The 72089-nt window shown below is 42.1% G+C and overlaps 1 protein-coding gene across 1 annotated transcript; it reads left to right on the top strand.

Annotated features, from left to right (window-relative positions):
- The first annotated feature begins 19220 nt into the window (after positions 1-19220).
- Positions 19221-57583, top strand: RNPEPL1 (arginyl aminopeptidase like 1). The gene is made up of 11 exons (XM_075202408.1): positions 19221-20540; positions 33178-33318; positions 35157-35308; positions 35729-35845; positions 37188-37423; positions 45206-45319; positions 46627-46739; positions 46815-46923; positions 47005-47232; positions 51991-52133; positions 56130-57583. The coding sequence occupies exons 1-11, from the start codon at positions 19377-19379 to the stop codon at positions 56370-56372; spliced, it is 2760 nt and encodes a 919-aa protein (XP_075058509.1). The 5' UTR covers positions 19221-19376; the 3' UTR covers positions 56373-57583.
- The last annotated feature ends 14506 nt before the right edge of the window (positions 57584-72089 follow it).

The following is a 72089-nucleotide window of genomic DNA, read 5'->3' as shown; positions in this document are numbered from 1 at the left end:
GTCGCATCCTAAATTGTTACTGACCATAATTAAATGAACAATTGCACCCACCTTCTTAATAACAGACATAAAGGATCATGTTTTGTTTTCTAAAAATGGAAATAAGAAAGTCTACGCTATTGCATATCAGATTAATTCGCAATCAGAATTAAACACAAACATGTTTAAATCAGTCTAAAAGGAAACAACAAATTTTCCTTTCCCTACTCCATGGCAGTCCTTACAATGGGTTAATCCCTAATCAGCTAGTGTAGACAGGAAGAATTTTGTCCCACCTTGCCCCTATATAAGGTAGCTCCTCCTCTTCCTCAGTGTCTTTTCTTCCTGTCTCAGTAGTGTGTAGGACAGGTAGTGTAGTGAGTGTTTGTTGTTTTATTTTTTATTTTATTCGAGAGGGCTTACCTGGAGGATTTCTGGCTTTCCTCTGAGCTGGCTGTTGGGATGACAGCTCCTGCGGGGTAAGTGCTGGACAATTCTGCCTCTTTGAAGTTTAGTAAGACTGCCGGCGGGTATGCACACTTGGAAGGCACATGTGGAAAACAAGCGCGCTTGTAAGGATGGTAGTGCTATTCCTTGTTTACCTCACCTGTCGGGATAAAAACAGGTGAGGTAGTTAATCTGCTAAAGGCTCACTTGGTTTATGTCAAAAGCAGGCACTGTGTTGAGCAGCTGCAGCCCATTTATGAGGTTCAGTATTGGCTTGGTGTTTGATGTTGCAGGACCTAGCAGCTACCTGGATAAGTGCACTATGGAGCAGGAGCCCCCCCCAAAAAAGCTGAAGGAACCCCAAGGTAAGCCCTTAAAAAGGGGTTTTTGGTTACTCTTAGGTTACTTAGTTCCTTTTTTCTATTGTCTACAATACCTCTGTGGAGCTTGTGCAGGTAAAAAGGAAATATAAACTGAAGAATCATGTATGTGCAGCTGTGATGGCAGTTTACCGAAAAATTGTACTGATCCGTTGTGTGTGTCATGCATCCCAGACGGTAGAGGAGTCTGGCCCCCCTCATCAATTTAAGCAGTTCTTTTCATGGATGGTTAAAGCGATGCAAGAGTTTCAGGCCTCAGAACAGAGACCGATAAGGGACAGGATGCCTATTGCAGAAGATATGGAGGAAATAAGGCCAGGGCCGTCCTCTGAAACATTTAATTCTGCTCAGGAATGGGATTCGGAATCAGATAGTGAGGATAAAGTGAAAGAGGATCCTAGGATCTTTAACTTGGATACTGTGAATATTATACTTAAGCATATTAACAAGTCTCTAGGTATTGAGGAGCCAACTGTACCAATGCAGGATGCATTGTTTTCAGAGCACCAAGTAAAGTCTAGAGTGTTCCATACCCATACGTTAAAGACTTGATTGCTAAAGAATGTCAGGCCTTAGACAAGAGTCATCTTAACATGGGGAGACTAAATCGTATGTATACTTTTCAGGATGAAGATGTGCTGAAATGGTGTTCTGTGCCTAAGGTGCATTCAGCCATAGCTGGCTTATCCTCAAGGACCACTCTCCCATGGGATGATGGGGGTTCATTAAATGATACTATTGATAAGAGAATGGAGACTTCCTTCAGGAAATTACACATCTCCTCATGCATAACTCTAAAGTTTAGGATAGCCATGGCTTCGGTAGCTAGAGCCCTGAAAATGTGGGCCAGTACTCTACATACAGACTTTGAGGATAAGATAATTAGATTGTATCGTCTCATATCCTTAGAGGTTATGCAGAAAAGCATTGATTTCCTGTGTGAAGCTACGCTGGATACGATTGTTTTCTCTTCCAGGAGCATGACCTCGGCGGTTGTAGGAAGAAGGGCGCTCTGGCTATGTCCGTGGGCAGCAGATCATCAATTTAAATGCCGTTTGACAACGCTTCCATATGAAGGCAATTTCTTGTTTGGTGAAAAACTAGATAATCTAATGCAGAGGCTTGCAAGTGGCAATGCTAATTGTCTACCACAATACAGAAAGGTGAGACGTTTTCTCTCTTATTCTCCAAAACAACAGTTCAAGGAGGCCCGTGCCTATAGGCCAGGGAGACAATATTCTAGGCATCAAGATAATATGGCAAGACAGTCCTTTCGGCCCTTCAGACCAAAAAGGGGGAAACAAGGACAGCAAAGATCCCAATGACTATCTACAGATCCAGTCTCCACTAGCTCCAGTGGCCGGCAGGATATCATGCTTTGTAAAAGTTTGGATTCAGACCACAAAAGACAAGTGGGTCCAGGAGATAGTCACCAAGGACTATGCCATAGAATTCCATACCTACCCTGTAGGAAACAAGTTTATTCAGTCAAGAAGTCCTTCGTCCTTCCTAGAACAGCAGGCATTGCAGGAAAGCCTAAGAGACCTGGTGAAAACAAAAGCCATCGTACCAATACCATCAAGTCAGGAAAACAGGGGGTTCTATTACAGACTGTTCCTCGTCCGGAAACCATCAGGTGCCTTCAGGACAGTACTAGATTTAAAAGAGCTCAACAGCTATGTGTGAGCAAAACATTTCCGGATGGAATCTATTAATTCAATTCTCAAAGCAGTAGAAACGGGAGATTTTATAATGGCAATAGACTTAAAGGATGCATATTTTCATATCCCGATTACATTCAGTCACCAGCAGTTTCTGAGATTTTGCATTCAAGGACGTCACTTCCAGTTCACTTGCCTCCCGTTTGGCCTTTCCACGTCTCCAAGAACATTCACCAAGGTCCTTACAGTTCTCATAGCGTCACTCAGGGAAAAAGGAGTGACTTTGTGGCCGTATCTGGACGATATTCTAATTTCGGCAAAGTCAGAAGGATCAGCCTTGGAGGTTACAGCCCAAGGAATCCAGTTTCTGCAACAGCACGGTATTTGTGTTTCTAGGAGTGCAAATAAATACAAGAACAGACAAAGTCTGCTTCTTTCAGGAAAGAACGGACAAAATGCAGTCCTTACGCGCACCAAGTTCAAATTCAACCTTGTGTGTCTGCGCGAACATGTCTGCGCCTCCTAGGAATGTTTTCCTCAACAATAGGAATCCTCCCATGGGCAAGATGGCATATGAGAGATCTTCAAGCAGACCTCATTGTGCAATAGCATCATACAGTGGGGTCTCTAGACTTCAAAGTCAACTTCTCAAGACCAGAAAGACAGTGCTTGCGTTGGTGGCAGCTCCCAGGCCTGAGAAAGCAAGGTGTGACTCTCTCGGAACCAGACTGGTGTGTCCTTACCACAGACACCAGTTTAATAGGCTGGGGTGCTCATATGCAAGCTATGGTCACGCAGGGCACTTGGCGATACGAAGAGAGATTTCTTCAGGGAAACATCTTGGAGATATTGTCACAGAGACAACAGGGCCCTAGGGATAGATGCCCTGTCAATGAAGTGGAAGTTCAAGCTGGGGTATGTGTTTCCTCCCTTTCCAGTCATCCCTCAGGTACTCAAGAAAATAAGGAAAGAGAAGGTGGAGGTGATAGCAGTCCTCCCGGCGTTTCCGCGGCGTCCTTGGTTCGCTGTAGCATAGAAAATGTTGCTGGAACATCCATGGCCATTGTCAGTCAGGCTGGACCTCATACATCAGGGTCCAGTTCTACATCCAAATCCAGACTCCCTTGGTTTGATGGCGTGGAGACTGAGCAGCGAGTGCTGAAATCCAAAGGTATCTCGGATGAAGTAATAGACATTCTAATTCAGGCCAGGAAAAATAATTCCTCTATGATTTATTACAGAATTTGGGAAAAATTAATTTGTTGGGCAAGGGACATGACAAAGGATACCATGTCTGCCAGTGTGCCGGATGTGTTAGTTTCTCAAAGGTTAAAGGACTAGCACCCAAGTATATGCTCTTAGCATCCTTCTTGATATCAAGCAATCATCTCAAGGTCTCGTCTTCCAGTTTTTTCAGGCACTGAAGAGGTTACGACCGAGACTAAAACCATTCTTAACCCCTTGGGACCTTAATATTGTCTTGAACGCCTCAACAGCTTATCCTTTTGAACCATTGCAAGAGATATCTCTCAGGTGGCTAACTCTGAAGGTGCTCTTTCTGGTGGCAATCACTTCGGCTCGTCGAATAGGGGACATACACGCGTTATGGCGGGAAGAACCCTTCCTGAATATCTATGAAGATAAAGTAATTTTGAGGATGAATCCGGAGTATCTACCCAAGGTTGTATCTTATTTCCACATCAATAAAGAATTGATTCTGCCATCTCTCTACCCTCTAGATGTGGTGAGAGCTATATCTGCTTACATTATCAAGACAAAAAATCTTAGGAAAACAAAGCAACTATTTGGACTTCCTGAAGTTCCTCGCAAAGGAAATGCCCCATCCAAACCTACATTGGCAAAGTGGATCAGAGAAGTGATTGCACAGGCCTACAGGGGGAAAAGGCTGTGAAGTACCTAGGGTACTGAAGGCACATTCAACTAGGGTGGTAGCGACCTCCTGGGCACATAGAACCCATGCATCGGCAAACGACATCTGTAAGGCAGCCGGATGGTTGTTGATGCACACATTCTCTAAGCATTATCTTCTTGACGTTTTAGTCTCTAAGGAGACACAGTGTGGAAGAAAGATTCTCCAGCAAGCACTGTGAATAAATTTTCTGTTTGACCTTATTAAGGTGTTGGTATTATTGCCCTCCCGATTATTGTACTGCTTTGGTATGTCTCATTGTCAGGTCTGCCATGGAGTAGGGAAAGGAAAATTGATAATTATACTTAACACTTACCGTTAATTTCCTTTCCTTGAAATTCTCCATGGTAGCCCTATATTTTCCCACCCTTGTTCTGTAGTTATGTATAGGACAGCTTGGGAAGTTACAAAAGACATTGAGGAAGAGGAGCTACCTTATATAGGGGCCAGGTGGGACAAAATTCTTCCTGTCTACACTAACTAATTAGGGATTAACCCATTGTAAGGGCTGCCATGAAGTATTTCAAGGAAAGGATATTAACGGTGAGTATAATTCTCAATTTTCGAAACCAGCGTTTCACAGACCTAGCATCAGATCTCGTCATCTGATACCTCAGTGGGCCATACGCCTTCATATACTTGTCTAATTACAATCCACTATAAAAGACAGCTTCATGCAACACTTGAAGTTGGTTAGGACTCTCTATAGTGTGTTTTTATGCTGTGGATTTGTATAGTGGGTTTTCTTTTTTGGTATTGAGAGTTCTATATTATATATCAATTTGTCCCACACTAACCAGAGACTCTTCAGAAATTGCGAGACTCGCTCGCTCCTCCAGTGGCGATAATATGTCCTGTGCTGGCCCACCACTACCTGTTACTTGAACGTCCCTCCTTTGCTGTTATTTTTTTTAAAAAAAATTGTTTAACTTCTGACCACCTGTATAAAATATAAGAATATATTAGTTGCAAATATTGTATATATTGAAATATAACATTGCAATGTTTACATTTCGACTGCAAAAAATAGACACACACACACAGAGCTACATGTGTGCTCATTGTCCTGGCTCAGTGCCGTAACTAGACATTTTAGTGCCCTGGGCGAGACAGGGCACCGGCGCCCCCCATCTAAGTGGGAGTGTTAATAGTCGAATGGGCGTGGTCAACCTACTGTGGGGGCGTGGCTAGCGCTTTACAAGTTCTAAACCGCACTGAAACCCCTCCCTCCCCATTCTTCACGGTCTGGCTTTGTAAGCATCTTTATGTAATAAGCCTCCATAGAATCAAAGTACTTTAAATGCAGCTGTCACATGCTAGCTGTATAAAAAATTAATTGTTTTTTTAAATAAAACTCACTGAAACAAATTAAAACATAATTGTAACGGTAACATCTGTATCACACTGCTACTTCATCCCACTGTGCCCTCCATCACAGTTTCTCCTTTATCACACCGTGCCATGGAGCCATCTTTATCACATTGTGCCCCCTTATCACCATCACACGAAATTATTATATATATATATATATATATATATATATATATACATACATACATATACACACACACATACAATATAAAGAGCCTCCTAGTGTCCGCCATACAATACAGAGAGCATTCCTGTGACCTCCATACTATACAGAGAGCATTCCTGTGACCACCATACTATATGGAGAGCATTCCTATGACCGCCATACTATACGGAGAGCATTCCTGTGATCTCTATACCATACAGAGAGCATTCCTGTGACCTCCATACTATACAGAGAGCATTTCTGTAACCGCCATACTATACAGAGAGCATTCCTGTGACCGCCATACTATACAGAGAGCATTCCTGTGACCTCCATACTATACAGAGAGCATTCCTGTGACCGCCATACCATACAGAGAGCATTCCTGTGACCACCATACTATACAGAGAGCATTCCTATGACCACCATACTATACAGAGAGCATTCCTATGACCGCCATACTATACAGAGAGCATTCCTGTGATGGAGAGGGTGCAGAGGTTACAGCTGTATTTCGAGGGTCCAGGAGTCAGAATTGACAGGTGTCAGGGATCAGAAGGAAGGGAAACATATCTGGATAGAAACAGAGGGAACTGATATGCAGGGCAAGGAAAGGTCAATGACGGGGGCTCTGTACTGTACCGAGAGTTGGGAGGGGCACTGGAGTCATAGTTATCAGGAGTAGAGGTGAGAGTGTTGGTGGAACACAGGGCTGTCAGGAGGAGCTGGGGATGCTGGGAGGGGCAGTCCTGGAAGCAGAGAGCTGCTAACACACAGCATGTGATATTTTTAAAAATACTTACCTTGCGGTCACATCAGCGGTGATCCGGCTCCCTCCCTGGTCCCCTCTTCCGTGCTGTGCTTGCAGTGAATGCTGGGTGTGATGTCACGCCCAGCATTCACTGCAACCACAGCACGGAAGAGGGCAGAAGAGACTCAGCGGCGCGGAAAAAAGAAGAGGATCGGACTTAAGGTAAGTTAAGGGGGCCCCTATATATATATATATATATATATATATATATATACATACATATATGTAAAAAAAAAGTGATTATATATATATAATCTTTTTTTTTTTTTTTTACATACATATATATTTTTTTTACACACACACACTATTTATATATATATATATATATATATATATTTATTTTTTAGGGGGCCCGGTACACTGCATTGCCCGGGGGCCCATAAAGTTGTTAAGGTGGCCCTGGCCAGCGTTTTTTTTCATAGTCCTTTCATGGACCAGCCACCACACTAGCCCCTCCCCCCTCTCGTGGCACCCCCTCCCCTGACTCGCGGGGGTGGGGGGCGTGTGCCGCGAGTCGGGGGAGGGGCCACAATTATTTATTTTTATTTTTATTTTTTTTAGATTTTTTTTTTTTTACTATTTAACACAGAGGGGAAGGTAGCGGGCGGCTGCTGTGCCCCCTCGGGCTTGCGCCCAGGGTGACGGCACCGCCCGCACCACCCTAGTTACGGCTCTGTCCTGGCTGGATAATTGTCTGAAAGTGACATGTACATTTGGACAACTACTCTTTGACATTACAATGCATATTATCTAGGTAAAAATGTGCCCTTCAAAAACTCATAGCTTACACTGGTAAAATATGTGTCAAGGTAATACTTAACACTCTTTTAATATGTTTACAGTTTACCCAAATAATTTACGGATTGGTTTAACCTATTATTTTTACCTTTTTTTCACTTCATTGATCGTCTGCCGACAAGGAGCAATGGTATTCACTTGTTGCGTGATCTGTTCCCACTGTCTGTTTTTTCCAATGGCCGACATACGCGTCTGGTGTGTATGGAATTTCTCTACACACAATTCCACCAAAATCTCCATCTCTCTCCCTGTAAAATTTAATTGCCGCCTGCTTTTAGCCCCCTCAGTGCTTGGCCCAGCATCAGACATTTTGTTTGGAAAACTAAAGAGAGATGAAAAAAAGAAAGACCAAATACAAATGTAAAACATTTACATTTCTTAACACCCCCCCCCCCCAGAAAAAAAATGATTGCATGCTTAACAAGAGCAATGCATTCCTCATGCTCCTACATAGTTTGCAACTACATGAACATTAGAATATAAATGGTGGTGCATTTGCATTTGATACATGTAGAGTGTACACAAGTGGACGGCAAAAAGTCAGAAACTCACCATTCTACTAGGTTCAAATATGAACTAAAAAAAAACCTTACATTGCAAGCCACCCCAGGACAGTTTTCTAAAACAAAACATAGATATATAGATATTGGCCAAAGCAAAAACTCTAACTTGGAAATGAGTGAATAACCTGATAATACATAAGCATCAGAACAAACTTCAAATCCCAAAATAATGTAAACATTGTCCAGAAAAGGTGTATGTAATTGCAAATCGGGCTAGTCACTTCTCAACTCACAGTAACGGCCCTCGCCCCCCCTTATAAAGGCTGGATAAATGAAAGTAAAGTGGACAGATTCCATTCCTCTAGCTACTTCATCAGCCCAGTTTAAGGCACAGACTACATACCCAATTCCAAATCCTGGACCAGACCACCAAGCAAAAATTAGAAAATTTCCGAAACAACGCCAAACAATCTAAGGAGAGGGCAAAAGCAAAACATAAAGACTACTGATATTAGAGTGTTTTTTTAATAACATTTTTGCACGTTAAAGATATTACTTAAATACATTACAATGATTCAGGACACCAATGCTATAGTGTACTCCTGGGTTTAGTGTGGAAAACCCAGCAGCGTGTAGTAGTAGAGTGTAGCTCACTTTTACCTTTGCAGCCTGGCTGGGCCAAATGCAAAATGTAGACTTAGCCTTAGCTTCATGTGTCAAACTCCCATTGTCCCATAGATTGTATGCTTGCGAGCAGGGCCTTCTCACCTCTTTGTATGTTTTACCCAATTTGTTTATTAGTTTACTATGTTTGTCCCCAATTGTAAAGCGCTACGGAATATGTTGGCGCTCTATAAATAAATGATGATGATGATGATATGTGTCACTTTTCACCAGCATATAAAAAAATACATGGCACATGTAAAATGACAAATTGCACTAATATTGCTCTATGTATAAACAGTGAGTTACCTTATTAAAGACCTCTATGTAATCTCTCTTAATACATGTCTGAGTGTACTCACTGCAATAATGTCTTCCAAGTGTCCCACAAACAAATGTATCTGCCTGAAATCATTAAAAAAAGAGCATTACTGAAGAAAGAGCACATCTGCTTCTAAATACCCATTGAATTACGAATCCAGGTGTACATGTCTCATCCGATATGCGAAGCGCAGTGCACACATTTCAACACAAAATGTTAACAATCCCACCCCCGCTGCAAGGATAATATGGTAGAATGACAGGCAGACATTTTACTCACAGGTGTAGAAATGATCCGCGAGAGCCGTGAGCTCGCACTCCCGTGCTCTGCTAGCCAGAGAGCAGAGTATTGGAGAGTAGATTGTAGAGATGACAATGATGAGGTTGACAATCTTCTTGAGGAGAGAGCGGAGGGTGCTGATCGAGGGCATGGATAGCATGCCCATTACCAATGAGTCCAAGCTGCGTGCGTACCAGAGGGTGCGCTGCTACATTTGGCGGTGTTTTAACAGCAGACGCACAATAGTGCAGCTCCAGCGGTGCTGGAGTGACATACGCCTGCGTCAGCCCTAGCTTTTGGCGGAGCTCAGGGAGGAGATAGTAAGATGTGAGTTCTGTATTAATCGCATAAAATACTGTAATACAAACACCTGCTTTAATTTTATGAATAGTTTCAAAATTTAGTTTCAAAGTTTGTCAAGGAGGTGGCCTACCCCAAATAGAAATCTGTGTCCAGATTTGAAATGCGAGTCCCCCTCCAAAGCCACATGCTTAGGCCCCTGTTTCTGAATTTTACGGTGGTACATTTTCTTTCATTAATGATTAGGCCCAAACTCCAGACCAATAAGCCATGTTTGGGATTCAAACTCATGACCAAGTGCTACCCACTAAGTGGGTGCTGACATTACCTTTCAGACATTTATAATATTAAAGTGGCAGATGTGTTATATTTAGAGATGCACAGGCTCGCTTCCCCGAGAACCGAACAAACCCGAACTTAGCAGAGCCGAACCGGCTCAGTTCTTTTGCGCGCCCTCGAAATTGAAAACAAGGCAAAACGTCATTGTTATGTCGTCGGATCTCAGATCTCGCGATTTTTGGATTCTATAAGTACCGCCCTCCACGGCGATCCAGCGCCATTTCACAGACGGACACAGAAGGGGTAGTACAGTTCTTGGTAATCTTTAGAGCAGTTGGGCACTGTAGCAGTGTTCTTCAAAGTCTACAGTGACATTCAGGAAAGCTCCATTGCTAATTGTCATTGCTGAAATAAAATTAATAGGTCTGGCAGGCTTGGTTTTCTAAATCTGCAGTCCCATAATGTACAGTGTTATATAGGTTACAGACAAAGAGGAGAGCTCCATTGCTCTTTTGCTATTTGTTATTGCTGAAATACAAATATTATGGCTGGCAGGCTTGGTCTTCTGAATTTACAATCCAATTGTACGGTGTTATCTAGGTTACACACAAAGAGGAGAGCTCCATTGCTACCGTATATACTCGAGTATAAGTCGACCCGAATATAAGCCGAGGCACCTAATTTTACCACAAAAAAGTGGGAAAACTTATTGACTCGAGTATAAGCCTAGGGTGGGAAATGCAGCAGCTACTGGTAAATTTCAAAAATAAAAATATTGGGGGGTGGCTTCTATGCATTAGATAAATACATATACAGCTATTATTACCTAATGAGGGGAGAGAGAGAGAGAGAGAGAGAGAGAGAGAGAGACAGAGAGATTGATTAACCTACTAGTATGTTGCCACAGGGAAGAGAAAAAAATAATTATTCCTTTACAGCACTGGCTAACCAGTCAGTAAGTTCTAGCACGTCAGTGTTACTACAAACTACTGTACATCTCCCTGACCTGCAGCTACATTACATTTTCTCTTTTGGACTGAAGACTATTCTGGTGTGTACAGAGCAAAGGAAAGATTAGAAAGCTATAACTGTTTAAGATTTAGTTTTGCACTTTATATAAAGTAATATTATACATTTTGCACATTCCAGCCTTCCTACAGCCACTGCAAGCGCAAAGATTGTTGCAAAAAAAAAAAAAAATGTTTCAAGAAATGAAAACATTCAGCAATCAATAGAGCCCACACATCAGAAGGAATAGCAGTGACAATGAAAATGTCCATATTTAAATATAAATGGACTTCTGGGGTTGAAACCTATGTGGATATGATGAAGTGTTCAGCAGACATGATTCATTTATTTAAGTGTCCTGTTTGAAAGCCAGACAAGAGATTTTCAACGGGCAAGAATAGATTTACCAGATACTTGTGTGCGTTTGCCGAGCACTACCTATCATGGCAGACTAAATGGATGTTGGAGAACATTGTTACTTGTGTCATATCTGCCAGAAACATGCCAATGAAAATCCCTCCTTGATGTGTACATGGCTGGAACACGCGTCTACTAATCGTACTGGGTCATGAATGTCACCCTATAGTGCTCACTCAAAGGCTCACTCAGTCTAGTCTGACAAATCCATAACAGTTATTAATCTTCAGTACAATATATTAGGAATGTTCAGCCTTTTACTTACTTACCTGGTCTCCGGTCCCTCAGCTCTTTACTTCCGCAGTGGAACGCATGTGCGTTCCAATGACAGGAAGTTCGGCATTTGGAACGCAAACTTGCGTTCCAAATGCCGAACTTCCTGTCATTGGAACGCACATGCGTTCCACTGCGGAAGTAAAGAGCTGAGGGACCGGAGACCAGGTAAGTTCACTCGTGTATAAGCCGAGGGGGGACTTTTTCAGCATAAAAAATGTGCTGAAAAAGTCGGCTTATACACCAGTACATACGGTAATTGTTATTGCTGAAATTCAAATTCTAGGGCTGGCAGGCTTGGTCTAAATCTGCAGTTACATTTTAATGTACCATAGCTCACTCAGAAACAGGTGAGATGGCAAGGTTCAGATGTGTTGGATGCAGTATTTTTCTATACAAGATGGGTAAATAACATGCAAGCAGTAGATGATGAAAAAAAAGGTTTGCAGTTATTAGTTGCATTACACAAAAAGGTGTAAAAATATAAATATATTTTTACACTAAAAAGTGTAAATATATATTGTTTTTTACAAAAAAATAAATCTATATTTTAAAAAACAAAAAGCATGACTTGTAAGAGTGTAAGTGTGTGTCAATGTAGGGGATGATTTTTCCAAAGAGACATATCATTTTATCCAGCATTATCAATGAAGATCCACCAGCTTAAACAGTGGAACCAAATGTCCAGGTTTTCAGGGCATGTTCAGGACACCCACAGCACAGAAATAAGAATAAACCAGCTGACACAGATACACAGTACATCTCACTTGTCCAAATTATACAAGGTTTGAAAGAGCAATTTCAGTCACATAGCAGTAAAATGTGTTGCCTCATCACCAGAACCGGCAGATGGTAAGAGCAGAGCCTCCCTCAACCCACCACACATGGACTCGCCAACACCCACATCTCCCACCAATCTAGTACCCATCTGGGGCAGAAGTGGTTTGTTCACAATGTCCATTGCATTAAATTTATATCTATTTTTATATACACATGTATATAACACAATGCTTTACCGTTCTAGAGAAAAGCTTACAAGAACAACTTCAGAACTTGCATGTTAAGGCAGGGCACAATAAAACACCTGTTGTTTGTTTTAGTTCCGTGAGAAAATATTTTCTATATGGGATTTGACCTTGAGTAAAGGAAACATTAAATTCTGTTTTTCTAACTAAGTTTATATGTAGTGCTAACATCTACTGTTATACAATAATGACTACACTTAGGTAGAGATATTCTGCCATCTAGTGAATGTTTTCTTATGTTGACAAATACCTGTAGCTTTGATGATTAACGGCATTAAGTGGAAAGTATGTCATAATGAATTTGAACCACCCAAATAAAAAATATGGATATAGATTACACTTCCTACTGTGGATACCTGAAGGCTGGTGCAAAGTCTCAGAAGTTTTGTGGTGACTGCTGTTGCCATAATGTTTATTTTAGGTACTTCCCATTTTTGTTGAAATATATTGGCTTAGAGAATCATGGACTGCTGACAACTGAGTTAGACAGGTTTCCATAACTTTACAATCTTGAATTCTGCTTGGTACCTGATGAAGAATTCTGCAATATATTCAGACCATTGGGTAAATGTATCAAGCTGTGATTCTTTCAGCGATTTCAAATCACCTCAAATCACAAAAGATAACCGGTCCCCAAGTCGCCAAATGTATTAAGTAACGATTTTTAGTCTGCAATACCAAATCGCTGTTAATCTAGAGAATTAAACTCTCCCGTGTTTAGCTGAAAATCGCCATTTTCTAACCAATACACCTTTCTGATTTGGTTGCAAGATTTACATGTAAAACTCGCACGATTTTAAACTCACTAACATTATAAAAAGCAAGGTACTTCCTTATTTGAGTTGATAGGGGTTTCAGGAGCATAGAGACAGCAGGTTACAGTGTAGGAGAGAGTTTAGTTTGTTAAGGAGTGTGGAAAGTGAGGTTTGTGGGTTCTTTTCAGTCTTATTTTGTTTAGTTGCCCTTGTTTGTCTTATTGTCTGGGTGTTTATTAATATATTTTTTCGTGAGTGTTGTTTTTTTGGTGTTTACTGTATTTACCTTATCCTTGGTTTGTGAGTGTATTTGTTTATTGTTTTGTATTTCCCCTGTATTTTATTTGTCTGCCTATTTGTTTTTTGGTTTGCCTTTCCCCTGTGTGTTAGACTGTCAGGATGGTGACAGGAAGGTGAGGTAAGCAGGCTATGGAGATAGAGCAGTTAGGAGGTAAGGAGGAGCAGGAGGAAGAGGCAGGCAAACATCACTTTTGTTAGAAAAAAAACAGCTGTGGTCACAGTTATGTGACCCTGTGAATGCGGTGGACCCCATTAAAAGAACTACTGAAAACTGCAGAAAAAGAATCTCTGACATAAAAAAAGAGAGTGAAGGAGAAGATGGCAGAGGAGAAGCGGGCAGCTGCAGGGACTGGTGGTTGGCCTCTTGTGATGTCTACATACCTTACAAGGAGGAGTTTAAACAGCTAGGGCCTGATTCATTAAGGATCTTAACTTAAGAAACTTCTTATTTCAGTCTACCGGACAAAACCATGTTACAATGCAAGGGGTGCAAATTAGTATTCTGTTTTGCATATAAGTTAAATACTGACTGTGCTACATGAAAAAACAGTCAGTTTTGCTCCTCAAGGCATAAACGTTTGGAACACCGACAGACCTAAGATTGGTGAGTACTGTATAATGGTGCAAATGTTTATCCTTTATGGTCAAACAGTAATCGTGCAGCATGTAAATGTTTGATTTTTCTGCACATTGTAAACAGAAGTCTGAGCATCTGTAAAAGATGTGTTTTTTTTGGTGAATGTTTTTTTGCACATGAAAAATATATTAATATCAAACATTTGATATTTTTGTACACACAGTCTCTGCCCAAAAGTAGACACCCCCAGCACCAGCAGTCGCAACCCAGGAGGATGACTCCTTAGAAGGTAAATCCACCTATGCTGTAGTGGGGGAACAAAAATTATTTTAATCATTTGCCTGTAATGAAAAGCACCTGTAACTGCTTTTGTCCAGATAATGGTTATTTATGGGGTTTTTTATATTTTCAAAGGAACATCACAAGCCCAAGAATCCAGTGTCACAATTGGGGACACAGAGAATATGGAGGCACCAGACATCCAAGGTGATGTTTATGTAAGCCTGGAAACTGTGCCACATGTCACTCAGGTGCCGCAGCGTGCCAAGTCTGCACCACCAGCTTCTCCTGAAATTCCCCACAAAGCCAAGGACGACAAGCATCTGTACCTAATTTAGCACAGTCCATAAGCCAGATCAGTGAGATGAAGGGTAATTTGGTGGCATTCAAGCAGGACTCCTTGAGAGGTATGCAGTGCCAGCAGACAAACGGCTTTAGGTGCTTGTGCAATATGCAAGACACCCAACAAAGGATGTCTATCTCATTGGAACGAATAGATGCCAGCCTTATACAATTAAACACAGGACTAAATAACCTAACTAGGACTGATCGTGAACTCTCGGGTGATTTAGTTTATGTGTGTGGCCAATTATTGGCATGGCTGCCGGTGCCCTCATCATCTGTTGGTAGCATGGTAAGCACTACACCAAAAACACGTTGCCTGCGCAGTTTAAGAGGAACCTGGTGCTGTGGATGTTCCTCTATCCCTGTCGGTGCTGACTCCAAAATCAGATGTTGATCCAAAACACTGAACAAGACTTTTCCGACCAACACCATTTTCAACCACCCTCAGAGTAATTGCCATTTGGGTCCCTTTTTATAGTCCTCATTAGTCTGCATAGACCAATGGCTGATGTGCTTGCTAATCACGCCAGAAAATCCTTTAAAATAAGGTAATAATCCTTTTGTTTGTATTGTCTGCAGTAAGGGGTCATTGAATTTTAGAGCCTATCTGCAAAATCCCACTTCTGTCACCAAATAATTGTTAAAGAAATGTTCAAAATATTCAGATTGGGTATCGTCTTCAGCGCATTTATTGTAATAAAGGATACAGTGTGTGCAGACTTATTCGGGTTACATTGACTTTTGGAAGGGCATCCTACTGTTTCACTTCTTCAAATAAGAGATACATTATTTTCTTAGGCCCCTATTTGTTAATGATGAACCCTTTCAATCACTATTGCAAGATAAGGAGTGAAAGATTGTGTGTATTTATTAACAGTCTTCAACAGGAACAGCAGTCACAAAAACTGCTGTTCCTGCAAAGACCCCTCTCCTGTCTATCCTATGGTCACGATTGCAAAGTGACCACCTTTGCGAGAGCAGAAAGCTGCGGTGTGGGATCCGAAGATCCCTCTACCGCAATGCTCTCCTCATAGAGCAGAGCTGAAAAATGACACATACGGTAGTGTACGCCAGCCTGAGCTGTATGTGCTTGAGCTGGCATACATTACCGTATGTGTAAATGCCTTTTCATTCCTTATTAAATTGCGGTAAATAGCAGTCCCCATAGACATCTATGGGGACTGCTCTGTATTTCGAAATAAAATGCAAAGTAGTAGATACCTATGATATCTGCTGCAATGCACTGTTCATAAATTTGAACAATAGTTATATTTGTGGTGATCCCTGAAAACAGCAGTTTTCGGGAGAATTTAGTTGAAAAAAATGATTAATAAATAGGCCCCTTAGACTCTATGCATTGCTTCATGTAAATCTTTTATGTTGAATTTAGACATAGTATCATCACCAACATTTATTTATATAGCGCCAACATATTCCATAGCGCTTTACAATTGGGGACAAACACAGTAATAAACAAACTGAGTAAAACAGCAAAAGAGGTGTGAGGACCTTGCTCGCAAGCTTACAATCTATGGGATGTGACTTTTTTGAACCAATCTCTTTTTCTGACAGCTCGACTCAAATTTCTTATCTCATAATTGCCATATACAGACATGAAAAACATCTTCTAGCTGGTCTATAGTGATGACAACCTGTAGTATAGAGCTCATAGTGCTAATATAAATTTAGCAATCAGTACTGTATAGTAGCAGGGAAGCAGACATACCAAAAATGATCAGTAGGTGGTGATAAACATCCACCAACCACAGTATGTGAAGTAAGGAGGCAGAGCATTTATGGGTAGCATCACACAAGATGCAGTTCCAATAGTAACATCTCAGTAAGAAAAGCAAGGTGTGTTTACATTTTGAAGGCCTCTGATGTCATATATTAGCCACACATTCACTCCAAAATGTAAATACTTGCCTAGGCTGCATAAAAGCAGTTGCATTCATAAACAAGGTATTCTACAGTATGGACCCTCGATCAGGGGCTGATATTTCGTGGCACTGACAGGCAGCAAAAGTGTCCTATGGTCCCTAATCCAGAGCCTTCCAAGCAACAATTGCAAATAGCGCTCACTCGGTCTTCATTCTGAGAACTGAATCTAAACCTTAGGTTGGAATACCAAGGGATACCATATTTGACAGGGAAACACACCAGGATAAATTATTTTATTAAAATATGTCCCCCTCATCAGGAAGAGGAATAGTGGCAATACAAGGGGTACATGTGCATGCTGTCACTTGTATAATGTAGTATGTACTTTTAATGGTGTCCCCATATTTTCATCTGGAAATTTTTTTATTTTTTCAAAAATGATTTTCATTGAGAATTTTAGTTGTTAAGAGTACAGAAAGGAAAAAGAAAATAGGGATGGGGAGAAGGGGAATACGATGCACGTAAAAACTCAAACATTACAATGTGAGTATACAATACAGTCAAAACAAGAAATACGACGTATGTCTAAAGCGAACAATCTAACTGGAACACAACATCGAGGAGAAAAGATAGATTTTACTGCGAGAGGGCTTCTTGCGTAGAACAGGAACTAGGATGGATAGGGTGGGTCGAAATATATTCCTGCCACGGAAACCACTTTATGTGAGGGGATGTGGTAGAGGTGGAGTACGGGACCCCTAGTGTTTCCATGTCACAATTCAACTGAACTTTAGAGCTTTAGAGATAATTTTGGAGACAGGGGGAATGTGTGGCATCTTCAAGGTTTGGGCAATCGCAGCTCAGGTAGCAATGAGTATGTGTCCTATGAGGGTACGGTCTTCCATGGAGGTCTGGGAAGGGAAGATGTGTAGGAGTGCAACGTCTGGGCTAGGAGTGATAGTGACTTTAGTGACAGTTGTTATTAGTGCAAACACTAAGGTCCACAGAGGACCAATGACAGATATCAAAAATGTCAGCGGTCTCCCCACCGTGACGCCAACAAGAGTTGGAGTGTGATGGCCAGATATTATGAAGATTAACCGGGGTCAAGTAAAGCATATGAGGCAGTTTATACATCATCTCCGTATGGTTTAAGCAGCGAGACATACGGTGAGTCGTGCGGAAAATATACTCCCATTGGGTTGGATCGAGCTCTTGTCCAATGTCTGTTTCCCACAGGTGCAGGGAAGAAATTTTCTCGAAGTCTTTCCCGTCGGGAGAGGTACTTATACCAAAAAGAGGCGGCTGTCTTATTAGGAACCCAATGTCAGTCTTTCATAGAATAGGGAAGGGGGATTTTGTAATGAGTGCTGTTGGTGTTGGGACCGAAGAGAAAGGAGCCAATGTCAGACTTGTAAACACTTGTCCATCTGGAAATTTTAAGTGTTGCCACATCAGAAAAAAAAATATTGCCCCACTGGTAATAAAATAGTATGCCATTATAATATAATAAAAATAAATTACCTTACATATACTCATTAATGAAATTTGGCCTACTAATTTATTCATGAACTAATTTGATCCCTGTAAGATAATTTTGCCCCCTCTAAACAAGAAATCATGACTACCTTCAAAATTAAAACTTGTATCGTTCCTCCAATTATGTTAACATTGACCAGCAGTTGAAAGCTGATGTGTTTGCTAATCTCGCCTGTACAAAGCACGCTGCTGATTCTGATGATTTTTACAGCAATCTGAGGCGAGTTCACAAAATCAGTTTCATATATATGGCAACCTATTTTCTTAGAATGACCAAAAGTAGGGATCCCAATTTGTAGTGTGTCAATTCTGATTACATCACTTTACTGATAATCAGGGCCATCTTTTCCATTGGGCACGATGGGCAGCTGCCCGGGGGTCCCACGGGCAAGGGGGCCCCATAGGCACGGCTCTTAATGAGAATAATCCTGCAAAAGAAAAAACCTGCAAAAAAAACGTTCAAGGGTCACTGAGCAAGTACATCTATCTATCTCTGTCTACATCTATATATCTATATCTAGGGGCCCCGGTGCACTGCTTTGCCCGGGGGCCCATAATGTTGTTAAGATGGCCCTGCTGATAATCTACTATTAACTCGCACTTTCATACATCGAAACTAGCCTATAAAAATCAAATCATAGCTTGATACATTTTGCCCTTGGTGTTTGTCATCGTATAATGTGCAAGCTCGTCCTCCCACTGCCTGTGTAGACTGCACCAGCCACCGCTATAAGAGGTGACAGTGAGATGGTGTCACTCATCGACCGTGACGTCACTGCCAAAATGTCACTGTTAGTTCTTCAAGGGCACTAAGTGTAGGCAGTCACCGGCTACACACTATTAATAATGTGTTACCACATATACCACTGTGTTATGTGCGGACACTATAAAGGACCTGCCCAGGTCTAGGCTCACTGGCAGAGTGTCGGGTGGGCTGTCCTGGCACAGGCCTCGCCTCCCAGCTCTGTCACTTCCTGTCCCGGGCCGGCCGGTCTCAGCTGCGGCTCCTCCCGGTTTAGGCCTCGTCTCGGGGCACCAATGGATTTTACATAGTGTAACCTACTGTACATATTTCCGTCTGTAGAGGTTTCGGAACTTGCGGCCTCGTTATGTCCTCGGCCGCCCCCTGCCCGGCTCTCTGCTGCTGCCGCCGCCCTCTGCACCCGGCGCCTGTCGCAGACTCACCGCAGCGCTTTCTCCCGGGGCCACCAGACCCTGCCTCAGCCTCCAGCTTCCAGCTCTACCGACTGCATCACTTCCACCTAGGGCTGGAGTTGCGGCCGGAGACCAGGGAGCTGTCTGGTTGTTTGGTGCTTGAACTCAGCTCTCTGTTGCCTGGGGGCCCAGCTTTGGTCTTGGACATTCACCCGGTTGTCAGAATTAGTTCTGTACGTTGCAGGAGAGGAGGTCGACAGAGCAGGAATCCCAATGACAGACCTTTCTCCTCTTCTACCCAGACCTGTCCCCCTAGTGACCACAGCTGCACTTGTGGTCAACGGTCCTGCCCTCAAGGTGACCACTCCTGGACTTCTGATGATCCCACAGGTATGTCCCAGGTGGTACCTGGTGATCCAGAGTGTAAAAGTGACTTGCAACCACCTGAATCACCTCCCAGCCCTCAAACCACTGACCATTTGTGGTATGTGACCCATGAGTCTCCAACTTTGAGACCAGTAGCATCAGAAGGCTTACCTGTAGTCACTCCGGAGCCCCTTGACCTTTCTGTTTCACGTGCAACAAATCCTCATTTCTTGTCATGTTCCTTACCTGGTATTGTTGACTATTCTTGTTCCCCAGACAATGCTGCTGCTTCCCCTGCTGGTTCAGGTTGTCACTTTATAAATGGTCATCGACCACCTGCAACTTTTCTTAAACCTTCATGTCTTGCATCTGGGTCTACCTTAACAGTCCCTCATTCTCCCACAGCTGATCTGTCTTCCCGCTCATCTTCCTCATGCTATACCTTGTCACCAGACTCAATAGTATCCCCTACTGCTGACAGCAGTTTTGCTACAGCAGTTACCCCTCCTCACTTTTCATCTGTGGATTTTCCTTTTTTGGAGGCACTCCCTTGCACTTTTAGCCAGCCATGTGGGAACCATAGTGCCAGTGACTCTGTGCCCACTCACTCCTCCTGCTGCTTTCCGTTGGACTTTAGGGTCGAAGAATTTACAGATTATGGCTCTGCACTTACCATCACTGTGCCTGAAACTTTACAAACCAACGAAACGTTCCAGGTCATTGTACACTACATCACAGGAGAGGGCCCTGCGGTGAGTCTTGTGTGCCACAGGCATTACTAAAGGTTAAAGTGACAATCCCACATAGATTTCTTTTCTCCCATTAAATAGCAAGTAAAGTACATTTGGCTATCCTGCTACAAATTATTAACTAACTTACAAAAGCTCTCTTGGTTGGCAAATGAAAATGGCCGACAGAGACTGATGGTCTGCTACCCAGGCTCACAGCTCTCGGCATGTTATGTGATGGTAGAGGGGGAAGAAGAAGGAGGATGTTGCAGTGCAGACAACGTTCAGTGCATTGTCCTAAAGCCATCTACATCATATGCCATGTGACTGTGGTTGCCATGGTAGTCCAGAACAATACAACGTTACTAACAGCTTAGAGTAAATAAACAAAATTGTAAATGCTAACTAATTTATGGGATTGTTACTTTAAATACATCTACATACTAGCAAAGCAGTAATTTCCTTGCAATGTGTTGATGTGATGAATTTCTGTGTCGCAACCCCAGACTGCATGTGTCCCAGGATTTAAAGAACTACATATAGATTGTAAGCATGCAAGCAGGAACGGGTTGGGTACAAGTTTACGATGGTCACAATGCCAACAGGTGCAGTGTCTTTGTTATGGTAAGTCAGGATTTCCTTCTAATCGGTCATCTTGCAATTGGAATTATTTTGTAGGTATATAGTGTGTTGGCATTGTGACTATCGCAAAAATGTTTACCACTGGCAGCAACTGCTTTACCTCTTAGTCTGTTAATGCAGAGTGAATTTGTATTACTGTGTTTGTTCTAAGTTGTAAGTGACTTACGGTGCGGAGTATGCTGGTGGTATATAAATATATATTTTTTATTTTGGTATATTGAAATAGAAACATGAACAATAAGTGGAATATTAGAGAAACGAGCATAATGAGAATACAGTACAAGAAACATCTGATCATAGACATACAAAAAAACAACAACAATATTTCAGTGATTGTTGAAACAGTGAAAAAGTTTTAGGGTATATATGAATGTGGAGGGAGGAAAGGAAAGGGGGGTCTGTCTGGTTGTCATAGGTGGGGGGAAATTACAGTGGGAGTGATCTCAGGTGTTTGGTGGAACATGTCTACCCATCACTTGTACGATAAGGAAATCTTTTCCATTCTGGCAATAAACCAAATATTGGACCGGAAGGCAGACATACAAGGGGAGGCAGTCTGCTTCCAAGGCAAATAATCAGCGTGCTGCAGCAAGGATATGGGAAGCTAACTTCGCTGAATGCCTATCTGTGTCCAGAAGGAGATAGCAGAGGAGAAAGGACTATGTGTCCTTCCGGACTGGATGTGAAAGAAGGATATTTTTGGGCTGTACCACAAGATGTGAAAAAATGTATCCTGCGTACCTCAACCAGGCCAGCAGGATGAAAAGCTATAAGGGAACATTTTGGAGAGCTTGTCAGGAGTGAAGCCTATGGTAAACCTTTATAGGCGTTCTCATTGATCAGTGTGGAGATGAAATTGGTGGCCACTTGTTACCCTTTCATTTTGTAGCCTGAGAGACCAAAATTACAGTGGTCTCTCAGTATTTGCAGAATTTGGAATAGATCTGGGAGAGATGTTCACAGCTGTTGGGAGGGTCAAGAGAACATCATCAGCCAAAAGAGATAACTTGTCTGCACACACGTTCTAGAAGGGTGGGCTCGAATGGTTGCAACAAGGGGCTTTATGATGAGGGCAAAAATAAGAGGGGGCAACTGTGGCGAGTATGTGGCTGGGTCACTTATAAATAACTTATTGTACAATTTATTTCAATTAGTGCTGCAGTGTGCTGATGTGTATCATTGCAAATGTACTGAATTTTGTATTAGAAATGTATCGATTTCTGATGCAGAAGCCATATATTGGAGGAAATGTGTTTTGTTTTTTGTAAGAAGGGAAATCCTATGCTAATTAGCCCTTTTCGTTTATGAATGACCAAAACATCTTTTAGCCTGAATGCACAGGAGGGGATCGTTAGACTTTTATCCTGCGTCTTAGATAGGTTTGAAACCTAACAACAAGTAATTTACGAAGTAACAAAATTTTACATCAATTTTGTGAAGTTTAATTTGCATTTAAATCCAAGTTTAGAGAACATATTACATTCTGATGCTAATCATTGAATGTAATATCTCAGACTTTGTGGTGCCAGGTAGGAAAGGGGGATGGTTTACCCTCTGCCAACATGTGTGTCAGAGTATATAAAGTGCTCTGTTTGAGCATGTAATGTATTATACCATCTGGACTTCTTGTACCTCTGGCTAGTGTGTAATGGTCCTTGTAAGGACCCTTTGAGTAAATAAACATCACTGCTTGAAGATTCTGCTTGATGCCTATTGCTTACTGTATTCAGTGACCAACAGATAAGAGCTTACACTCTAATCCATTCCCCGCATGTCTTGTGTTGAACCCAGCGTCTCTGTCGACGCTCTTCCCACTACCCAGTTCTAATTCTTGGCAAGCGGTCAGGAGGTACTAGCCAACCAACAGCACAAAGGCGCTGTATCGGCTATACCAGCTACCTCCGAAGTCATTGGTTCTTAGTGCCGTGTAGAAGCTTAGTGGCAGTGTTGGAAGCCGTCCCCGCACTCGCTAGGCAACGGGACGCTTCCTTCTCCCTGGGCCTCGCCTGCTGCGCGCATGCGCAGTTCATTGTGTCTCCGTTGTCAAGCAACGGGACGCTTCTTAGTCACTTCCTGTCAGCTGCTCTGACCGCCAATTCCACTGCCATCAATCAGGATTTTTGGTCTTCTATTTTTACCTGCCTCTGACACTAGGCAGGTGCTAGAGTATCAAGGTCTTCTTATGCTCTAGCCCAGGCCTGTCCAACCTGCGGCCCTCCAGGTGTTGTGAAACTACAAGCCCCAGCATGCTTTGCTGGTAGACAACCAGTTGATAGCTGGAAGAGCATGCTGGGACTTGTAGTTTCACAACATCTGGAGGGCCGCAGGTTGGACAGGCCTGCACTAGCCTTTCTGTTTGCCTTACTGAATCCTGATTGATTCTCCTGTTCCTAACTTGGCTATTCCTGACCTTCCTTCTGGACTTCCTCTTGGCGTATACAGATTTCCTGGCTTGACCTTTGGCTTCCCGACCACGCTACTGTTTGATCCTTCTGCACCAATTTGCTCACACGGCCTGACTTCAGATTACATGACCACGTTTGTTCGCCCACCAATTCGCTGGTGGCTAACTAGAAGGGCTGTGTCCTGTGCATCTTCTGCAGCTAACTCGAAACTCCCTTGCGGGGGTCCTTGGCGAAGACCAGAGGTGCGTTTAGACTCCGTGCCTTCTAGCTTAGCAGCGCAAATACCAGCAGGTAGGCGTCTGCCTCCATTAATCTGTGACAGTATACTCTGGCACGGGTGAACTTTCGGCTCGTGATCTGTTACTCCATCTTGCCTGCCGTGTTTTCAGGGATTGGTTTCCCATCTGGATACCCCTTTTAGTCTCGCAAACGACCTCCCGGTCGATGATTGTTACCACCTCTGAAGTGACTCTTTGTACATCCTCTACCACGTTACGGATTCCTCCGCCTGAAAAATTTGATGGGGATCCTAAAAGGTGCTGTGGATTTCTGAATCAATGCTTAATTCAGTTTGAATGCAACTCTGCGTTCTTCCCTTCAGAGCGAACCAAGGTTGCATTTATAATTTCTTTACACTCCGCACAAGCTTTGGCCTGGGCTTCCTCCCTCGGAACGAGACAGCCCCCTGTTGCGGAACTCCTCATCTTTTATTGAAGCCTTCCACAAGGTATTCGGTGAGCCTGGATAAGTTTCCTTCGCTGCCTTAAGCCTGTTGAACTTGTGTCAAGGTACTCAGACTGTGGGTCAATATGCGGTTCTCTTTTGCATCTGAGTTAAAGTGGAATAATGAGGCACCCGTGGAAACCTCCTGGCAGGGGTTAGCAGACCGTATTAGAAATAAGTTTGTCTCTCATGAACTCCCGACCGATCTTGATGCCTTGATCTCACTCTGCAATCGTGTGAACCTACGCTTCCGGGAATGCACTCAGGAAAGAGCGACCACCAGGTGTTTTTCTCCACAACGGGCACCCCATTTTCAGAGTCCACCTTCCCTACCAGAGGAGCCTATGCGAATCGGACGTTCTGTCAACTGAGGAAAGCGAGATTTTTCTATGACCATTTCTTTGGAATCTCCTAGCGGCCCTTTGGTAACTTCTGCCTTTGTGGATTCCAGCTCTGCCGCTAATTTAATCTCTGCCTCATTGGCTTCGCAACTCTATATATCCACTCAGACACTTTCATGGCCACTTTACCTCTCCGCGCTGGACAGCAATCGCATCTCTAATGGTACTATATCCCAGGTTACCGTCCCTCTCCGACTGACTGTTTTTTGCATTCAAAATGGATCGAATTTCTTGTTCTACCGGAATCCATAAATTCTGTCATCCTGGGACTTCCCTGGCTCAGGATTCATGCACCACAGTTCGATTGGGAGTCTGTCCAAGTAACTTCTTGGGGTCCACAATGTCACAAAGGATGCCTTTCTTCTGTGAAACCTGTGCTGACAGCTATTTCTTGTCTTGTGTCCACCTCTCGGCCATCTCTTCCTGCACCCTACTCAGCTTTTAAGACGTTTTCTGTAGAGCTGCCTCTGGGTTTCTTCTTCCTCATCGGCCTTGGGATTGTTCCATTTATCTAATCCCACGTAAACCCATACCTAATTGCAGGATTTATCATCTCTCCTATTCAGAAAACCTCGCCATGTCTCATGTTGCAGAGAACCTGCAACAACGGTTTATATGGAAGTCCTCTTCTCCGGCAGGTGCTGGATTTTACTTTGTGAAGAAGGCAGATGGAACACTCCATCCCTGCATTGACTATCGCCAGTTAAGTGCAATTACAATCAAGAACAGATATCCTCTTCCTCTCAATACTGAGATGTTTGACCGGATCAGTGGCTCCAAAGTATTCTTCAAACTGGCTTTACGAGGGGTTTATAATCTGAGCCGACTAATGGAAAACTGCCTTCAGTACTCATGATGGTCACTACGAATACCTAGTTATGCCCTTTGGTCTCTGCAGTGCCCCGCGGTATTCCAACCCTTTATTAACTAAATCTTTCAAGATTTTTTATACAAATCAGTGGTAATTTATTTGGATGATATCCTAATTTTCTTCACTGACCTCACCTCTCATCAGTCTCATGTTGAGGAAGTTCTCTCGACTACGGCAGAATCAACTTTTCTGCAAATTAGAAAAGTGCATTTTTTTTTCAACTGAAGTAAAGTTTATTGAATTTTCTAAGATAATTGCAAAGGATACAAAAAAAAGGGAAGGGGTAGGACATAAAAGGGGAAAAGGGGTACATAGTGGGGACGAAACACAACAATATGTCATAAAACACCAGCAAGAAAAGTGCATTTTTGAAGTCTCTCGGATACCGTTTTTAGGATACCTGGTCTCTGGCTCTGGTCTCCAGATGGACCCTGAGAAGGTTTTGGCTATTACCAATTGGCCACAGCCCCTTGTCTTGAAGGCGGTGCAACGTTTCATCGGATTTTCCAACTACTACAGGTAGTTCATCAAACATTTCTCTACTCTCATCGCCCCCATTACTGCCCTCACCCAAAGGTCTGCCAATCCTAAACGGTGGCCACCCGAGGCTATTGCTGAATTTGGTGCCGATGGAAGTCCTTTTTAACGAGAAAAAAAGCCTTTGAGTCTGATTTATGTCCCACTTTGGTGCCTCGATTTATGTTTGAGCCATCCAGCATTGTCGCTTTAACAAGCACTCCTCCGGTTGGCCGCTCTTGCCTTGATATTCCTTTGCGCCTCAAGGTACTCCATTAGGTTCATGCCACCAAATTTGCAGGACATGCCGGGGTCAAAAAGACCTTTGCCCTTCTTTGCTGGTGCTTTTGGTGGCCCAGACTTTGTGTCATTGTTAAAAATGTGTTGCCTCCTGCAAAGTCTGTGCTCAGAATAAGACGCCTAGGCGGTCCCCTGCTGGACTACTCATGCCTCTGTCTGTCCCGGAACATCCTTGGCACAATATTTCAATGGACTTTATTACCAACTTACCTCTCAGCAATGGATTTAATACTATCTGGGTGGCCGTGGACAGGTTCTCGAAGATGTTCCACTTTGTCCCATTAAAAGGACTTCCCTCGGCACCAAAGCTGGCTCAAGTCTTTTATTAGAGATTTTCCGTCTTCATGGGTGTCCTCGAGAAATTATTTCAGATCGAGGTGTCCAATTTGTCTCACACTTTTGGAAAACCTTTTTGAAAGAGTTGGGAGTCAGCCTAAAATTCTCCTCTGGCTACCACCCTCAGACTAATGGCCAAACAGAACATGTTAATCAAGATCTAGAGTTATTTTTTTGTTGCTTCTCTTCTGGTAATCAGTCCGACTGGTGCAGTTTACTCCCTTGGGCTGAGTTCGCCCATAATTACCACATCCATTACTCCTCTGGCTCCTTCCTCTTTTTTACATTTTTTTGTACCTACCCCATTGCACCTGATTTTGCTTCCTCGCCTGCTTCCACGGTTCCTGCTGCCAACACTTTTTTTGGTTTGTGATTTGGCTCATATCTGGGCTTCTACCAAAGACAAATTGTTAACATCCGCTTAACAATACAAATGTTCTGCTGGGTTGGGTATGCTTTAACGGTGCGGAAAATTCCGACACCGAGGAGTCCTCCATTTAAAATCCGAATGTATGAAAAAACGATTTAAATATAAGCAGACTTACCTCCATACTGACGCTGTAGATCTCCAATCGCAGCAGGATGCTGACCGCAAGTTATTCCGACTAGTCAGGTGTTCGTCACTACACTTTCACGTCATTGCGACCTGTATCACTTTTAATTTAAAGTGATGCTCTAATTGTGCATCTTCTGCAGCTAACTCCAAACTCCCTTACGGGGGTCTGGCAAAGATCAGAGGAGCGTTTAGATTCTACGCCTCCTAGCTTAGCAGCACTAATTCCAGCAGGTAGGCCTCAGTTTCTGTTAATACGTGACAGGTAGCAGTGGGATTCTCCTACAACTATTGCTCAGATGGCATTCGCAGTCGGCGAGTGTCTAGTCGCAAGGTGAAACCAGTAGGAGTGGTCCATAACAGTCGGATATGGACTGTGAGAAAGAAACCCAGATACGTTGTGCAGGAAGAGCATCCCTTCATCCTTCCCCTAACAGACCGGGTGGCGAAGTCAAGCCATCTGGTCAAGGGGTACCAATAGAGGTGCAGATAGAATCCGAAGGCGAACCATTGATCATTAGGAGTAGAGTGCTTTAACACCAGTAATAAAAGCGTCCAGATATACCAAACCCCAGTAGATCATGTTGAAAGCTTTCTCAACATCTAGGGAGAGAATAATGGCTGGGGTGTTACTAGTATTGAGCATATGGAACAGATCAATGGTCCTCCTTGTGTTATCCCTCGCCTGGCGTCCTGGGACAAATCTTACCTGATCATAATGAAAATGGAATGGAAGTACTGAGTTTAGTCTATTTGAAAGAATCTTGGCATATAATTTGAGTTATTATTATTGAGCAGGGAAATGGGTCAATAACTAGTGCAGTTATAGACATCCTTGTCTTCTACATGGATCACAGAAATCCGAGTCTCTATCGATTCCCTGTAACAAGACTTTCCAGTAAGGATGGAGTTGAACAGAGCGTGCAGATGGGGGACCTTGACATTAGCAAAAAAAAAAAAAATTTGCAGTAACCAGCCATAAAGCCATCGTGCTCTGAGGTTCTTGGACTTTCCCCAACTTCTTGAACCTGCTCAATTTCTTTCAGTGAGAACTTGACATCCTGTAGAGTTCCAGCTCAGGGGGAATTCTTGGGGAGCTTGGCTAAAGAAATATAAGTATGTCATCTGCAAGTGCCTCTACTCTGCTAAGGGATAAGTAAGTTGTGGGAGGTTATAAACATTTGAGTAATAGGATTGGAAAGTGTAGCCGTTCCATTGGGGATCATAATGTAAGACCCTACTCGAGTCCCTGAGAGCCAGGAGATTCTGGGTGACTATCTTGGCTCAGAGTTTAATAGCAGAAGTCTGCCGGCTTTATCGCCTTTTTCATAATATCACTTATTGAGCCACTTCGGCTTATTTGTGGCTTGGTGGGAAAGCAGAAGGTTAAATTCTCCCCTAACATAGCTAATCTCTCAAAGGATATTTGGGTTCTGAATTGGACTTATGTTGCAGTGGGTGGGGTACGCGATGGCGATGACTACATTTCGGACAACAGTGCAACAAAAGAATGCTGATTGCTGTAATTTCGACACGTAGGAAATACCAACTTAGTGTAAAAGTGACAGAGAACAATTCCAGCAACCCTGCTATCAACACCGACAGGAGAACATGCCCGTACTCAGGTTGACGTCACTACAAATTGCGATGCTACATTGCTAGTATTAAGGTGGCAATGCAAGGACCTGCCGATTATTTTTTTTTTTTTTTTTACAAAGGCTTTGACATTATAGAACTGAAAGGAGAAAACTGTTTTCCTAGTTCACCACTACCACTGGTTACAGTTAAAATGCTCGTAACGAGACCGTTGGCTGGATGGTTTTGGATAGTCGTAACCGTTTAGATTTGGCAGCTATAGCAATGAGGTGGCCCCGACGGGTGTCCTAAAGGGTCATAGGAGAGACATCGGGGGTCGTTCATCGTTCATGTCAAAAAATATTCAGAGAGGAGGGTATTTAAGAAGGAGTCTTCCTGTCATGGAGCAAAAATTTGTTAAGTCTACAGATTGATTTGGATGGTTACTGAGCCAAGGAAGTGAGAACAACTGCGATAGGGCATGGTCCAACCAGGTGATAGGGATGATTTAAGAGGAGGCACATTTTAACGTGAGGTTCATGGCTAAGCAGGAACATTTCAATTCTGGAATAGGTATTATGGGGAAGGGAGAAGAAGGTGTAATCCCTAGCTAGAGGGTCAGAGACTCTCAACGAATCGAATACGTTATGAAGTCTCAAAAATACCTGCAGAGACTTGGCATTGTAGGCGTCTCTCCAGCAGGTGGGACATCTGGGGAGGGAGCCGATCTACGGTAGGGGCCGTGACGCCATTAAAGTCACCAGCAACGATCAACTTGCCCTGATAAACATGCGCCCAATTTTCTTGAAAAATTTGTGCTGAGCATAATGATCCACAAGGGTGCAGGGGAGAATATTTAAGTAGCTTATGAGTATCAAGAATCTACCCTTCTTGTCCTTAAAGGAATCGAGGCGGTCGAAGGTAAGGTGGTACACAAACATAATTGCAACACCATGCTGCTTCTAACTGGGATTGCACTCGTGGTAGGTCAGGGGAAATTTTAGGTTGTAGATGATTAATAATGTGTGTTTCAAACCAGAACACCAGATCACCTTTAAGAGTTTGGCGAGAGGAATGTAGTTTGGCTCGTATAATGTGAAGAGCCTCAACTCCCCTCAGAAACAAGATAAGATTTATTGTCCTGAGAAGGTCATCGGGTGGAAATCATCATCATCATCATTTATTTATATAGTGCCACTAATTCCGCAGCGCTGTACAGAGAACTCACATCAGTCTCTGTCCCATTGGGGTTTACAGTCTAAATTCCCTAACGCACATACGTCAACTTGTTGGCAGCCATTTAACCTACCAGTATGTTTTTGGAGTTCAGGAGACCAAAGCCGGTGAGAAATGAGAGGGTCAAGAAAGTCTAAGGAAGGCATGAAGAGCAATGACTGCGGAGGAGGGGAAAAGGGGAACTGACAAAGTGAAACAGAAGTCACGTGTCTGTAGTGCTGGTTATGGACAGGTCATAATAAACGAAGCATCAAGGGGAGCAGCATAGAGCCAGAGGCTCTGAGGGGGTACATGACAGACTGTCCATCCATGACAGGGGGAGTTTGTCTGGCAAGAGGATCCAGAGTGGCCTTAATAGGGCATTTGACCTATAAATGGGAGGAGGGCTGAAAAGATTAGTACAACTCTTACAATTGTACTGCACTGGGTAGAATCTTGGACCCTTTAAAGTACTTTAATCTAATGAAAAATAATATAATTATGCGAGGTACCTAAGGGTGGTGCTTCCACACATGCAGTATTACCACTAAATCAGAAAAAGGAAGGAACCATAAATGTGTATAATGGGCACTCAGATTCATTTCTTCCAATATGTATCAATTATCATTGTTAACACCATCGTTAAATCTTTATTTCACACAAATACTGAAAAACAAACAGACTTTTTTTTTATTAGTGAAATATTTAAAAACACTGAATTGACTATTGTGCCAATTATGTTTTTTTACTGTTAAAAATAGCTGTGCATCACTGCTATAACGTTCCACCGCTGAAATCTCTACTCTTATTATTATAATATAAATGATAAGAATGCTCCTAAACATCTAATAATGTGTGTAACTCTTAACTTTATTTCCAAGTATAGGGTTTAACAAATTTTTTTATTCTAGGGTAAACATTTTAAAAAATACACTTGATGGCGCATAAGATCATAATGCTGTGTACAGTAGATGATAGCTATAGTGATGCTACTAATCCTTATAGGCCACTACTCAGCCAAGTATGTGCTACTTCAAAGGTGCTTATGATACCACTCGTATAATGGCTGTGTGTAAAAGGACCTGTGGATGCGCCTCACATGCGCACGCTATCCTCTTGTTCTGTTCTCAGATACACTCGTTATAAAACTCGCACTTTTCCTTACACAAAGTTGCCTTACTCAGTCTCTTGGCCACACTAAATAACATAAGCTTTACAGAATTAATTATCCAATAACCACTGTATCTCAGCAGTACTTCACAGTATATATTCGTTAAAAATAACCAATACTCGCAACATATGTATGTATTTAAAGTATTTTACTGTTGACACAGAAAACCCTGCATTTACAGTTCACATATATATCATAACGTTGTTCAACATAACTTAGTATAACAATATAAAATTAACCCTTGGTTCACCACCTTTATCTTTTACACAATCCTTGCTTTATATATGTATCCTTAATAAGAATTCGTATTTATAATATTGATTTAACTATCACAGATATCAAACAATATAAGTAGTCGAATCAACATTACAAACACATATATAGATATCAATATATATTTAGATAGCTCAGATCAAAGAAAAAGTCACATATTATTGTGTCACCTGTAATCCTATAGGACCTATGTTGGTCTATCATTCCTATAGCTGCATATCAATAAGACACTATCTGGAAATATGTTCTAAAGAAATGCAACAGGGAGTCATGAGATAATAATGCTGTGTAGAGTAGATGGTAGCTGTAATCATACTACCAATACTTATAGACTACTACACAACTAAGCATGAGCTGCTTCAGAGGTGCTTGTGATACCACTGTTATAATGGCTGTAACTAGATGGATCTGTGCCTTTCAGGAGATACTCGCATTCTCCCTATTTACCAAAAAAGCATTGGGAATATATGTTTAAACGGCACAGATCAAAAAGAAAGTCGCATATTACTGCACCAACTATTATATAGAACCTGTGTTGGTCTATTAGTACTATAGCTGCCTATCAATTAGACGCTGTATGAGAATATCTCAGAATTTCATCTAGTCAAATTCTTAGAATCATGTGCTGTCCCTGTTACTATAATAGCTTATTTGGAGGAGTTATATATATATATATATATATATATATATATGAGCCAGCAGCGTGCGTCTGACTATGCCATTGTGCGTTTTGCTAATAGCTTTTTCACAAGCAAGTCAATGCGATCACTTAATTGGTTATTTATAGTAAAGACCACTTCTCCTAATGACGTATATGCTTGGTAGCAGCCACAAACATCAGCCGGGATTGACGCTGCCCGACCACCAATAGAAAAAACACACCTCCCCACCTGAGATGGTGATTGGTCCACTCCATAGTCCATTACTTGACAGGTAAACATTAACTAGTGATTATCACACACTGCTTATCAAAACAATCAAAGCAGGTAAAGATGCTAGGCTAAAGGGAAAATGTTTTTATATTTAGACTCCAGAAAAATCTCACCAAACGGATGGTTATATGCAAATTATCTGGTCATTCATGAATTACAAAAGACATATAGACATACCTTGATCCTGACAGATTAAACAATCCATAAACTGTCAAGAGTGTCATTGTTCTAGGACTCTAAATTCATACTCCTTTTATGGTCCCAACAAGCTTTTACACACCTTTCACCTAAAGGAATCGGGATAATTAAATTTAGGTGGCTTATGTTCTCAAAGCTAAGTAAAAATACTGCAAAGAATTAAAGATATTTACACACCTTTTACACTGAAAATTAATTAAAACCACATGCCTGTTTATTATGTGTTCCCCTCGAGTCCACCCAAATAAATGAATAAACAAATGCGCCTGAACAGTTTGCATAACTTGAAAGCATGATTTAAGAGGCAACATTATAAACGTAGTATAAAAATAATATCGGTGTGATTAAGCTCTCTATATTGTCAGTGTAACAATTGCTCTTTCCTTTGAATAAATCAAGCAGTTGACCTTGGCTTTGTAGTGCTCTTGACTTGCTAGTAAAACTTTTGTTTGCTATGCTTTTCGGCACAGATATAACTCTCGCCACCAGCACTTCAACCATCTCATAGTGACAGGCAGAAGATTTGATTGCACAATCTCCTTATTTTCAGGTATGGTGGCTGGATCCGGAACTATCCTATGGAAGCTCAGAGTTGTTTGTGTTCACACAAGGGCACTCTGTTTGCAACCGGTCCTTTTTCCCCTGCTTTGATACACCAGCTGTAAAGTGTACTTACTCTGCTTCTGTCAAGGTAAATGAAGCAATCTCTGTTTTCAGTCACTGGTTTTTAAATACTACTGAGAAATGTTTAAATTTGTTTCACTTCTCCCTTTAGTATCACATCTGAGAGAGAGCTCTGAATACTTGTCGTCAACAAACTGTACACACCCCAATATTTAAATATGAAAAGCTTCTTTCCATAGCAGGTTCCAGTGTTTTTTAGTTTTTTGCCTAGCTTAGTGTTTTGTCTTGATTTTGTTTTATTTTGACTTTCCCTACTGCCCCTTGGTCTGCTATCGGTCTGTCAGCATTACTGTACCCCTTGTTTGCTGTGCTAGAACAAGCTACTTGGTTGGTCTCTGAGAGGTAAAAGTAAGTGGCCCAATATACAGGTAGCCAAAGCTGTCACTGGGGCTCTGAGCAGGCCCTTTGACAGCACATCGTTATGTAAGGCTCCTGTTAGGCTGGTGCAAAAAAAAAAAAATGTTATGTCAAACAAATCTAAATATAAGGGATACAGTTTCCCCAATTGTTTTGCGAGTCAAAAAGATGATTTCAAAGTTCATATTCCATAGCTCATTTCCAGTGTGAACACAAAGATGTGAATTTAAGGGTAGCTGGTATTTAAACAGAAAGTTTGTTACCAGTGTATAGCCAACTGTCAAATAGATCATTCACAAGGTAAGTTATAGTTCTTGTTCTCTATCTGATACTTTCCATGGTCTGGGTCCAGCAGCCCAATGCCAGGGAATTTAGCTCCGTCCTGGCACTGCTCTCTCTGGGCTGAGAGATGCCTAGTCACACTTTTGTTGTGAGTACTTGTCAAACATGAGTTGGATTTTGAATATTGCCTTTGAGATATTATATGAATTATAATTGTATGTATTTCTACGTCTCCATAAACCCGACAATGTAAATGAAACACTGAAACTTGATGATTTACTATGTTTTTATGTTCGTTATTTGGCTCTACTTCTTTTTTTCTTTTTGTCCAGAATATAGGTAGAAAATAAAGCAAGAAAAAATACATGGACAGATGTCTAAATAGTTGGACTAAAATGCCAGTTTTGGTAATACCCAAGGCAGCATATAATTGAATGCTGCCTTGCGTGTATATCGGTACTGGTCTGCTGCTCTACTCCTCCCCCTTGATTGGAAAACTCTATAGCTGTTAAATCAATGCAGTTGAATGCAGTCATGTATGTACAGCAGTGAGACTAGGTATAATCCAGCGTTACATGCAAGGGTGAAAGAAAGCAATGTTGACCCAATGTTTCTACACAGCTGTGGTACTAACACCAACATTTTCAGAGAAACAGACGCTGGCAGTGGGGTTTAAAAGTTTCATTTTATGGGCCATAAGAGTTAAGGTGTCTTATGCGCAAGTCTAAAAAGTGTGCTCTCTTACAGTAAGCAACATGTGTAATTAATTGCACAAAGCAAACGTAGGAGATTCTTTGCTAGAATTGCTCGCTTTCAAGTTCTCTTTCCTGTAGTCTGGTCTCTTGTGCCTGCCAGGTGGGATGGATGGAAGGACACTGAAGGTCAATAGCTGGGAGCAAGTTGCGGGTTAGACAGTTGGGAAGATGGTGGGGAGAAGGAAGAGAGGTTTGCACTTGGTAGAGATCTTCACATTTGAGTGAAGGAAGAGGACGGTATATGTTTATTGGCCAGATCTTCTGAAAATATGAATTCCTACAATAGGATATGGACGTTCTCAGGGAAGCATGGTGACACATAAATCCCCCCCATTATATTGGTTTGACTTCTATGAAACAAATTATTATAGACAGAATTGACACAGTAATATGTAATAATAATATATACAATGTTGTCAGTTGCTTTTTGTTTGTGTTTAACCTTTGTTAGGCTCCTGCTGGAATTCGGGTCCTCATGAGCTGCACTCATAGTTATTACATAGAAGAAATGGGTATCTTTCATTTCTATATGGAACATCCTATTCCAGCCTATTTAGTGGCCCTGGCTGCAGGTCATCTACTTCCAGCGGATATTGGCCCTAGGTAAGAGTACTTCTGTTTTGTGTCAGCTTTTGCACCAATAATTAGTTTGGGAACTGCTTAATGAGCACCATTATTTATCTCTCTATTGCTGTTTTTTGTATGAATTTATCTGTAATATATATTAACTTATACATTTACTGTAATGTGTCTTTGCTTATGATGTCCTTCTTTGTAGAAAGATTGAGGGTCTTCAAGACCATTGTGTCGGAATGCATTGTTAAATCATTCTGAAACAGGCTTGTCCGACCTAGTTTTTAATCCTAGCATTTCTTGAGTTCTAATTAATAAGCAAAATATTGCTGTGAGGATTTCCCTGAATACTTGTATTGCTTTAGAAATAGGAAATGTAATTGTATATGTTAAATATCCTGCCATTTACTACTTGTGCTAATCCTGATTCCCCTTTGCATCTTGTCGTAGAAGTCGGGTGTGGGCTGAGCCCTGTGTGCTTCCTTTGGCTGTGGGTAAACTTGCTGGCCAGGTAGAACAATGGCTTCAGGCTGCAGAGAGTTTGTATGGTCCCTACATCTGGGGAAGGTAAGACCAGATATATATAAATGTTTAAAACTGAAGTAGGTATACTTAGCTTAGCTATGTATGGGAGCAGTGTGTGTGTTACAAAAACACAATGTCCTCTACCTAGTAATATTAGAAAAAGTTATATTTATCAATTCATAGCCATGGAGTGTTGTAGGTAAATCTTTTTGTCCTGTGGTTTGACATCTTGACCGTTGAAGATACGCAGTATTGTTGATGGTGACAATTTGGAGGCAAGAGAATCTTAAAATCTAAGAGGAAGGGGAAGTGTGATTAATGGAAGGATGGTGTGTGTTGTGGTAGGAGTTAGTGAAGACAAAGTGACAGGTGGGGGGCGAGATGGTGGGTAAAGGGAAGTTGGAAGAAGAGTAGATGAAAAGGGCGGAGGGGGGTAAACATTATTGGTAGCAGAGCCAAAAGGGTGTTCTCATTGGCGCTGTCTTAATGACGTAGGTAGTTCATTGACTATATTGGGGTTAATGGCATCAGTGGTATAGTGTGGTGGAGAGGGAGGATGCGTGCGTACCTTAGTCTGGTGTACACTCGCACCTCCCAGGGACGTGGGTGTGGGATCACTTTTACACCATTTTTGTGAGATTTACCCTTCTCATCCCAAGTAGCAGAACTACAGGGGCCTGTAGTGTAAAGTTGTCAGTGCAAGCTGCAGTAGCTGTATGACAACCTTGCTATGCTATGTAGTGTTTCCTTTCAGGCTTTTCCAGAAGTGAGTCAGAAAGAAAATGGCTATAGTAATAATTGGCGTTCAGTATATAAGTAAAGCTATAACTTCAGAAAGATATATAAATTAATTATCAAAGAACCTTAAAGTTAAAAATCCATCTTATCTAGAAACTTTTGTGATAAGCATATAAAGCACAAATATAACTTTTTCCACATTAGCTAAAAATAATTTCTAGGTTAGCTTAATCAATATAGAATTAGAACGGACTCCTTAACATCAAATGGATCAGATGTAATTGTATCCGCAGCTACTCTTATAACTGCTCCTAGGGCTCCTCTTATAACCGCATAAAAAGCCTCAAAGCATATTCTGAGATCTTGAGAGAGGCAGTTTGTATAAGGTGAGCATATAGAGGTGATAACAGATGCAGGCTTCCACAGTGGTGAAAAACTCATGAACTGCAGGGGATATGGACACAGGACCAGTGGTTGCTTTGGTTAAGGGGTGTAGTTTTCCTGTAATCACTATGAACATGATTTACATCTTTTTCTTATGTTTGTTACTGCTTAATTGTCCTTATGAATTTTCCTTGTAGAACCCTTTTGTTCCCTTCTCACCCATTACCCTTTTTTCCCTTGCCCTTCCCTGGCTCCTTTCCAGGTATGATATAGTCTTCCTGCCACCATCCTTTCCAATTGTTGCCATGGAGAACCCATGCCTGACATTCGTTATTTGCTCCATCCTGGACAGTGAAGACTTCCTGCTTATCGATGTCATCCATGAAATCGCACACGGCTGGTTTGGGAATGCAGTGACAAATGCCAGCTGGGAAGAAATGTGGCTGAGTGAAGGCTTGGCAACATATGCTCAGCGCCGCATCACCACTCTGGTATATGGTGAGTAAACTGCTGAAATATTAAATACAAACTATCCCAAGCACACTAGTGAATGCTGCCTCACATATGTAAAGTGTTGCCCCACTGCACCGCAAATCGATATTCAAGAAATAAATAGTTATATATGGTGGTGCAAACACAGCATTAATATGTCTATTTAAAAGTCTCACTTTCCTTGTATCAAAGCACCAAGGTTCAAAACAAAGTGAGAGGTGAATTACCGTTCCTTATACACTCCCGATTGTTCTGTGTGGAATTCTTCCATGTGTTTATATCCAACGATTGACTTGAAATCCACTCAATCAATGTACACCAAAAAAGATGAAAAAATATAGACCTAGTGCAAAACATTTCCAAAATAAATTAACTCTGAACAGGTGTTAAATAATGAATAAAAAGATGGTGCTGAATCAAACTTCCAGAGTAATGTACATGACAATTTAAGTTCAACCAACACATATTTCTTGAGGTTTTGTTGACAAGCAGTGGACATCTATCAGGCCTGTATAAATCATTTTTGGGTCTGGCTCACAAGCCAGCTCTTGCTAAATGTAAACCCCTATACCTGGGAGGTTGTGGCATCTGATTTGAACTGCATTTTAATGGTGTTTGAAGTATATTTGTCAGTGTAAGACCCGCATACAATGAGGTACCCTTTATGCTGGGATGCAGGCTTAAATATTTTGATCAAAATATGAACCAATACCTCGTATTTTTATTTTGCTACACACTCGCACTCACACTGCTAAGGACAAGAACTGACTACTATCTTTTTGTTTTATATTTATATAGGGCATTTTTATTACCAGGCAGCTAATACTGTGTATAATATAGGATTAACAGAGTGCAGGCTTATTTCTCTTCAAATATATAAAACTTTAATATCTATGGATCTGACCATCACACTCCCTTTTAACTTCCAGTATTATGGCGTTCTCAATACATTATTAACAGTTGTCTCTTACGCTAGTTATTTTTCTTCCAATTGGGATCGAGCGGGAGGTTTCAACTAACCGTATTACCCCTCTAAAAAGATTATTCAACTGAGTCGATAGGTATCCCCTGACTCGCTCTCTCTCTGTCTAATATATTTTGAGAGCCAGCTCTCAGCGTGGGCTCCCTTCCAGTGGGGACCCGGCCCCTGCCTGATGCATTTTTAATTTTCAGGCTTCTCAACAGTCCTGTAACGTTTTTCACAAAGGTCATGTCCTTCATTGTGGCCCTGCTGTATCCCCATGGGGCATGACCTCGATTGTGAATGGCAAATATTCTCTCTGCAGCGCTGAGGAATTAGTGGCACTATATAAATAAATGATGAGGCCTGGCCAGAGAGCTGCTGATTTACTATCTCAGGCTGGCTATCCAAACTCTTGAAAGTTATGACGGAGTTATAAAACTGGTTCTGGTCTTTCCTTGTCTTTGACCTCTGTGTTTTTCTTAAGTTTAACCCTATGCCTCCAGTGTTATTTTCTCAGGAAAGGTTTTTTTGTTTTTTTCTTGAGTTAATCTTCCTTCTCTTGACCAGCCTGCACACTACCAGTAGATATTGCATGAGAATGGTGAGGTCTATGGTCTCCACTCTGGAGGTGTAAAAGTATGTGTAGTTCCATATGTGTCTGCTGCAAAATACTCCCCTGCATTCCTAGAATAAGTCTGTCAAGTACCATCAATTTGTCTACCAGTTGCATCCCTGCATTTGTGCAAGGTGCCAGCTCTCCTAGCAATGTGGAGACACTTCTCAATTTGGTTTGACCGGTGATCACTACCAACACGAGTGCACCATTGCCATCATTTCCAGGAGGATGTGGTTTACCTAGGAGATCATTTCATTCATCTTGGAGCTGATGGCCATTTTTCTGGCTCTCAGTTTCTGTACTGCTATTGGCTAAGACAAGGAAGCCAGGCACCAGATCGGCAGAACGGTTTGTTATTTCCATTTTCCTCCACATCCAATTGAGGGACACAGAGGACATTGGGGTATAGTGTAGGTGAGAAAGGCGTGTGGCACTGTAAGAAAGTTTTTAGTAGCTAGCCCTAATTCCTTCTCCTCTATACCCCACGTCCTGCTAGGCAGCCCCTGTAGTTAGCTTTTAATTAATTAATTTAATCGTTTTCTTTCTCCTGGCTGCCGGCAGATTTATTTTGGGTGCAGGGGGCATTGACAGGTTTCTTTTCTTTTTTTCAAGCCCGTCCCCTCCTCCCTTCTCCCCCCTCCGCCCTGGCTACAAATACAGCGGTGCTGACATACTCTCAGTATCCACGGTGTGACCGCTGAGCAAGACTGTGGCTCTGCTTGCCCAATTAGTGTGGTATATATTAGTGGTCGGCCATTCTCCAAATCCAGCTGCCTCTGGGGTGCATATGGGGGTTTATGCTCTTAGTCCGGCTGGACCTTGGGTTGCGGTTTCTGCAGAACCAGCCTGAGTACCTGGTCTTGCCACTTAAGTACGAGCTTTGGTTTTCCGTTTCCTCCTCCTCTTATGAAGGAGGTTGCATTCAGCTGCTTTTTAACAATCCCATTGATAATCCCACTGTCTATTCTGCCACTAAACTTCTTTCACTTACTTCCTCCTTTGGTCTCTCCCAATGGACCTCATCTCCAACCCACTGTGATGGGAACTCCCTTGACCTCGTCTTCTGCCACTACTGCTCCATCTCTAATTTAACCTTCTTACTCTCCGACCACAAGCTCCTTTCCTTCAGCCTCGCCTTACCTCATGCCCTTTCTCCCAGCACCCAAATCCACACGTACACAACGAAACCTAAGTACTCTTAACCCAATCCAGTTCTCATTTTCACTAAAACAACTATTTTCTCCAGTGACTGTATAACCCTGGCCTAATCAGGCTGCCTCTTTCTATAACAAAACGCTTACTTCAGCTCTAGACAATGCAGCTCCAGCTACTACATATAGTCTCCGACGATCCAAACCCCAATAATGGCACACCAAATAGACCCGCTACCTGCAAAAGTGCTCCTGTACTGCAGAGCGCCACTGGAGGAAATCTCGTTCCTATCCCGATTTCCTCCACTATAAATTCTTACTTTTATCTTACAGCACTGCCCTTTCATTTGCCAAACAAACATTCTTCAAATCTCTAATATCCACCCAGTCTTCTAATCTTTGTCGCCTCTTTGTCACCTTCAACTCACTTTTCTGCCCACCTGCACATCCTTCCCCTTCTTCCCTCACAGCCCATGATTTTGCCACCTATTGTAAAGACACAATCGACACTATTCAATAAGATATTTCCTCATGCCAAATTCCACTCCCTCTGCACACTCTACCCAACTTTACCTTCACTCCCCAATCCACACTTAATTCATTCACTCCAGTAACTGAAGGCGAAGTCTCTGCACTCCTCTCCATCTCGCCCTACAACCTGTTCACTCAACCCCATTCCCTCCCAACTTCTCTGCACCCTCTCCTCCACTGCAGGCCCACCTCTATCTCACCTCTTCAACTTGTCTCTCTCCACTGGCACATTTCCATCCTCCTTTAAACATGCGCACATCTCTCCAATTCTAAAGAAACCATCTCCCGATCCAGCCTCTCTCTTCAACTACCATCCTATTTCTCTCCTCACCTTTGCCTCCAAACTCCTTGAGCGATTAGTGTACAAATGCCTGTCTCACTTTCATATCTCTCACCCAAATCTATATCTTTTCCCCTGACCTATCTCCTTCTGTACTATCTAGTTTAACCAACTTTCTTTCTGCTATCTCCACGTGGACCCAACGCTACCTAAAGCTCAACATGCCAAAACAGAGCCTATCTTCCATCCTGCCAGAGTCACCACCTGCTTTTAAATCTCCCTCACTGTCAATAAAACCACAATTTCCTCAGTCTCCCAAGCCTCTGCTTTATTTCTCACACCCAGACTCTCTCCCTGTCCTGTCGACTCCACCTTAAAACATTGCCAGAATACACCCTTTTCTTACTCAACATGCTACAAAAATTCTTATCCATTCTCTTATCTCCCTTCTTGACTATTGCAACCTCCTGCTATCTGGCACTCCCGACACCAATATATCCACACTTCAATCCATCCTAAATGCTGCTGCAAGGCTGATCTTCCTCTCTCACCACTCCATGTCTGCTGCATCACTCTACAAATTCCTACACTGGCTCCCTGTGTCCTCCAGAATCGAATTCGGATTACTCACCCTTACCTACAAAGCCCTCAACAACACTACCACTGCATCAATCTCAAATCTCATATCAAAATACTCTCCCTCCCGCCCTCTTAGGTCTACCTCTGACCTTCGCGTTGTCTCATCTCTGGTAACCACCTTTCATCCCCACCTACAAGACTTCTCCTGTGCTGCTCCCCGCTTATGGAATTCCCTACCATGCTGAATCAAACTTCCCCACAGCCTTCAAATCTTTAGCTGCTCTTTGAAAATCCATCTTTCTTTTTTTTTTTTTTTTTTTATTCGAGGTAACCTTATCCCCGATAACACTATGCACACTAAAGCACCATCACAACTGTCCCAATCTCCACTATGACCCACATTTGCTCCTCTTGTTTCAACTGTGCCCTCTTCCACTTAGGATGTCAGCTCTCTAATGAGCAGGGTCTTTGATACCCTTTGTTTTCATGTCTGCGTATATTTTGTACATATGGTGTAGTCCCTGAGGCTGCAAAGCTCTCTTCCTTTACCAGACGGGAAAAAAAATTCTAGTCTTTTCCCTCTTTCTACCAGTTGCATGATCTATTCAGAGGGTCTTGGGCGGCACTGCATTGCAAGTCCCAAAGGTCCCGTCAGCAGCAGTCCTCTAATCGTATTTTCCTTGAGGTTTTGGCGCACTGGGAGATGACCCCACTGGTGGTTGACTCAAGTGCCACCATTGGCTTAGGTCGCTTTTTCCTTTTTCCCACCACGGTCACGGTTATCGACTGCGCAATCTGTTGAGTTTGTCCTTAGGTTTATATTTTGTGGCGGTGGGTGCCTCCTTGTGCTTGACTTAGTGGCAACTTGGGTTACCACGATTGTAAAGAGTTTGTCCATTTAGCTGTTACTGGGTTTGTCATCCTACTGGATGAATTCGGACCTGATCTTTGGTTGAATACTTTCACAGAGCCACTGATTAATTTTTGGAAGGTGGCTCTGGGTGTGACATAAATTGGGAAACAGATATTTGTTTTTGCAGTCTCTATTTGTCAGACTCTCTGGTTAGGTCCTGGCAGCTGATGTGAAGTCTGCTGTTATGGGAACTTTTGTCTTTCTGCTAAATGATTGGTGGTTTCAGCTACCACAGATGCCAGGGTATGGGGAGTTATGCACCAGGAGTCCATGTAAGTTATCCTCATAGGAGGTTATTTTCCACAAGGCTTCCTGTGGGTTCAAATAGGCGACTGGCTCTGCCACAAGTTTTCTGCTCCATGATTTGTTCGGGAGTTGTGTTTTTCGGTTTTGGAATCGCAAAGAGGTTTGAGGTTTGTTCCAAGTTCAGGTTCATGTATGGGAGTTTCTGGCTGGAACAATTTTGTTGTGGAACAGATCCCACCTGCGCTGTCGGCACTGCTGTCCCTTTTCCTTTATTGTGTCAGTTGTTTTTTTTCTGGGCTCCAGCACAACAATATCTGCAGGATTGCCCATTCTCTATTCGGGATTGGACAGTGGTGGCAACAGAGGCCAGCCTGTGGAGTTAGAGTGCTGTCTGTTTCATAACTGGGTTTTCAGGGGATTTGGTCTCTGAATCTAACCTTCCCTTCACTGTATTGGTACTGGAAACAGTGTTCCGCCCTCTAATCAGCGCGCATCTTTTGCTGCAGGAAACAGAGGTGAAGATACCGTCTCACAAATGTCAGAGGTGACGTACTTGGCTTCACCAGGGTTGTGCCAAGAGGTTTTTTTTTTTAGCCATGACAAGGACGCACAGGCTACTTCTGTGGGCCGAAACTTGCGTTCGGGTGTTCATGGAAATCTTCTTCCCAAGGGGAGAATGATGGGGAACTGGATTTCTCAGCAGTCAGACTTTGTGCAACCACACAATTCAGTTTTTCTGTTACAGTACTAGTGACTCAAGGTCTGCTATATTCTCTGTTTAACACAACTGTCCTTAATGGCATGGCTTGGTGAAGCCATGATCTTTCTGGCTAGAGGTTTGCCTAGGCGTATGGTTTGGCCCTGCAATCTAAGTTTGGTTAAAATGTTCATGTTGTCTGGAGAGAATCTATTGGCTTCTAGGTTGCTTTTGTTCATGCAGGACAGACTTGCTGCTGGTTTGCGCCTTAGTTCCTCAGAGGGTCAGGTGTCTGACCTCCGTTTTAATTTTTTTGTTTACTGCTTTAAAGCATTCCTGGTTTTAACCCCTTGACGTGGTGTTTTTTATGTTTTTGACTTGGGAAACAGGTTCTCCTCTTAGTCATCTCGTTGTCTAGAAGTGTTGGGAGATTGCAGCCATATCTTGCAAGTATGCTCCTTTTATTGTTCTTGATAATTAGGCAGTTTTATTTTGCATAACTTTCCTTATTCCCTAGGTTGGTGTCAAAATTCTGTATAGGGGGACTAGTCTGCCTGTTCCTAAAATTCTTTGTGCTCACTCCGAGAGGTCTGTGTACGCTCCCTCAGCGGCATGGCATAGTGCCTCCACTAAGCAGCTGTCGGCAGCCAATGTTCCTCCTTTTCAAAAGTTACTCGGGTTTCTAGTTCCATGTGTTTGCATCTGTGGATGCCGGTTTTGACAGGGGGATGCTTTGCGCTGTTTGTTCTGAGAGTCCCCACCTGTAACTGCAGCTTTGGTATGTCCCCGGTGTCCCCCAATTTGATGTGGGTGAAAATAAGATTTTTACATTTGCATAAAATCAGTTTCTCCTAGTCCATTGGGGGACACCGGGTGCCCGCCCTTGACGCTCAGATTCCTCTCTATTGTCTCCTTTGCTTTTAAGACTTGGTTAAACATAAAGTGAGACTTAGCAGGAAGTGGGGTATAGAGGGGGAGGAATTAGGACTAGCTAACAGCTTTTTTTAAAGTGCCACACACCTATCTCGTCTACGCTATACTCCAATGTCTTCGATGTCCCCCTAATGGACTAGGAGAAACAGATTTTACGTAAGCATAAAAATCCTATTTTGGCAATCTAATATCCTATGGAAGTGGGAGGAAGGTGCGCTTTCTAAATCACCAGTGCCTAGATTCAGGTCTGTTGGATTTCCAACCTGAGGTCTCCCAGCATCTAGTGGAACTCCTAGATATTCCCAGCAATAGAATAGCAATGTGTGGTTTAGGCAGGACACTAGCAAATCTACAGAGCTGAAAGTGCCATCTCTGTCTGCCATCCACACACTAAAGATGCAGGCGTGAAAACCTCCCTCGTCTCGCGTTTATAGTTTTCATCTTTTTATTACGACAAAGGTTACAGTCTAGCAAGGTGTATAGTGGCCTGATGGAGTCACACTTTAAACTTATATAGTTACACAGTGAAAAGTGGAAACATTGAGGAAATTTTGGCTTATAGCTGGTAAATTAATTTGTATCTCCTTAACAGGATTCACCCCTACCCTATATCCTGTAGCAATACGTAAATCCCACTTTCATGTTCTGTATCTTATTGCATCTAATTAACTAACATTATGTATTCTGTTTCTGCTTGGAAAATGTAAGAAAAAAATACACCATTTCTCCATACAAAACCTCTAATTTCTTGCCTTTGTAATATATTTTACTTTGTACATTTGTATATTTGTATAATTTCTTTACCAACATAGTCATTAACACATTTAACTGACTTGATACTGTAATCTTAATACATTGCCATTGTTTGTGTTTGTCAGGTGCTGCTTTCACATGTCTAGAGACCACCTTCCGCCTTGAAGCTTTGCACAGACAGATCCGAATTCTTGGCCACGATACCCCATTCAGTCGACTACAGGCCAAACTGGATCCAGGTAAAAAAGTTATTGCGAATATCTTAAAATTATCAGTACCATGTATCACGAAAGGGTTATTTAAAAAAAAAAAAAAAAAAAAAATTGTTTGTTTTTTTAATCTGTTTATTTTTGACAAAATTCAAAGAGGATTTACTATATTTTATCCACATCTGCTAAAAAGTTCACTTACATTAGATGAGATGGACTCCCTTAATATGGCCACCAGTACTTCTGTGTGCAAGAAAAACTACTTAGTCTGTGGATTTGTCACACAATACCCACTATTTTAATTTTACAATGTTATCCTTTATTTAAATATTATGTCCTTTAATGAAAACTTCATCCAGGGAGAACTGCCCCAGTGTCTTTCCTCCTCTACAAATGTAGGCTTTTCAGGGGTCATTATCTAAGAATTGTACATGGATGCACTGCAGTTCGGAATGTTTGTTCTGAACAATACAGCTTGTTGCTCCCTTGATATATCTCAGACTGTCAATGACAATTAATTTTACTATTGTGGCTCTTTATAGACATCTAAACATCTAGACAGATTGGGTTAATACGTGCATGTAAAATGTAATTAATTACACTAGTTAGCTGTCTTAATAACATTTGGCGTAAAAAGTCATTTTTTGGGTAAAAATATATATATTTTTGTCACTTTTAGCCATAACGTTGTACATAATGAACCTTGCTACCCCTAATTTTTTCAGTATGATTGAGTCATTCTTCAAAACCATGGCCACTTTTACTAATTTCAACTGATAATGGCAGTATTTTTTTTTTTTCTTTCTATAAAAGGTTATTTGTTTACCACCATGTTAAAGGACCACAAAATTTAAATTTTAACATAAGAACCCGATGATAACATACATTCTTCAGTGCAAATCTGACACTGCAGCTCTGTTAAAAGTAAAGTATTACCTCCCGCTCCATTACAGACAGATTAGGCTCCTCCCACATCTTCAGGACACTTTCCTGATGGGATCCAATAAAGCTCAAAACTGATATCGCTACTTCCCATCCAAGTACGAATCTAACAAGCCACATTTATATATTGAGCTCTGTGATAGACAGCCTCATGTATATTCTTTTAACTCCTCTTTCAGCCTCCTTATTTATAGAGAAACCCCCAGTGTCCTGAGGCCATTGTTTAGACATTATAAAATATATGCTAGTTAATATTTTCTGTCTGGTATTTTAATCCTACTGCTCTAGTGTATCATGTATGTATTATTTATCATTTTAAAAACAATGTAGAGTAAGAGTTTACAGTTCTCTGAGAAGATATTCGTGTATATAAACCATCTCTTCTATATTTCCAGGTGTGAACCCAAGTAACCTCATGAATCTATTCACATATGAGAAGGGCTTCTGCTTTGTGCACTATCTGTCCCAGTTATGTGGGGACCAGGACAACTTTGACGCCTTCCTCAGGGTATCTGCATAGTTCTGCTTTTAATTAAATATATTTTGTTTCATAATAATAATAATAATAATCTCTCTTCTGCAGGATTATATTGAGAAGTTTAAGTTCAGCAGTGTTGTAGCTCATGATCTGCTCCAGTCTTATCTCGGTTTTTTCCCTCATTTGAAAGGGGAGAGTACAGCGTATAGTGAAGGTGAGTCGAGTGAATAGCAGAGCTGGCATTATTTTTTATGTGTGTGACAAATCCTCATGATCTGTTTTTCATCATCTTCAGGCTTGGAGTTTGAGCGTTGGCTAAATGCCCCAGGGCCTCCTCTGACCCAGCCAGATCTTTCTCAGGGGTCTGTGTTCACTTCGCCAGTGGAGGCTTTGAGTGAATTATGGATGGCTGAACCTTTGGATATTGAAGCTGCTGCCAATTTTGCTAATATCACAGACTGGCAAACTTTCCAGACCGTGCTATTTTTGGACAAGCTTTTAGACCAGTCTCCACTGCGGCCAGGTGACAGCGTGTGTTTATATATGTCTCTATGTCTAAGAATGTATTTGGAAAATGGAATAATTTACCACTACTGAATATTCTAAATCTATCACAAGCTGCTATAAAGTTCTTGACAGTTGGATCGCATTGATATGTTAATTTATACACACTAAAATAGTGCTGGTATCTTTCCTCCATAAACATGGGCAAAAAAGTAGGGAGGAGGGAGTAAAAGGAGAAATACATCTGTCCAGGTCCAACTGTTGTTTTTAACAAGAATTCCTGTAAAGTAATTTCTAAAGTAAGATGCTTATATTTTGTCTTCAGTCATTTGAGTGTGTTTATTCCTGCTCATTCGTGACTAAAGTACAAATTAGGGCCCATGCTTTCTTCTACTACTTATACCACTTTCATACTGCCGCCCCTGCAATATCCCGGGTTTTTGAAGCCGGGTTTTTGCAGGGGCTCGTTGCATCCCAGCTCAGAAACACCATTCATACTGCACCTTGGACCCGGGAATTTCCTGGGTTGACCCCATTCATACTGCACAAGTCTGTGCCCTGGCAATTTGTGGGAGTCATCACCAGAGCACTTTTCATTGGCTGAAAGCTGGAATATGGAAGAAAAGAAAAAAAACAAAAACTCAAATCTCTCTCTGTGTGTGTCTCTCTCTCTCTCTCTCTCTGTCTCTCTCTCTCTCTCTGTCTCTCTCTCTGTCTCTCTCTCCCCCCCCCCCTCCCCTATGCAAAAACCCTCTCTCCCCTATGCAACTATGCAAAAACCCAGGTTGCACCATTCATAGTGCAGGCAACCCGGGTCCGACCCGGGAATTACCCCTCGATAAATCCCGGGTTGAAGACCCGGGTTTTTAGACCCGGGATTTTTCACTTGTACCATTCATACTGCACCAAGACCCGGGTCGTTTGAGCTTGACCCAGGAAAAACCCGGGATTTTGGTGCAGTATGAATGGGGTATAAGAGAGAACTTTTATGCAAAAAATCTAAAAGCTTTAAGAAAAGCTAGAACTGTTCCTATGAGAGCATTCTTCAGTCACTTTGTAAATTGCTTCTGATCTGTTTCATTTTGAAACTTTTAATAATGTATAAATACAATGTCTCAGTCATATGCAAAGGAGTGATGGGGGGGAGGGGGGTAAAGTAATTGCATAAATAAAAATCAATTTATTGAAACGAGAGGGACGAAGGAATGCAGTTTTGGAAAAAAGATATGGGCATAAGTACATAAGACCTTTTATATCTATTGTGCTAATTACAGGCTAGGTGATGCTAATTGGCCACCTGTTCAGGCCTGGGTTTGCAGGATCCCCCCCCCCCCCCCCCCCCCCCACCGTATTGAAAATGTGTGGTTACTCCGATGTCAGAGGTCCCAGTATAGATCTGCATGTGGCAGGCAAGCCGTGACTTGTGGGAGGCAGGGAACCCGAAAAGACTGACTGGGCTGGGCTGCAGAGGGGGAACCCAGCAGTATATGGACTATGTTTTGTGGTATTGTAAGTCACTTCAGAGAAAGTGCTATAAGCTCACACTATACAGTGCGTGTCTCATGTATGGTCTTGTCTAAATGGGAACCAAACGCAGCCACCTTAGTTTGTGCAGCAGCTTGTTTTGGTCATATTTTTCCTCATTTAAAGATAGAAGACTATATTTTTATTCAGCATCCACTTGTTCCAGTATTACTCACTCACTTTTTTGGCGCCAGATCAGGGTTTATCTTTTGATTCAGTATTATCTTGTCTAAATGTGGCAAATTGAGTAAAGTGAATTTTAAACATATGTGAAGAAAATGATGAAATGAATGACTGAAAACTCAGTGATAGACTTGTCCAAAAATAAAGTAAAATGTGCATAGGGACAAGAACTAATGGTGTATGATATACACAGAGGTTACTGAATGGCAGGTCATGCTGATGTATTTTCACAATCAATTTAGAATCTGCAAAAAGACAACTCTATTGCCAGATATGTTACCAACTCTTATCAATTTGGATACATGTAAGGGTATAGGGAACATTTACATGGGAACTATAGCCATTTGATGATAGGAAACTACCATACTTGCTATTATTAAAAGTATCATCTATTTTATCTAAACAGTGTCTGGGTCAAGTGCGTAAATTTTGATCTGATGAACTGGAGTTTAATATAATTGTGTTAAAGGATAACACCCAACCAATAATAAGAATCTGGGCAGCATAGAGAGGAACACAAGATACACCTAGGTGAATTATCCCAATAATATATATGAATGATATTAGAAACTTTACAGGGCTAAGTGAATCTAAATCAAATGTTAGTTTGGAGTTTCTTAGAGATGATTTACCTGATATGTACAACAATACTATAAAAAATACATTTAAATAATTTAAAAAATTAATTTATTAACCAAAATTATATGTTTTCTTTATATTATTAGACATTATTTCTTTAAAATATATTGATGTTTTTTTGCCACAAATAAGACCGATATAGTGAAACAAGTTAACCCGTGCTTGATACTCATGCATTCTAGTCAAATCAAGCTACTTAAGGTGTTAAAAAGGTTCTTGTCATGCATTTGGGCCATAGCCCAGGCCTCCTCAGGGGAAGAGCGTTACTTCCCGACGTAAGCGCCCTTTTTTTAACGTGGTTTTGTCCACATGTCACCACCTCATCATTCTTCTCCATCACCTCATCCTTCATCTTTATCGCCACATCTATCCAGATGTCTATCCAATCACAGGGATCTCTCTCAGCGGTCCTGAGTATCACACTCCTCTCGTTCTGTCACCCTCGGCAACCACCAACCACTCCCAACTGTCACCCCCGGCAACCACCAACCACTCCCAACTGTCACCCCCCGGCAACCACCAACCACTCCCAACTGTCACCCCCCCGGCAACCACCAACCACTCCCAACTGTCACCCCCGGCAACCACTCCCAACTGTCACCCCTGGCAACCACCAACCACTCCCAACTGTCACTTCTCCTTCAAGAAATATATATATATTTTTTTTAAATCTTTATAAACACTTTTAACAATTAACAAATTAAAAACATCTTAGTATACCAAATTTCAGCCCTTTCTGATTTTTTTTCCCCACACACACACTAAGAATTTAGTAGGTCAGTGTATAACTCCGCCCAGCAGGTGGCGCTGCAGCTTGGTTTTATTTTTTTCACACACAGACAGACTAACACACGCCACTAGGCATATATATATATATATATATATATATATATATATATATATATATATAGATAATTGACAGATCATGGTTTTTAATGTTATTCTTTTCAGTGATCACTTTTCCTCATGATTTTAATATTTTGTCATATTTAGAAATAGGTGGCACTGTAGGAAATAATAGATTATGGCTTTTTAATGTATATGAATAAAATTGTCTAAGTGTCTAGCTTAAGGGGGCTTCCAGGAAGATTTCCTCCCCGTCACCTCCCTTGTGTTTTTATATTTCTTTATTATTCCGGCAAGGAAAGTCTTCAGATAAAGTGTAATGTGGACAAGCTGTGCACTTCATAGTGAGAGTGGAATAAGTTTGTCAACACTCCCTTTTAGGGCTAGGGTTATTATTTTTGGCACTTCTGTTGCAATTAAAAGCTCATTCATGTTTAAAGTCAGAGTTTACCTGGTAGAGACCATTATTTTTATGTACAACACAAATCACTGACTTGAGGCTACTACCAGAGCTGATTAAGGACTCCAAGAAAATGTCACATATTATCTATCTTACAAACAGTCCATGTGTCTGAGTAACACTTTCTTGAGGATGCAATTTCATTTAGTTGAATAATCATTTGCAATCTCCTCTGTTATTGATGGTTCTTTCTGTTTCTATCAGTAGAGTTGGAGATTTGCATATCTTTGTATCTTTCTTGTGCGTGCTAGATATTGGCAGGTGAAGCAGGACAATACATTTTTTTTTTAGGGCCAAAAGCCACTTTGAACTGGAAAGAGTAGAGACTTGTACTATTGTGTATATCCACCAAATTAAACTGTTTATCCTGGATTAATGTATGTGTAAGTAAATGCGTAGAATACAAGGTTTTTTAAGCCAACACAATATTAAGTAGTGTAACCTGTGCTTCTTTAGAGGTAACCTGAAATGATTTGTGTACAATATTTTTATTCTACTTGTCTTTGGCAAAAACATTATATAAACTTTTTGTCCCCTTTTTTTTTGAGTGAACATAGGTAGAGGATCTTTGGTCCCATTGGTCAGTAGTCCATAGGGAACACGCATGGGGTATAGAGTGTGACGACAGGAACTTGACCAAAAACTCGAGCTCTTCCCAATCTATACCCCGCCAGCCTGCCGGTGCACCCCTTCTGTGGTGTTTTGAACTTTGTTCCTTGAAATTCTAAGTGTCTGACTTTATTAGGTTTTGTTTTTAATAACATGGACCTTTTGCCCGGAAGTGCAGATCTTCTTTCAGGGAGCGATGCATGTGTAGCCTAGGTTTTGTCAAGTGTAAATATGGTTACTAAGGGAGTGAGTGCTGATCTATATAAATTAGAGCATTGCAAATAATAAAGTGGCTAATTTGTTTGTTGCTTCCAAATTTTCAATGTTTTATATTTGTAATGAAAGAATTCAGTATACATGGTTTTATAGTTACCTATTATATGCCTTAAGCTCAGATCTCTACCTGTTGTCAATCATTTAACAATCTATAACTGAGTCCTGGGACAAAAGACTTAATTTGGAGAAGCTGCTTTATTTATCACTCTGTTTCTGACCCTTCTGTTCCCTGTTTTTCAGAGGTTATGCTCCAGCTGTCCCTGTGTTATTCTGCTGATTTGGCTACTATGAATACAGAAATCCGTATCCGTTGGTTGCAGATTGTGGTGCGAAACAACTTCCAGACAGACTTGCCCCGGGTGCGCCACTTCCTGCTCTGCCAAGTTAGTCTTAGCTTAATCTTTTGTAAACTAAATATAGGCTTTGTCTGGTACACACACTGCTCTCATTTCTATTGTCAATTGGACACATTGCTGACGTTCTAATAAAATCCATGATAGACCTTGGAAAACCTACATATCCTAGCTGTTATACAAAAATCTCATGGGGGTAAATGTATGAAGCTTCAGTTCCTGCAAATCACCGGAAAATTTAAAGTGGCAATGGCTTTTAAAGGCAAACTTGCCTTTAAAAGTAATTGCAGAAATCGATGCTTCATACATTTTTTTTAATTTTTTTTCTTCATATTTCTCATTTATATCTGATATGGGCACCATTGGGGTCGATGATTGCGTGTCCACTACGCCATGAGAGCCTATAAACACTTTGGTCAAAACACCCAATGTATACATACTGTATATTTGACGTAGTCCTTAGTTTAAATAGGTGAGTTAAACAGAGAATCCCACCCAAGTTATTTCATATGCCCCATTCTAAGTAAGTACCAATGCAATTTGTGGCCATCTTTATATGAATGTGCCTGATTTTTTGTAATATGTATTTTATGTGACGTGTTTGCACATAGGATTAAGCACAAGCCACAGAAGGGAGAACTCTTGGTAACAGAGGAGAGGTCGCTCCTATCCTTAATTAACCGTTCTCGGCAGTGAGGTTTGGGCCACAGACATATCCGGTGTCTTTGATTATTATGTTTAAATGATTTCTGGATTCTGCTTCTGACACCCAGTGGTGTCAGAAGAGACTGGTCTCTCCACACCTCCTACCTCTTCTACTGTCTCTGAGGAGTGTGATGAAGCACAGTACTGGGTTTGAAGAGAAGATATGACAGGAAGGCTGCACCTACAACTTCTGTCTCGTGTGCCACAGCTATTCTAGCTGCAAGTGCTTGAATATTAGATTGTTGGACTGTATCATCCTCCATTTCTTTCTTCTCTTAAGAGACATGACGGGCGATTTAGAGTTAGGTACAAATGTTGCCTGCGTGTAGCCAAGCAAACCATATTGCACTGCAATGGATAAAATGCCACAAAAAGCATGCAGCGCAGAAACTGCTGCTTTTAATTGCTGTCCACACATACTATAGCTTTATACATACTGTACACTGCATTTTAGAGATGCACTAGGCCACTCACCGCTCACAACTCTAAATCATATTGTGCATTTTACATTTTCTACCCTGCAGCACAAAATTTTCCAGGTACTCATTTTGCACTCAAGATGGATTTGCTCAGTTTCACTCCCCTGGCAGTATGTGAGGGAAATATTTAATTAGTGACATCCCCACTCAGACACTTTACACTTATTTACACTTATATACTTTTATATACACTTTAAGACTATTAAGGCTTTGTCAGTGGACCCCAATTCTAATAAGCACTGGTTACTCTTGCATTTTACATGGAAGTTATAGTTTGGTCTGCATTTCGAAAAGATGATTTCATAGGAAACAAGTGGCAAGAGTACATTTCTGGTTCGTTGAACCCTTGCTAGTTACTGCACATTTTTTTGTGTCTCCTCCCTCAAACTTTCTGTGTAAGGGTATCTTAACACCCTACAAATGGCAGTAGCTGGAGAAAATGCTCTTGGTCTACCAAAATATTGGACTCCAAGCTTAGAGAGTCGTCAAAATCATCCAGACAATTCTGTTGCTCTGTTCACGTTGGGTCAGTCAGAAGTTGACTATATAGGCTCTGGGAAATCTGTGGAAGTCATGGCCAAATTCATGGGTTTTGACTGCCTCTTCCATTTTGCTTGTTTATTTCTTGGATCCTAAGTGCTGGACTCGCACACATGCACACTAATAACCTGGATACTTGTGCATCAGTGATGCTCGGGTGTTTACTCCAATGTACTTATGGGGCCTAAGACTACCTTTCTGTCCTGTGTTGGACTTCAAGCCTCTCCATCTTGTATTTCTCCTACTGTTCAGTTGTTCAAGCTATGCAACTGAAGTAGTACTCGTAGATATTCAGGGCACAACATGTAGGAAGGACATCAGAGCTTCTTAAGTCACCACTGGAAAGAACAACTTCCAGTTTTGGACCCTACTGTTCGGTCTGCAGATAAGCAACTTTTATTGTTGATTGAATAAATGTTTATGTTAGAAAAAAAATCAACAAGTATTATTTCAGTGAAGAGAACCGGAAACAGTGGAAATGAAGGTGGATCTTAAATGATGACTTGGAGCGTATGGAGCATCAGGGAAGAGGCCTACTGTGAGAAAAGTCATAGAAGTGTGAGAACAATAGATATGCAGGAGCATATTTGGAGATTAAGTCAGAGATGCAGGATTTTGAATAGGACATAGTTTAACTGGGTATATAATGAATTAATGCAGGGATTTGCACAGAAGGCGGCACACAAATTGATTTACAAGAGTTGTAGAGTTTGGTAGCAGCACTGCAATATCTTGAAAAGTCCTATTAAGATAAGGGAATCAATGGGTTAGTTGCTAAGGGAAATTGTGTAAATAATGGCAATGTTAACAGAAGGGGCTGAAAATCTTAAACTGATCGGAGGGGTAAATAAGAAGGCAGTGAAAGGTGACACCAAGACTGGGGGTGTTGTGGCATTTTTTAGGGGGAATAAGGGAATATCCATACCATGAATGGGGGTTTAGTACTAGATTTAGTATCTGTCTGACTCATCCAGATGGAGATGACATTAAGACCAGACAGAGTGTGTTAGATGAGTGGGGGTATAATAAATGTGAGTACACAGAAGTGTGTGTTGGAATGACTGAAAAGTTCGCAATCTAACACCTGTGTTTTAGTGGTGAGTGTGGTATGGATATTATGGGTGGAGTGGCCATGTTGTGGTGGGAGGTAACAATGGAGTTAAAACAAGGAGAACATTATGATCATTGCAGAAAGGAATATGCAAAGTGTGACATGGCACTGAATACAAACACAAAAAAAGCATATGTTATGGGCGCTAGGTTTAGACCTAAGAAACGCGGACCAGCAGCTACCCTAATAGGTACCAAACCTATACACAAACAGAATGTACAAAAGAAACAATAGGAGCGCTAGGTCAAACACTTCATTAAAATACATTAAGATATATTGTCTTTCTAGTCCCAGTTTCATCAGCACGGTAAACATCTCTCTTTTAGCGAGTAATATCTCCATACCAGTCCTTCTATATATCATTCCTCAGTGGTACAAAATATATCTTTTATATATACTCTTTTAGCTATTCAATACATGTGACTGTTTCAATGCTATATAATTTTTTTCATTTCTGGTGTCTATGGCCATATTCACAATATATGTATTCAGTGGTTTAAATAAATTTATTTTAATGAAGTGTTTGACCTAGCGCTCCTATGGCACTGAATAGCTTTATATATGGATGTTTTACTTATGTATGAAGACAATATATGGGTAAAATATCATCTTCTTAAATTAATGTTTAAAAGTCATGTTTAAACTGGTTTTATTTGGTTATTAAAACAGCATGTTATAATTTAAAACCAAGGGCTATCTGGCACTAGCCATTCAGAGAGATACATCTCCAATGAATTAGAAGGGATCATCCATTATTCCTATACCATCATTTTATCCTATTGTACCTCTTTTGGGTATCCTTTGCATTCAAGTGATACAATAAACTTGGACATTTGTGTGCCAAGAATAGGGTGGCAGGATTGGGGCTTTTTGCACCCCAAGAGAAAATAGAATTGGGGATGAGCCTGCTGCAGAAAAGTAATTGAATTACTGATTGATTAAAAAGCAGTACATAATGTCAAAATAAAAAAAAAAAATTTTGGTTAAATACCCAACTGGATGTTACAACATTAATGACCTAATCATTTGCTAGCCATAACTTCTGGCCTAATTCCCATTTTATGTGTGAGGTGGGGGCTTTGCATGGGTGTTTAAAAGATCGTCTTAACGTTTTGTATATTTTAATATTCTAGACTCCTGGCAATGTGTGTCATAGTTGTGGTATTGATTTTTGTTGTTCCTTTCTCCTAGACTTCTAGAATGTACACTATCCCTCTTTATGAAGACCTGAGTGCTGGACCACTGAAATCTTGTGCCCTGGAAATTTTCTATCAGACACATGGGCGTTTACATCCAAATCTTCGTAAAACTATCCAGCAGATCTTGACCCAGGGAGCTTCTGTGGTGCAGTCGGACACTGTCTTACCTATCCTGTCTACTGAGCTTTGTACACAAGGCTCCTCCTCTCTCAGGGATGTGAATGTGACAGCCTGACAGGGCTCGACATGCAATGACGCATCAGCGAAGTGGCTCCTAATCCAACCAGGCTGTGCCTTGTCCAGTCCCATCTGGGGAGTGTGCCGAGAATCTTTGCACTGGGGTGGAGGATGCAAATTTCAACCCCACCCAACAATGCTCAGGTGGGGAACAAAGACACACAACCCCAATGACTGAACTCTCCTTATCTAGTTTTCAGAGGGAAGAGAGGTGCCAACTGGTGCTTATACCTGTTTTAGGAAACTGTTGTGGGTTGACTGGAATTGATTCCAGAACATCTATGCATTTTACACCTTATTTAGATATCTTTCTTGTGACGGTAGTTGATCTCTGCCTGAAGTTCTTGTTTTTGTTTTTCTAAAAAAAAAAAAAGAAAAAGAGAAAATTATTTAATGTTATTTAACATTATGCTTCCTGGCATGTCTTCTTTTTTACGGTCAAATGGCCACAACAAACTAGTTCTGCAGAATCCTTGAATTTATGGGCTTACTTGTCTACTTGATTCAAGTCTCCAGCACGCATAAGGTTTTTTTTTTACTTTTTTACTAAATTTTGGAGTGTTTTACTTGATCAAATTTTAATTTGTTAATTACTTGTGGTGCAGAAATAGCCATTTTAAATTTTGTTTTAGTGTGACATCAGGCTAAAACATAACCTACAGTTGATTACACCTTCTTTACAGCTGCACCTATGATTCTGTATAAACACACTGATGGTTTTCCAGAGACTAATAGTAGTAAGTGCAGAAGGTTGGTTTAACCATATGTGCTCATGATTTTTTTTAATTAATAGAAAGCCAGCCTTCTTTTCTAATGACATATATAGCCATCTGAGCAGAGAAAATTGGATCCTTTCATACTTCACCTACCAGCAAGACATTGCCGTTTCCTTTGCTGATTTGCTATTTTACTGCTCTTTTGTATTGCTGTAAGCAAAGTTTCTAGGGGATGAAACACAGAATAAAAACTTATTTAATGTTTTATTGTTAAGTATAAATGCCATTTAAACATCTGAAAATTAAACAGTGTGTTTACCCTTCCTCCAGCTTCATTTTCTATATGTCCACGGGAGAAAAGGAGGTAACTTCTAAGCGCCTTAGTCAACTAAACATGGATTGTGTCTTAAACTTTGGTTATTGGGTTACTATTAAAACATGACTGTAAAAGCTTTGTTTGCTTGGAAAAAATAAACTTAACTATGTTTCTTGATATTTTATCTTGGCTACAGATTGAAATTGCGCCAAGAGTTTCTCCAGCTGCCATATTTGTGAAATTCTATAATGGCTTTAGTTCAACACTTTAGAGAGGAAGGGTTGAGGGAATAAGGGACAAGAGATGGATCAGATAAGGGAAAGGGGGGACAGAAGGGGTATGAGTGTAAAAAAATTGGAACTGGATGAAGAAGACATCAGGGTATCCATCAGAAGAGGGTCTTGCAGCTGGACTTCTTGAAGTAGGTGGCAGATGAAGTTAAGACTCAACAGCACCAATGTGATACCTGAGCTGGTTGTGTGCATCTGAAATGGTCTCTGTTGGAGTCTGTCAGAAAGTCACTCAAAAGGATGGCCAGGTTTTGTCAAGAGTCCCGTCGAAATGAGTTGGTGCAGTGGGCAGGCCTTGATCTACGTGCAGGCCGCTTTCAGAATCCATAGAAGCTAGTGCCAAACAAGTCCACAGAACAGGGCCTGTAAGTACCTGACTAAAGGAAATAATGTGGTCTACGGTTGCAAAGATTAGCCTTGGCCAGCGAGAAAGTGGTTCACTGGCTAGGGCTAATGTGGCATTACTTGCAGCCCAACTTAGAAAGGTGAGGTGGGAGAGAGGAATGGCGAACTCTGCATGAACAATGCTTGTCGTAACTGCCCCCTGGCAATGTGTGATGTCTCTGCTAGTTGATGAAGTTCCAAGTGCAGTCATCCCTTGGCACTAGGTATGAAGATGTCTTCATGAAGTAAGATGATGCCCCAGGAATATGGAAGCTCTAACTCTGGGAGAGCATGTCAATTTAAGCTGGGAACCACACTGTACTGGAACCCAAACATTTATATCCTCACAAATATTTTCATAATTGATAAATAATGGATATATTTGCTGCTAGGCAGAAGAGAAAAATGAAGGTTTGCGTCAGTCAAGTTCAGAGGGTGCCAATTTAAATTGTTCATTAAACCACAGTTTGGGAGCTTTAAAGGTTCTATGGTATATCTGATCTTTTCCTATCTTTCTTTTATTTTCAGAGGTTTTTTTTCAGTATTTAAGCAGGTATGTGAAAGTTTCCAAAAGGACAGGCAGGGTATGAGTTTCTATATGTTGTCGTCTCCTAAAGCTGAGCAAAATATATTCATCTGGCAATATTAAAATTAACCACATCATGACCTGAGGGAGTTGCACCTTAATGTCTGGAACAGTGTTTGGTTTATGTATCCTATAGTTTCAAAAGAGATGGTATGTTAATGTTTTAAATATTGTTGTATTTTTTTGGGCAGTAGATGGAGAAACATGGGCAAAATCATGAAAGATACTTTTCCTGAATTCTTCCCATAGTTACTTTAAAAAAAATTAGCACAAATTGTTTATCACATTGTCTTCCTGATTATTGTTTTTTTTTTGTTTGTTTCTAACCAGGGCACTTTGAGGCGTATGTGATACATTAATAGGTCTCCTCTGTTTTCAGCACTAATAAATCCAATAAAGTTGAGCGTAATAGTGGTAAACATAGCATTTATTATTAAATGCATTGTGAATAGACATTAGTAATGCCTTAAATAAGACCATATTTAGGTCTCCCATGCAGGTATCGCGGCCTTTATACCCTGTGACGTCACAGCGACAGGGATTTCTTCTTGCAAACGTGTAATAAAGCCCAGCCTCACCCACTGTTTATAGACAGCAGGCAGGGGTGAATAGATTCCAAGGACTAGATTTACTAAGCTGCGGGTTTGAAAAAGTGGGGATGTTGCCTATAGCAACCAATCAGATTCTAGCTTTCATTTATTTAGTACCTTCTACAAAATGATAGCTAGAATCTGATTGGTTGCTATAGGCAACATCCCCACTTTTTCAAACCCGCAGCTTAGTAAATCTAGCCCCAAGATTTTAAATGACTATCTGTTAAATGCCAACTTCCATGTGTATGCAAATTTAACCGTGTTCATCTAGGGAACTAGCTGGGTACTTTGGAAGAGTAAATTTCACCATAATTTTGTAGAGATTCTTAGATGGAGCTGTCTTTAATTTGATTCTCAAGGAGGTTATACATAGAATTAAGTAGAGAAATGGGAAGACATAATTACTTTATCTAGCAGATATATTATACACAGTGTATTGCAAGCAAAAGGTCACCCGTCTGTAAAGAAAAAATGGGGTATGACGAATTAAAGGAAATGTTGTAAAACAGTACTGGATCCACTACAATGCGGTCTGTGATGTGTTCAGTACTACCCTGGCTTGATACTATAGCCAACTGATAATTTATGTACTCTGGAATATAGGACGATTATGAAAAGAAGGATGCGCAAATTAAGTTGCTGATAATTGATTATTCTTAAGAGCCTCTTAGGTTTTGTTATAATACAAATGTTTGAAACGGTTTTTTTTAAACTTTTTATTTTAAATTTTTATGCCACTGATGTGTACTTATCATTGATATGTTATGGAACTTTGTTATATAATTTAAAGCACTCTCATCAAGAAGCCTTGTTATATATTGTATGTTTTAATTTTCTTTCTAAGAGCTTAATATATTGTAAAGCAGGTCACGATTGTCTTGGGATCAAGGTTTATGGTTATAAGTTTAACAGCTCCCACTAGAAACCTGATAAACTTTTAGAATAGGGTATGACAGAGCTTTTCATTTATAGCAAGCTGTCTTTCTTGTGCAATATTCTCACTCTGATGCCCCAGGATTTAGTTAATCTTGGGTATCAGGTAGTAGTAGTACAGAAGGTGCTTTACAAACTGCTGGCTGGGGACCATTAGTTCCCTGGGGAGAGGGTTTCTAAGATTGTCAGTAAATTCCCTGGTGCTACAATGGTAACAAACTGATAACTTAGACCTGACTCTGATATGTAATTATTTGGCTGGCAGATTTAGCTGTAACCGATATGTCCATATATCTATAAAGCTATGTCCACAAAGTGATGTACTGTTGGTAAAAAGAGTTCCAAATTATGTCCTATAGATTAGGCAAATAGAAGCTGTGTGAACAGTTGTATCTTCCACATGATATTCGATCATGACAGTGTAAAGCTGGGTACACACTACACTGTTTTCGTCCAATAATCGGCTCAAACAGCCGACATACGACTGCTCGTTCAAAAGTCGGGTCAGTGTGTACAGTTACACGATGGTCGAAAGTCTGCCCAAATGGACGATTCTCGCCTCATTTGGTTGGTCGTAAAACGATATTTTTTACAATAAATACTATTTATTTTCACCAACCTTCATATACTGGTCACTGAAAACTTCAATGATAGCATCACAGGTGTCAGGTACTATCATGCCAAGAGCTTGAGGTGAAATAGACGTGCTGTATTTAAGATCTGCCAGTGTTCTCCCTGTTGCAAAAAAACGTAGGGTTGCCACCAGTCTTTGCTCTGGCGGTATGGGTCTCCTTAAATGGGTGTTCTCCCTCTGGATGAGAGGGGTCACAAGTTGGAGCAGTTCCTGAAAAGTTGAATCATTCATACGAAGAAAATTCTTGAAATCATCGGGGTTGTTGTCCCGTATCTCCTGTAGCAGGGGCATATGGCAGAACGTGTCTCTCCTCTTGAACCACTTTTTGCTCCAGCAAGATCTATTCTTTCTCCTTGGTTTCGTACCAGAAGTCTTCTTGCCACAGCAAGCATGAGAAGTGCAGCTGCTTGTTCTTGTTTTGTAGCCATTGTACGTTTACAAATGGGAATGAATGGACAGTGTAGCCTTTTGTTTTTAAGCTGTTTTGGGAGTTAACTATAGTACAGGGTCCGCCCCTTTATGCTAATGTCTTCGGTATCTCGCACATTTCCCCGCAAATGTTGCTGCAGTGTGTACGGAATTTAAATCATTGTTCACGACAACATGGCTGTAAAAAGTCGCTAACGGGACGTCCGCTCTTCCGTTTATCGTCCTAAACAAGGCTAGTGTGTATGCAGTCCATGGACCGAGCGATCGGACCATCGATCGCATGTAAAATTGCTCGGCATAAAAAGTTGGTCGAAATTTCTGTAGTGTGTACCCAGCTTTAGGAAAACGCACTCACATTTAGGTTTATTCAATCTTCTGAACAGATATCTCCATCCTGGACTGGCCTAGGAGTCTGGGCCAGACAACAAGTGGAGGATATGGAGTTTGTTTACCCTCATTGTTTAGCCCAGACTTCTTGTTCTGTCTTATCTGAGTAACTATTCCACCTGGTCACATTTTAAGATTAAATCTAACATATAACCAATAACCTATAATATGCATGGAATATAATAGTGTATGTTAGTAACGCTTAAGTAAATTAAACTGTAGCACAGCTAAATGAGGACAATTCAGTATGTAGAAAGAGGCAATGGAACACAAATGTCCTTGGGTCTTATTTGGTGACGTCCAAATGCATAGCGTAGCTTTCAAACCCGGCGATTAGTGTGGCTGGCAACTAATCACAGCTTATTGTTATGAGCAGAGATAACATTGAGATTTTTAAGTGTTCTGCTAAGAATCTATCTTAAAAGCATTTTATTTTTTTTTAGTTTCTAGAGATAGTTTAACGTTTTATTTTGCTTTTACATATATGTTTGTACTTTTACATAGAGAACCGGCTCAGTAATTTGATAAGGGCATGTTAAAACACAGATTTTTGTTAAGGAGATGACAGGGGAGGTGGAGTTTTCCTGTGGAACTAATTCAGACAAAGCTGCAGATGTTGAACAGCTTTGAATCTCTTTAGACTAAATACGTCAAAGTTGTTACTGGGGCAAATTGTTTTTTTTTTTCTCAATATGAAGCAATACAGATTTCGGTGTTGCAGCTCCAGACGTATGAACTCAAACCTGAAGTATCCCCAAATTGGTAGTCAGTGGAGGTTAAAGGTCATTAACATTGGGACTAGGGGAAGAAACAAGTCAAGTTGGGGGGGTTGAGTGCTCCTAATCAAATAGCGGACTTACAGTGTAGAGCCCCTTATTGCATGATTACTTAAATTTATCACCTCTGGTGTAAAGATTATATTGTGATATTGTCCTTGGGGATGCAGAGATATGGTCCCACTCCCTCACACATAACATGTTCAAAAAGCAGCTAGCTTTAATGGTTGATTACTTGATGCTGAAATGCTTAGTCACTTTGCCTGTAATGGTGACCAGAGCTGCAAGCTACAGCATGAAATATCTCCACTGCCTGTAAGTAAGAAATGAGTACAAATAGATTTTAAGTTTTTTTTTTTTTTTTTTTTATAATTTTTTATTTTCAGTGGTCAATCAAGAAAATACAGACAGCAAAACGATAACACTGTGTAGCATGCACAGTAAAATCACAACAGTTATTGTGGTGTATCGCATATTAGGAAACCTTTAGACAAAAATGACCGGTTTTTACATTTTTAAAGAGTAATATAAAATGGGTGTAGGAACAAAATGGATTGTGGGGGAGGGGTGAGGGGGGTAGGACCACAAAGATAAGCACTGTAAGTATTTAGAGGATAACTAGGGTGTGTTGAGCCTATAGCAGAGGGGAGATATGTGTCGGGAAGAGTTAAGGTCATCGCACATGGGTCAGGTCAGAGGACGTGGAGCGTTGAGGGGGGAAGGTGTGTTCCACGGCTAGCCATGGAGCCCAGACTTGACTGAAGACGTGGCCTCTATCGTGGAGGTAGTACGTAATCTCCTCCATAGCGGCCACATGCCAAATCTGCTTCTTGAGAGCCAAAAGGGATGGAGGTGAGGTCTTTTTCCAATTAAGGGCTATGAGTTATTTGGCTGCTGTCAGGATGTGGGCAGTTAATTTCTTGGAGAATTTGTCCAGGTCTTGGGGAGGGTAACATAAAAGAAATATCCAGGGATCTTTCGGGATAGGGGCTTCAAAAAGGGTATTTAGGAAACTATGGACTGAATCCCAGAAGGTGGTGATAATCGGGCAAGACCACCAAATATGAAACATCGTACCCCTTTGGCCACAGTCCCGCCAACAGCAGGGCGAGGAAGAGGTAAACATTCTATGGAGTCTTGTGGGAGTGTAATACCAACGGTAATAAATTTTGTAAGAGGTTTCCTTGAGTTTAGTTGATATAGAGCATTTAGCTATCCCCAGTCTCATATCCTCCCAAGCCTCTTCATCCGGGGGAGGACCAAGGTCCTTTTCCCACTCATCTTCATAAGGGTTTGGAGAGGGAAGGGCAGAAGTGAGAAGAATGCTATATATTTGAGAAATCATGCCCTTGTCCAAGGGATGTTTTCTACAAAGAGATTCAAATGGAGTAAGGTCCCTAAGAACATAGGTTGGTGGCAGGGATTGCAAGAAATGATTAATTTGGAAGAATTCAAAGGGGCTGAGGATGTTGGATGGGGATTGGGGTTGGAGATCCGCTAGCGAAAGCCAGCGGCCCTGTTTGGAAAAATCTACTGGAAATTTAAGCCCTGCACGAGACCAGTTACGGTGGGTTGTAGAGGCAGATCCGGGAGGGAACACCGGGTTATGCCAGATGGGGGTTAAAGGAGATATTGCAGTTGAAAGTTTTAGTTTGAAGGAGTTGGAGTCCCAGAGCATAGCATCAAATTTGATAGAAGGCAGTGCTCTAACAGCAGGGGGGCGACGGGCGGGAGATACGCCCTAGAGAGAGGAGAGATCGGGCAGGGTTAGATGGGCCGATTCTATATCAAGCCATGCAGTGGAGCCAGAGGAAGCGTAGGAGGCAACGATTTGCGAAAGGTGGGATGCCAAGTAGTATAATTTGATGTCGGGAAGGCCTCTTCCTCCTCCAGGGATTGGTCGTTTTAAGATATTAGATGAGACTCTAGGAGGTCTATGGTTCCAAATAAAGCGGGTGAGGGCCTTCTGGATGTTGGCAAGGAAAGAGGCAGGGACAGCTATGATCCTGCCCAGCCACGAAATATTAAGGCGGTTCCAGGAGGTCAGGTCTGATTGCGTCTTGGAGAAAAGGGGTAGGAAATTCTCACGAAAGAGGAGGTCATAGCGAGAAGTGAGGAAGACCCCCAGGTATTTGATCTTCCTGTTCTGCCATTTGAAATTAAAGTTAGCCCGGAGGAGCTCGGTATCCCGAGGAGAAACGTGAAGCAGCATGGCCTCTGACTTGGTGTAGTTTATCTTATAGCCCGAAACATCGCTGTAGTTCTGAAGGATGGCATATAGGTTGGGCAAGGAGATCCCCGGTTGGGTAAGTGATAGGAGGATATCGTCTGCAAAGAGTGAGATCTTGGAGTTCGTATTACCCACCTTGACCCCCTGTATGCTAGGATTAGACCTAATTTGGGAAGCCAGAGGTTCAATTATCAGAGCAAATATCAGAGGGGAAAGGGGGCAACCCTGTCATGTTCCATTTCGAATGGAGAATGATTCTGAGGGAGTGCCATTAACCAGGACTTTAGCAGTAGGGGTGGTGTATAATGCTAGGACGCCAGTGAGGAAGTCGCCAGCGAAGCCGAATGACTCAAGAGCCGCTTTCATAAAGTCCCAAGAGATCCTGTCAAATGCTTTTTCAGCATCCAGAGGGAGCATAATAGTTGGGGATCTCCTGGAATTTGTAATATGGATGATGTCAATGGCACGTCTGGTATTGTCCCTCGCCTGGCGTCCTGGGATAAACCCTACTTGGTCATACTGGATCAGAGAAGGGAGGAAGGCATTCAGACGGTTTGCTAGGATTTTGGCATAAATTTTCAAATCGAGATTGAGGAGAGAGATTGGCCTGTAGCTAGCACAGTGGAGCGGGTCTTTACCGTCTTTAGGGATAACTACAATTTTGGCCTCCAGCATCTCTGATGGGAGAGGGTCACCTTGGAGAGTGTTGTTATAAAGGGATTTGAGATGAGGGGCCAACAAATCAGAAAATTTCTTGTAGTATGCGGCCGTGAAGCCGTCAGGGCCTGGGGATTTACCACTTTTTTGTCCCTTGATGGCTTGATGGATCTCGTCTGTCGAGATCTCTTCATTGAGAAGTGAAAGGGCTTGGTGGGATAATTTAGGTAGCCTGGCTTTGGCAAGAAAGTCATTGATCAGGGCGGAGGGGGTTTTCAGTGTTGGGGAGGAAGCGGGAGCAGGGAGGTTATAAAGAGCAGTGTAAAAATGTTGAAATGCTGACCTGATATCTGCTGGATCGTGAGTTAACTGGTTATGTAAATCACGGATAGCAATAATATTTCTATGAGTTCTAGCTGTACGCAGCCGTGATGCAAGAATTTTGTCAGCTTTGTCTCCTTTTTTCATAAAAAGTCTGACGGAGCCATTTAAGGCGTGTGGCCGCTTGTTTAGAGAGAAGGAGGTTTAGTTTGGCTTTGGTTTCCCGGAGGGCTGTCAGGTTTGCGGGATCAGGGGTTGCTTTGTGCTGGGCTTCCAGGGTTTGAAGTTGGATGGAGAGCTCATTGGTTCGGGTGAGGTATTCTTTTTTGTGGCTGGAGGCCATGCTGATCAAGTGTCCCCTCAAGACCGCTTTGTGCGCAGTCCATAAGGTGGCTTTGGAGACTTCTGGAATATCATTTAGCTCAAAGTAGTCCTCCAGTCTAGTCCTAATCTGAGATACTATATTTTCGTATTGTGAAGAAGGGAGTCATTAAGACGCCAGGTCATTGGGCGAGGTCGGGGTAGGAGGTCAGAGGTGTCAATTGTAAAAGGGGCATGGTCAGACCAAGTCAATGGGTGGATCTGGACCGCCTGGAGGTTTAGGGCCAAATCATGGCTGAGCAGGATCATATCTATACGGGAGTATGAGCCATGGGGTGAAGAATAAAATGTGTAATCGCGTGTAGTCGGCTCCTTCACTCTCCAGGAGTCATATAGAAGCTGAGATTTCATGAGACTGAGGAGGGATTTAGTGGATTGTGGGACTGCTGAGAGCGGAACAGCGGCCACCGGGGCAGAACGGTCGATGGTGGTGTTCAGAACAGTGTTGAAGTCGCCCGCTACAATAAGATCCCCCTGTCTAAAACGAGTCAATTAGGAATCTAGTTTGGTGAAGAAGCGGTGTTGGTGTTGGTTAGGGGCATAAACGTTTACTAGTGTACAGAGCTTGTTGTTTAGCTTACCTATCAGAATGAGATAACGTCCGTCTTTGTCAGCGAGAGAATTGTTAAGCTCAAACGTGAGGTGACGTGCCAGTAAGATCGAGACCCCCCCGTTTTTTAGCTGAGTGATCACAGGCATGGTATGACTCGGGATATAATTTAGAGCGGAGTTCGGGGTGAGAGTCATGTAGAGAGTCTCCTGTATGAAAATTAGGTCTCCCCTATGATATTTAAGGGTCACGTGAAGTTTACTTCGTTTCTGGGGACTATTTAACCCTTTTAAGGGAAAGGACCCTAAGACCCATGTGCGATGAGAGAGAGGAAGATAAAATGAGAGAAAGAGATGAAAGGGTAAGGTGGGAGATCTGAGTAAACCTGACGTGGTATCTGGGTGGTTCTTGGGGCACATATAGTGGAGAATAGAGCAAAAAAGATCCTTAGCTTATTGTGGTCTATTTGAGTAAGGAAGGGGGCGGGGAGAAGGGGACGAAGGGAGGTGGTCACACGGCGGAATAGGCCGGGACCTGTGGTGCCGACATTGGGAAGGGAGGCTATGAGCCAATAAGGCACATAGGTCAGCAAGGGAGCCTAAAACTCCCGGGGGGAGTGGCAGAACATCCAAAGGATGCATCAGGAGGGTCCAAATAGTGGGGGCGAAGTGCGCACCCTCCTAGGGTTTTGAGATGGGGTGCTGGAAATGAAAGAATAATGAAGTGATGTGCGGAGCAGCCGGGTAGTATGGAGAGGGAAGATAGAAGGGGGAACTTATGGTAGGGGGGGTAGTAGAAAGGGGGAGTAATGGGAGATAAGAGGGGGAGAGATGGTGAGGAACAAAGGAATGTATGTAGCATAACACAGTAATACAACCAGTTATTTAAACTATACAGAATGGACTTATATTACATTAACTCGTAATGAACTAAACAACATTGTAGCCTCTGGCGCTCTCCCATCACACCTCCCCAGGGGCATCCGGAATAAAATAGAAAGGATGCCAATTGACCATGTGGGCGTCACGGTGGTGGCCCAAACGGCAAGTATAACAGGGAGGCGCAAAGAGAGGACACCGCCAGAGGCACAGGAGAAAATAGGGACTGTTGAGCACTGAGAGTCTGGGAGACCAACCCCTAATAGAAGGGGGAGCCTCAAACAGAATCTAAGGCCCGACAGGTAATAACACACACTCAAAACATTGTAATATAGTGCGAGCATGTAAATCAGGCCTGTCGACAGTGTATTAAACCAAGCAGGTAGGTGGAGGGCTTTCGGAGTCAAAACTGGCAGGGAAGAGCTCTAGGCCTAAAGAGTGGGTGGGGTCCCGTGAAAGGCGGGAACCCTTAGGTGATATGTAGTATGGGATACGAGCCTTCAGTATGGGGGGGACAGATAAGCTATAATGGACCCCAACAGATAGAATCTTACAAAAGCTACATAGTAGCATAATAGAAACATCAAAAAGCACGGGTGAGGTCCCGCAAAAGGCGGGAGCCCTTAAACAGTATGTAGACTTCCTAGGGGGGGGGAGCTAACAGATGTTGAGGCCCAACATATAGAAACATATAAAACAACATAATATTGGTGAAAACATGTGTAACAGGCATAACAACAGTAAATCAAACCAAACTGATGAATAGGAGGCCTCCTATAGCAAAATAGTCAGCATAGGGTTATGAGCTTAAGGCACAAGTGGGATCCCACAGAAGGCGGGGATTCCTAAGTGGCGTGTAGACAGTCTTTCTTCCGTGATCAGCCCTGGATCCAAACAGTGAAAAAGGGGAATGAGAGGGAGAAAGAGACAAAAAGATAAAACCTGATAAGCCGAGTCAAGTCCCTGAAGATCCAGTTGGCGATGCCGAGGTCCCAGGAACTGTGGTCCACTCTGAACGGGGGGCTTCATGTGTGGACGGTCTTTGTGATCTCTGGGGAAGAGGAGAGTCCACGGGAAGGTCAGCATTATCGGTGGTGATGCCAAGTTTGGGAATTAGAGATTGAGCTTCAGGAAGAGTCCTGGCCGTAAGCATTGATCCCTGGTGCCATACTAGAATACGAAAGGGGAACCCCCAGCGGTATTTGATGTTTCGTTTCCGGAGAAGTGTAGTAAAGGGCTTGAGGTCTCTCCGTTTGGCAAGGGTAAGGGGGGATAAATCCTGGAAGATTTGTAAGTTGGAGTTGTCGAAAGTGATCATCTGAAGCCGGCGGACCTCTTTCATGATGGCTTCTTTTGCTGTAAAGTAATGTAATCTGAGGATAACATCGATAGGTTGAGATGGATCTTGGGAGCGAGGTCTCAGTGCTCGATGGGCTCGATCGAGAAGAAGTTGATCTTCAGGAGTCGAGGGGGAGAGCTTGGTAAAAAGTTTCTTAAGGTAGAGTTCCAGGTGGGTGGGTTCAACCTGTTCTGGGATCCCCCGAATTCTCAGGTTGTTACGTCGAGCACGGTTGTCCTGATCTTCCTGGCCATCTTGTAACTGGGTGATGTCATTTCGCATTTCATGGAGATTAGTTTGAAACGACTGTTGGCAGGTCACCACTTCTTCAACCCGATGCTCCAGGTGATTTGTTCTATCCCCAATTTCAACAATGTCGGCTTTCAGGGAATGGAGAGCCTGTACAGATGTTTTGACGTCCCTTACCTCTTTGAGGAGGGATAAAAAATCCCGACGGGTGATAGGTGACTGATCGTCATCGTCGGGATCTGAATCAGAGTGTCCAGGAGATGACTCAGGTATGTCATTGCTTTGTTTGGCAGGCGTCTTGTTTCTGGAGAGGTAGGGAAGGAGGTCGCTACCTGGGGGTTTCTTCCCCCCTCTTGGCATCGTAGTAAAGGTGGGGATTAACAGAAAGGGAGAAAAGCGTAGAGGATGGAGGTCGGCTGCTCCGTAGTGTAGATCTCAGTGCTAGGAGGGGTGCATGGGCACACTCTGCATCAAGTCATCCCCAGCCTGAGAGGAGAGGAGGTGGCAGAGGGAGACAAAGAACTCAGGATTTGTGTCCACAGGTACAAACCTCAGTGGCTGGTGCCCAAGCTTGGTGGTATAGTGATGTTGAGCTTGTGGAAGCCTGGTGTACTAAAAACGAAGTGGTCCGGATTGTGATATGAGAGAATCCTCGTAGCAGAAGTATTGGTGTTTGTTCAATTGGAGAACCAATGATAATCTTTATAGACCGTAGTGGAGGTGATCCAGCTTGTGGGGGTACCCCAAAGCAATGCAAGGGGTGCAATGAGGAAGCAGGGGGGGTGAACGAGGACAGCTGTGTGTCCACTGCAAGAGAGTCAGAGCTGGCAGGAGTAAAGTCAATGTGCTGCTAATTAGACTGGTGTTCTTATCTCAGCAGGGGGGATACCCCACTATCCTCATCTTACATCCAAAAGGTGGGAGAAGATGGAGGGGAGCTGTAGTGCTGGTAGTCTGAAGACTCTGCCCGGATCTCCCACAGGTGGGACAGGAGTGCGGCAGGGGTGACCTCCAGGTACTCCCCTAGTGTTGCCAATAGGGGTGGGGGGAACAGAGGAGGATGTTTGTACCTCTCAGCAGGGTCACTGACTCCTTTCCAGGCAAACCGGAAGTGCCGCTGCGAAACCGGAAGTGCCGCGTCGAAACCGGAAGTGTCACTGCGAAACCGGAAGTGAGGGGTCCGCGGGGAGGCTGAAACTTTAGGCCGGGGCTTCAACCGGAAGTAGGCCGCCGAACTCGTCCCGGGTAAATCACGAGGCGTGCAGCCGATGGAGCCAGCGGTGAACCACAGGAGGCTGGGGGGTCTGGATGCAGGGTAGCCAGAGGGGAAGCAACAGATCTGTCTCTCAAGGTGTCCACTGACACAGGATGCCCAGCTAGCCACAGGAGGACTCAGAGCAGGTATCTCAGAGGGTCCAGCGGTAAATCAATTATTGGATGGCTGCTGGAGGACTCCACAAATAGAGGACCGTGTTTATGAAGGTTCTGTGGCAGGGATGTCCCAAAATATAGAGGGATAAGGGTCTCGGGATCAGGGGAGCTCAGGCAGATGCTGCCATTCGAGATCAGTACAAATAGATTTTAAGAATTATCCCAAAGGGAAGTTTTAGTTCAGTCCAAGGCTGTGTTAACCAGGTTAGAACTGGTAGCCTTGAAAAACAGAATTGCATGGCTCATGTAATTTCTCTTGTTCTTGCATTTTAAGAAGATAAAGGCTTCTATTTTAGACGATTCCTTCTAAAAGAGTCATCAGGGACTTTTTGTATGGAACTTGAGTTGAAGAAGCTAAACTGGTTCATTCCTACCAGACACTTTCATATGGAGTGTGTCAATTCTTTCCTCGTGGTTTTCGGGCAAGGGGATTTTCTCCCAAGCATAGACCTACATGATGCCTCTTTTCATATCCCTGTTTGTTACAGGAAATTCTTCATGTCCTGGGCCAACACTCTCATTCACCTTCTTGTTTTTTGATAGTCTAGCATGGCCAGCCCTAGAAAAAAGAAAGCAAACAGAAACTTACCAATCCGCCGGGCGCCGGGGCCCAGCAGCCTCCTCTCTCCTGCAGCAGCTTGTCACTAAATGACGTCAGTGACAGCTGCGGGAGAGAGGAGGCTGCTGGGTCCCGGCGCCCGGCGGATTGGTAAGTTTCTGTTTGCTTTCTTTTTTCTAGGCCTGGCGTGGGGCGGAGTGAGGGATCGTGGCACAGGAGGGGGACAGTGAGCAGAGGAGGGGGCAGAGCAGGGGGACAGCGTGACAGGAGGGGGACAGAGGGCAGAGGTGGGGGACAGGAGGGGGACAGCGTGACAGAGGGCAGTGTGCCTGGATGCAGAGGGGCATTTTTGCATACAACTAAATAAGTATTTCTGTCGTGACCTAAATACTTATTACAATTTTTTGACCCAACTACTTCTAAAACAGGACTGCTCAGTAATTATTTTGGAGGGGTGCCTTGAAAAAATTTGGAGACTCTAAGGGTGCCGCGAACTGCAAAAGTTTGGGAACCACTGGTATAGCAACTAAGATGAATTGCATCAGAAAGTGAGCCTGCATCAGAGGAGCTGAGACAATGCTTAAATAGAACTACAGATGCTGATACCACTTGATGGAGGTTTTTTTTACCCACAAAGTTTTAAATTTGTGTGGAACAGTGCACAACAGTACAATGGCGTAAGTTGGCCATTTGCTTGCAATAGCAGATTATCTCAGCTGAGAGCAGAATCATTTAGGAGACTGTTCCCTTCATTAGGAAGTGTTGCACCTGTTGATAAAAATATTCAAGGGGATATCCTGGCAACAAGCAGAAATGCAAAAGTCCCAAGGTTCTTCTCTCTGCACAATGCTCCAGAGTCAGAGGGAATAGATGCTGTAATAGTTCCATGGACATTTCACCTGGGGTATAACTTCCCTCCCATTTTCATTCATCACTCGCATGTTACAAAAGATCCAGAAAGAATAGGCAGAAGTGGCAATTCTTCCACTTGACTACGCCATTTTTGGTCTCTTGTAGGCTGGGAGATGCTCTAGGAAAAGCTTTGGACTCTCTTCAGTTAGATTTACTGCACCAAG

The sequence above is a fragment of the Mixophyes fleayi genome, chromosome 3, assembly GCF_038048845.1.
Source record: "Mixophyes fleayi isolate aMixFle1 chromosome 3, aMixFle1.hap1, whole genome shotgun sequence".
Lineage (NCBI taxonomy): Eukaryota > Metazoa > Chordata > Amphibia > Anura > Limnodynastidae > Mixophyes > Mixophyes fleayi.
This window is presented reverse-complemented; position numbering and strand designations above follow the sequence as displayed.

What these genes read in the sequence shown, in the direction of transcription:
- RNPEPL1 (XM_075202408.1), top strand. Translation starts at nt 19,377, where the DNA reads ATGTCCTCGGCCGCCCCCTGCCCGGCTCTCTGCTGCTGCCGCCGCCCT. An exon ending in ACTTTGACGCCTTCCTCAGG is followed by an intron (nt 46,740 to 46,814) that starts GTATCTGCATAG and finishes TCTCTTCTGCAG; the next exon opens with GATTATATTGAGAAGTTTAA. An exon ending in GCCACTTCCTGCTCTGCCAA is followed by an intron (nt 52,134 to 56,129) that starts GTTAGTCTTAGC and finishes CCTTTCTCCTAG; the next exon opens with ACTTCTAGAATGTACACTAT.